At 34.5% G+C, this 72,089-nt stretch overlaps 3 protein-coding genes, 1 non-coding gene and 1 pseudogene across 4 annotated transcripts; 1 reads left to right on the top strand and 4 right to left on the bottom strand.

Annotated features, from left to right (window-relative positions):
* Nucleotides 1–9,368: 9,368 nt before the first annotated feature.
* Nucleotides 9,369–11,928, bottom strand: LOC18047270 (putative wall-associated receptor kinase-like 16). The gene is made up of 3 exons (XM_006441050.2): nt 11,082–11,928; nt 10,738–10,887; nt 9,369–10,531 (listed from the first exon to the last, which is right to left on the bottom strand). The coding sequence occupies exons 1-3, from the start codon at nt 11,926–11,928 to the stop codon at nt 9,369–9,371; spliced, it is 2,160 nt and encodes a 719-aa protein (XP_006441113.2).
* Nucleotides 11,929–13,985: 2,057 nt separating this feature from the next.
* Nucleotides 13,986–16,815, bottom strand: LOC18047269 (annotated as a pseudogene).
* A 16,226-nt stretch (nt 16,816–33,041) lies between these two features.
* LOC18047268 lies at nt 33,042–33,729 on the bottom strand (the record flags this gene model as incomplete). The annotated part of the gene is made up of 3 exons (XM_024186991.1): nt 33,042–33,201; nt 33,462–33,517; nt 33,616–33,729. Coding segments are annotated over 3 exons (285 nt in total), but the record flags the coding sequence as incomplete, so codon positions are not given.
* A 12,796-nt stretch (nt 33,730–46,525) lies between these two features.
* Nucleotides 46,526–48,034, bottom strand: LOC112099575. Its single transcript, XM_024186990.1, has 2 exons — nt 47,810–48,034; nt 46,526–47,500 (listed from the first exon to the last, which is right to left on the bottom strand). The coding sequence occupies exons 1-2, from the start codon at nt 48,032–48,034 to the stop codon at nt 46,526–46,528; spliced, it is 1,200 nt and encodes a 399-aa protein (XP_024042758.1).
* Nucleotides 48,035–48,092: 58 nt separating this feature from the next.
* On the top strand, nt 48,093–48,198 carry LOC112100452. The gene has a single exon (XR_002906824.1). It is a non-coding gene; the product is annotated as a small nucleolar RNA R71 (small nucleolar RNA).
* The last annotated feature ends 23,891 nt before the right edge of the window (nt 48,199–72,089 follow it).

Below are 72,089 nucleotides of genomic sequence, written 5' to 3'. Positions count from 1 at the left end.
GTTGATGAAAGAGAGCAAGCATTCATCCATCCTCTAGTTAGTGGTAACTGATTTTCATCGGGATTTTTTGAGTGTTTCAGTGGGCTTATCTTCAAATTAGCTTTTTACTTATTTCAATTTTAAATGCGCTTTTACTAATTTACCCTCCTAGCTGACAATATACGAAACTGAGTATAGACGGCGGGAAGATCTCTGTAATTAGAGGCATATTTTTTATCTAAATATTAATATGTCAAACCTTAAAAGATGTCTCTTAAAATTACATTTTTTTTTCTTTTAATAATTTAAATTTTTTGTTTTATACATAAAAATAACTAAAGTTTTAAAACCCTTTTCTCTAGTATCTTTCAATTGGACAAGAATCTCAATAAATAATTATTAACTAAGATAAATAAAAGAAAAAGTACAAAATAAATTATAATCATTAACTTAGTGGTCAATAAAAACTAAACTCAGCATTAAATCCTAATCTCCTTCAACTTTTTGTTTTTTCACCTCACTATCAAGAATCCTGCAGGGTAACAACCTAGTCTTGAGTCTTGACTTTGAATTAACGCTGGCCCTCTCAAGTCTTCAAGTTGTTATCCTGTACACATTCGAAAACGATTGGCATTAATTGGACACACGGAAGTCTTAACCGGACATTAATTGGAAGAAACAAAGTAGAGGAGGTTTCCTTGCAAAATACGTACAATAATTTTGAAAGGGAAAGAGCCGTTTGTTTAGTATAATAATCCACCATTTCATAACTTCATACGAACGCTTTTATACATGGGAAGACATATGTGTAAGAGACGCCTAATTCTATAACTATTAACACTTTCCGAGCTATGTAATAGTATTTTCTTGTTTCTAAGGACTTCGTGAAAGATTAATTTTAGGATAAGACACACCCAATAACTAATTTTATCTATCCACATTTTAGTGAAATGAAACGACAAATCAGATCTCTTAAATCTTTAAATTGTTTTTGTTCATTAATTTAAAATGAAGCTTCTTTTTTTCCATATATCATCCCCTCATTTTTAGTAGTAACACTTTGTAGTTGGGCTTTGGCAGTTCAACAGAAATTTTTCTCAGTTGTGTATTAAATTACTAAATTATCCTTACATATTATTTAATTTCAATTTTACCCACCTCATTTTTAAACTTAATCTCAAATCGATTTTTCCATAAAACAAACTCTAAACACCGATCTTATTAGCATGATTCCAACATCGACAGTTCTCATCGATGCAATTCCAAAAGCGGCTATTCTCATCGACGCGATTTTGACACCAATCATATTCATACACCTCTGTTCTTCTATCTTTGTTTTCAAAATATCTAAGAAAGGTGCGTTTTCCTTTACTTTGTTACATGTAATTTTTCATTTTCTTCCCTTTTGTTCAGAATGTGCTGGGCCTTTTGCTTGGAATAAATTAATAGGTGATTGGTCACGTGTGATTTATTTGCTTTGAAGTCACTATCTTTATTGCATTTTTAATTTTTTTAGTTGGTTTTATAGACATGCACAATCCCTATCTGATGAAATTTCCCTAATAAAAATCATTAAAGGCAGCAACGACACTACTACAAAAATGACTTTTACTGACACTTTGTTTCTGACACTTTGAAAAAAATGTCAGTAATTACCTAACTATGCACCATTTTCTGCTTTTAACAAATAAATGTCACAAATTATTAATACTAATGTATCAGTAAATTAAATATTAGAGATTACTGATACTTCAGCATCAGAGATCTAAAAAAAATCATTAAAATGTGTTTTGATTTTAACTCGAACCTGCGACTTCTAAAACTCAAAACTTTTACGTTTAGATTGCAAACCACTGGACCCCATAAAATTGAGTTAGAATTACAATGTTATATAAAATATTAACATATAAAAAACCAAACCCTAATTCCCCTTTTCCATTGTGCAATAGAGCCCATGCTGCAGCTGCTGCATAATATCCTTGCCTTTCTTGACTTCTTCTTCTCTATCGTGAAAGATGCCGAATGACAAGGCCCAAACGCCCACGTCCACGGCCGCGCCCAACCCCCACGGCTGCACCCACCCCCACGCCGTTGCCACTGTCACTTCCGTTCAAGTGGTTCGACACTGCAGGTACTAAATTAAGAATTTAAAACATGTAAAACGAAAGTAAAACATATCCCAAACTTAGCAATTGTCCCCGTCTCGTTGTCTTTTATACACACAAATCTCTAACCCAAACTCAAACCCAAAACTGTCTCTTGCCTTTCTCTTTCTCTTTCTCTTTCCTTTTTCTCTTCTCGATCTCTTTCCTTTTTTTTCTGTCCATTCACAAATTCGTTCATTTAACTCAAATAGATAATATAAAGCTAAAACCCTAAGTGAGGCTTTTATTCCCTTTTTCCTTTTTTTTTCCCAAATTGAAAAACGGACCAAAACCGTAATCGAGGCTTCTTTCATCAATTTTTTTTCTTTTTATGGTCAAATTTCTCTTTTTTTTGTTCAATATTCAAAACCCATTTTCTTGAATTTGAATAAAATTATTGAGAAATTAGTTAATTTTCTTGCTATGGAAGGGATACCACACCTTATACGTAGACCTGTGAAGGAGATTTTCAATGACTTTAAGGGCAAACATGTTGCCTTGATTAAGGCTTAACTGCTAGTAATGGCTTAATATTTTATTTTCTTTGTCAAATTAATTAATAGATTTGTTTTATTTTAGCTTATGATTATTGGGGTTTTTTGTTAATTTAATTTTTTGGGTTGTTGCAGATGTTGAGAAATTCTCCCAGTAGTGCAGTCTTGGTGGGATTTCTTTTCCATATCTATTTTTTGTTTATTTAATTGTAATTTGAATTTTTTTTTCTTTTTTTCCTATATTTCTATATTATATAGATTGAATGGCTGTGTATTTCATAATTATTACGTGTTATTTATTGCTCTGTTTCATGTAAAGATAGGAAATTATGTTATAGAAACCAACATGTTTATTTTTTTATTTTTTTCAGTTGGAAGATTTTTAATAGAGACAATGACTATGATATGAATTAACTAAGTTCATGCTTGTCTGAATGTTTTGAGATTGCACAAAGTTCATGATTTGTCTTTAATTCAAGAAGAAAATGCTTGTTTTTAGGTAGTTTTGCTTGTTGTAGCACTTGAAGACTTACATTTTCTTTGTTCATTTGCACGGTTAGTTTCGCTCTTATTCAGAAATTTATGTGTTTCCTCACTTGCATGGTCATTAATTCATTCCATAATTTTTCTTCTGTAAACACACTTTTATTTTCCTTTCACTAGTTTGAAGGAATTTATTTTTTTAAAATAAAAAATTCTAAAGATTGGAATGAATTGAAATTGTTGCTATAATGTACTTTCTTTGCTGCTGAAGTTCAAGGAATGTCTATTTAAATGAACTAGAACTTGAAAAATCTTGAAGTGTTGTTGTACCCATAGACTTCATTTTTTTCCTGCACATTACACTTATTTTGTTCATCTTCTTACCTTCAATTTGTCGTAGAGGTTAACAATGCTTGACGAGAAATGGAGGTTTGCATTTACTGCGGCTGAATCTCATGAACAAGAAGTTGGCAAACTGCGGTCTATATTTTTTCCTCAAATTCATAGTTGAATTCATAGTAAGCTCAAAGCAATTGATTGAGGGAGAAAATAAATTGAGTTTTATTTATTAGCATAATTTTTGTTATTTAGTGCTTTACACTCTTCATGACAACTTCAGCGATCTTGTCCTATTACCTTAAGGTACTACTGGATATTTGAGAAAAAATTAAAAATGATTAAGCTTATCTTTCTTTGATGATAGAATTACAATATGTCTTCTCACTTATTATAATTCTTCTGGGGAGTTTCCTTCTTTTGATTTGTTTCTTAATGTCACTAAGAACAGCCAAGAATCTATTTGTTTAAAGTTGATATGTTGAGTTTATTGTTGAGGGTTTGAATGCCTCAGTGTTTTCTATTTTTCTATTTATTCTTCTCTTGGTGTGTGATACTTCAATAGCCTTTTTTTGTGGACTCCTTTTTGACATTTTGTAATTATTGTTCATATTAATACTAATTTCTCTGTTTCCTATAAAAAATAAATAAATAATGAAGGATAGGTATAAATATTATAAGCATTTATTGGAAAATAAAACTATGCAGCTTATTTAGTTGTTTTCCTATTTAGTGATAAATTAAAATTTTTGGCTTAATTATATTCGGATATATAAACACCAAGTTTTCAATGTTAAAATTATTGAATTGTTAATACTGAATCTTTTTTCAGTTTCAGTTAAAAAAAAAAAGGCCCTTCTTTTTTCTATCTTCAAATTTTGTGTGATAGAAGTATACTGTTGGGCCTTTCTTATCAACTTTAGCTTTTGGGATTATTGTTGGTTTAACTTTAGAATTATTTGACCCAGAGATTTTATGTTCCATTAAATAATAACACTCAATACACTGGATTTAGTTCATGTTTATTAAATGTGGATTTTTATGTGAGACGGTACAAGTATTGGGGATTAGTGGTCTCTCAACATTATGATCGAAAACTAGCCCTCACTGCCAATTTGTATTTTAAGCCCAATACTCAATCCTTGATCACTATCAAACTTCAACAATCATTTCTTCTTCATATTCTTATAAATCAGCCTCAAACTCCAACGAAAAACCTAAGCCATTCTCTGTAAGGGGTAAGCGTCTGTTCTTGTTTGGATGAAGGTGCCAAGTTTTATTTTGCTCTTTAACGTTAACAAGTCAATTCCCATGATGTGTTAGGTGATTTGTTTGTTTCATGCTGTTTATTTCCTCGTCTTTTTTTTCTTCTATCTACTGTTTCTTTATGAATTTACCTCTAGGCATTTTTGCAGTTGCTTACTATGAAATACAATGGGCTTATGCTATATTTTTGTAAAAATAACTATGTAATTCAATCTCCAAATTAGTTAATCTTCTTAGTTGGCTTTGTCTTTGACTGTTTTTTATATCAATTAATTTGTTTCATTGTGTGCGGGTTAATTTCTATTGTTGGAGCCATGAGTCTGCTGAACACATTTTTCCTAACAGAGGTTTGGGATATGGACTTGCCCAATTTTCGTCTGTTTTGTTTCTAGGTTATTATGTAAAAATTTTATAATGGTTTGCTTTGCTTTGGGTTATTATGTAAAAACTTTGTAGTGGTTTGCCTCAAATGTTTCTGTTATTATGTCTTTGGTCTTATCCTGAGATACGCTATATTCTTATTCCTCAATTTTTACCCCTGGATTGTTTAATGAGTTTTTAATTTTGGATGTATACTAATAAATCTCCATTTATCTTTCTTAATCCTTAGGATTTTTTATTTTTTATTTTTGTATTCTACTTAAGTTGAGTTGTGTATAGATCTGTAGGAAAATCCACTCAAATTCAATTCTTAGCAGATAAATATTCTTCACAATACTACCTATTACAATTAGCTTGCACTAAGAGAGCTATGTATTGTTTTTGCCCCATTCTTTGTTAGTCTCTTTGAACACTGAAATTGGCCTGATTGTTTTTTCTCCCAAAAATCCAAGAATTATTTTTTGTGGTATACTAATTGATTTTATGTACTTGTAGGTGGGAAAAGAACAATGAAGCTGCTTGTGGATGTTCAATGACATTATGTGCTTCTTTCTGTTGGTTAATATTTGTTGAATCTTAACTTAGTACTTGGTTGTTAAGAGCTTGTCCAAGACTTAATTTAGTACTTATATTTTTCTTTTCCAAACAATGATGTAGTTGAATTATATGAATTTAAGTGATGTATTTGAGATGTTTCTTATGCAATTGTGTTGCGAGATTTTGTATATTTAATATATTTTGAGTTTTCTTTCAGTTGTAAAACAAATAGGAAAATATAATTAAAATCAAAGTATACTATTAACCAAAAGAATCATAACATCACTAAATACTGACACTAAATGTTTAAAATGACAGTAATAATTTTTGATGTTATTGAGTCAGTGTGCTCTTGATACTGTAGTCTCATAAATTACTGACATCTAAATAGTATCATTAAATACTAATGCTATCGTGTCATTATTTTAGTGATACCATAATGACATGAATTACTGACACAAAAATCGCTGACACTAAAAATTAGTGTCAGTGTGTTCTGGCTGGAGCATTACTGACACAATTAACAAGTGTCAGGAAAAGTAATTACTGACACTAATTTAGTGTCAGTAAAGCCCATTTTTCTAGTAGTGAACAAACAAGTAATCAATTCCTATAGATTCCAACAATACATGTTTTTGAACAAATCATTTCAGCTTCACACAAATTTGAAAGGATTCACTTAAAGGTAACTAAAGAAAATTTAAACTATTGAGAAAAATTATTTTAATTTCTTCGAAACAGGTTATGTAATTAGAGGAACCCGCAAGTTTATTAAACTAACAACTCATTTTGAAACAAGTTATGTAATGTTAGACATAATTCATCCTTGCTGCTAGACATAATTCATCCTTAATTAATGTTATTTGTTTTAAAAAGAAAATTGGGTATTGCTCTTAATTAATCTCTTTCCTATATTGCTGTTTGATGAAGAAATATTACTCTATTTTCTAGGTTTAAGTGTACGCAATTATGTCTAGTAACTCAACTAGTAAGGCTATTTGGAACCCTCAGACTTCATATGTATTTTGTGAGTTATGTATTAAGGTGGTGGATCCGAACATCGTCCTAGGACTCATGTGACTTCCGAAGCATATGAAAATTTAATTAAGGAATCCACTAAAGAAACTGGATCGGATTACAATAGAACTCAAAAGAAAAACAAATGGGATTCTCTTAGAACTGATTGGAAATTGTGAAAGAATTTGATTAGCTTGGAAATTGGTCTAAGGTGGAATCATAGGTTATGGATAGTTGATGCAAGTGAAGATTGGTGGAAAAAGAAAATAAAGGAAAATTTGCAAATGAGTAGATTTCGAAAAAAAATGGTATTGATCTAGAGTTAGAAAAAAAACCTAAATTTAATGTTCAAACACAGTGGCTATGAGTGAGCATGTTTGGCTTCCCTCATCTGGTTTTCCTTTAGAGAGTAATGAAGCATTTGAATATCTTAGTGTTGAGAGTAATGCTAACTCTAATGAGTACTTTTAGGGTTTGAAAGAACACATGGAAGATTTTACGAAATATGCCAAGCTACACATTCAAGAAGCAGGTGGAGAGAGTTATTACTACCATGGCCTTACATAATTACATAAGAAGACATTCATAAAATCATGATCATTTTGATGAAACAATGGATGAACCAAGTCATAGTAATAGCGAACATATAAGCAGGATTGCGTCTCCTAAAGAAAGTTATGATACAACTAATAACATAGCTCAAAATATGATAATCTTGGGAGATGGCATTGCTGCAAGTTTAATGGAGGCATGACAATGTAAATATTTATAAGAATTTTGTAATTAGTTACATTTTAATTTTATAATGTTATGTTGTACAATCTTTATTAGACATATTTGGTATAATTTATTTCTTCAATCAATGAGTAAAATTAGAATTTATGTACTTTCAATTTTAAATTATTTTGTTTTAAAAAATATTTATTACAACTTGTGAAGAAAAATAACTTCGATTAATTAAATATTAATTTGATTTGTCAAAGTAATAAACAATAATCATATGTTAATATGATAATTCAAAATATGAAAAATAATTTGACTAATTACTAATTAAAAATAATGTTATTTAAAATTAATTATTACAAATATTCATCAACTTTCACTATACAACAATTAAAATTTACCAAATACCATCAATTTTGACTCTACAACTATTAAAATTTGCTAAACCCCAGCAGCTTCTATCCCACAACTATGATTTTTGCTCCACAACAGCTGCATCTTAATGTTGTGTTTACTTGTTAGTAATCGAAATGGACTGTAATCAGAATGAGTTGAAATCATTATGAGCTGGAATGAGAATGAGGAATAGGAATCAGAATAAGTTGTTTACTTGATCTACATGAATCAGAATAGAAATGGGTTAGAATCTTATTGATGTATTTATTTTATCTTGTAATCAGAATCAGAATGAGTTATATTGTAAAAAATTACTAAAAAGCACTTAATGAATTATTGTCACAATTATTATTTTATATTTTAATTATAGTGATTATTTATTCAAAAAGTATTATTATTAATTAGTATTGACAAGAATATATTAATATATTAATTAATTGTACAAATTTTTAACTAATAATTATTATTATTATTATAAAAATATATTAATTGTTGTGATTATTTATCCAAAACTATAATTATTAATATATCATTGTTAATAATATACTAATATATTAATTAATAGTAATAATTATATAAATTAATTAATAATATATATGAATTAATTATAATAAGTATATTAGTAATTATTATCATAGTATACTAATTAATTAGTTATAATAAAAGTATATTAATTATTGTGATTATTTATCAAAAATTAAAATTATTAATAATTATGGTTTATAATATATTAATATATTAATTAATAGTAACAATTATAATTAATTAATTAATAATATTTGAACTAATTATAATAATTATTATAGTAGTATATTAATTAATTAATAATAATACATTAATTAATTATAACTGAGGACAAAAATTTGAGGAAGGTAAAATAGTCAATCCTGAAAATGGGAGACTCATTCCCACGTCCCTCTTAGGAATGAGTCTCCCATTCCTCATTCTAAAATTGTGGTGTGCTCCATGATTCCGATTCTTATTCTTGAATTTATTTTGGGAAAAAAACACTGTTAATAATTTTGATTCCCAAGTCCGGAAAGTAAACGCAACATAAAAGTTGTAGGACTTTACTCCCAAACACACCCTATATATTGTCAGCAAAATCAATCAAGGCAAAGGTGCTATTAGCAATACAATGGCACCAAGTGATGGTTCACCAATGGTACTCGAAACACAAAGAACGGGGCTACAATGTAAGCGTGTGAATTAGGAACGAACTGGACTCATTATATGTGTCACATAAGCTCCACGTAGGATATCATGTCAGCATCTCCTGTTCCACTTGTATGCAGATTCAGATGCCGAGATGCCTCACTCTGTCAGCTTCAAAGTTCTAGTGCACTAAATATTGGTAGCATTAGAAGCTTGCTTCTTAGATATTTAAATATGTTTGCCACAGATGCTTTGTTGGAATCTACCTTATAAATTTATTTCTCCGCTTACAAACTGAACATCAAACTCTGTATATTTTATTCTAGAGATGAAAAATTTTAGCCATAAGAGAAGCATAATGCAAAAATCCACAACTTAATTTATTTATATATGAAATGAAATACTTGGATTTCAAAAGAAAATTCTTTAGATTTCAAGGGAAAATTCTTCCCTTTAATCACCACTTGTTTGAAAGCAAAGGGCTAGCATCTACAGAAAAAGCAACAGCATTTAAAATTGCTCCAGTTGAAGATGAACCAGTTTCAAAATTTCCACCCACAAGATCAATGTCTTCACACTTTTGAGCTCTAATCGCCCCTAATTCAAATGCGACTTCTTTCATAGTAGGTCTCTTCCTCCCATTCAAATTCAAGCATCTTTTTGCAAGCATGCCAACGGTAATAATCTCTTCTTCCTTGGCTTCCCTCAGAACTTGAGCATCAAGCACATCAAACAAACGGTTCTCTTTCATTGCTAGGAGAAAATACCCTGCTAAACTTTTATCTTCTTCAGCGTCGGTTGAACGAATAGGTTTTTGTCCAGTTAAAAGCTCAACAAGGACAACTCCAAAACTATAAACATCACTTTTCTCTGTAAATTGACTTGACCGAAAGTACTCTGGATCTAGATATCCAAAAGTTCCTAGTACTCGTGTGGTCAAGTGAGTTTGATCAATCGTGACAGATCTAGAAGTCCCAAAATCTGAAACTTTTGCTCGAAATTTATCATCCAATAGTATATTTGCAGACTTGATGTCTCGATGATAAATTGGAATAGAAGTAGTTGAATGCAAATAGGATAGAGCACTTGAAACTTCTATGGCAATGAGTAAACGCATTTCCCATGTGATTGAGAACTCCTCAATTTCATGTATATATTGATAGAGAGTTCCATTTGGAATAAATTCATACACCAAAAGAGGAACCTCTGTCTCCAAGCAACATCCGAGCAATTTAACAACATTTCTGTGGTTAATTTGAGTTAAAATTACCACCTCATTGATGAATTGCTCAATATTACTCTCATCCACTAATTTCGACTTTTTCACAGCCGCAATTCTTCCATCTGTCAACATTCCTTTGTACACTGTGCCTTGGCCTCCTTGACCAAGGATTCGATTGGTATTGAAGTTGTCAGTAGCCATTTCCAATTCCATTGAAGTAAACAATTTTTTTTTCTCGGTATTACCTTCATTTGATGACGATTGTTGTTGCAACAATAAACCACCGTTTCTTTTAAAGAACTTCTGCTTAAGCTTGATTTCTCTTCTTCTTTTAATGAACTTGTACAACCACCATGTTCCGATTAGTAGGAACAACATTCCAAGCCCACTAGTGCAACCTGCAACGCTCCAGGACAAGAATATTTAATACGCGTTCGAGGGGATTTATGGCAAGGAACTGTTTAGAATAGGAGATCATAAATGTATAAGCTATTGCAAATTTCAGGTGCAGAAGTTTTTGCGTTTGTTAGCCTATATATACTGAAATTAACAAAAAAAAAGAACAGTTAATTCTGTCGACGAAATCTGCAATTCCAAAACATACCTATAATAATGAATTTGACATGAGAATTTTTGTGCAAAATTGGAAGAAGTTCATTTCGGCAGTCACTGAAGGGGGGATTTGAAGAGTTGTAACCTTTGGGACATCCTGATGAGCAATTGTAGGGGCTTGTGATATTACAGAGCAAGTAACCTGAACAAACCCAAAAGATGAAATAGAATATCAAAATAAATTACGGCTATATATATATATATATCTTGCCCTTTTTACATATGCGAATTCTGCAATTACTTTCACTAATTTTGTGTTAGATACGTAGTTGGTTCAAGGAAATGCAGTACACACTTCATATATGAAATTAATTTAATTAGTATTCGAAATTGTACCTGAGCAATATCCATGGTGGTGTCGGTCAAACCTTGTTTCCCTAAAGCAAAGGCAAAGGTAGCCTGAGCTTAATTGTATTAAACATCTATTGTCCTTGTTACAAGTAGTTTTCGAATTATATTCTTCATAACAATCTCCTCTATACTCAGCCCACTCCAACACTGCAGGAACTTGTCCGTGATCTTTCAAATCGTGAGGATTCTTCAGGTACTTTGAGTTGATCCAATCTTCTTCAACCATGGAAACAGAGTGGCATTTCTGAGGAATACTTTTAGAATAAAAATTAGATATTTCTGCATTGAAAACCTGAGTAATGTTTTGAGGAAGGGTGCATAGGAAATCGTAGCAACTGGGGTTAAGAGCAGGATCACAAGTGCTAATCGAAAGGCACCCACCAAAAACGGATGAATCATTCTGTCGCTTAATAATCGTTGAATAGTTGTTGCAACCTATGGCAGTGAATCTATTGCGCGACCGGGAAAATGTAAAAGGGCTACCTGATAGACTGACCCCTTTATCATTGCTTGTCAGGTTACTGCTGTTCAAAGAAATTACAGGAATGTATACCCTCATCATGTATACATCAAAAGAAGTATATGAATCATAAACATAACCGTCCAATACTTGCAGGTTGTTGATGCCCGCAAGAAAAGCTTTTGGGGAGCCAGAGGAGTAATCGCAGAATACTTCAAAACTCTTATCAAAGTAGCAACCGTCTCCGATTCCGAAGGGGTAATCGATAGTGACATTCCCACAATCATATTGACATAAATCTTTCGAAGCTTTGTTTGGCCATAATAGCAAAAACATCAATTGCAACAACGCCAGATAATGATGAACAACCATTCTCAATATTTTTACTCGGAAAAATGAAGATTTAACAGAGCAATTGCATGCGTTGATCTTTAATTAAATTCCTTCTAGCTTCCTTTTAGCTTTTATCCCAATACCAAGAAAGTCGTGCAAGTCAACTTGACTTTTAATTAACCATGGCCCTCTCAAGTCTACAAGTTGTTCTCCTCCGTATATATTCTTTTTTTCTTTTTATTTTAAAGGAAGTATGACGGACCTGTAATAATAATAACAGGCTTAAGTACAATACATAAGATAACAATAAGCTCAAATTAAAATCCAAAGAAAAACTAGAGGAACCAATCTTAGCTACTATAGCTGAAATCCCCCTCGTGTTTGATAATACAACAGAGCACAAGAAAATACAATTGTAACAACAGAATGCAAACAAATAACAATAAAAAAAACCACAAAATGCAACCAAAAAAAAACCAACCTTACGGTTCACTAGAAAGCCTCTCAATGAGCCCTTGACCTAGGCCATCAGAACCTCCCCTTAGGTTATTAGAACCTTGATGTACCACTATTAAAGTCCTCAACAGCTTCGATATAGGCATACCGTTCCAATCCGAACACTGACACAATCTCGATTTGGACATTGAAACAACACCATCTATGTAGAGACCACCAGAACCACCTTAGGAGCAGTATAAAATCTTAGAAAACATAAAAACATAAAAACAAGCACAATAACAGAAGCAGAGACAAAAATAAAAATAAAAGAAATATAGAAGAAAAATAGAAAATAAGAAAAAAGGATAGACCTACTGGTTCTCTCCCCCGACTGAAACTCCTTTAGTATAATTTTTTGCTGTGTGATGGGCAATTGGCGACGTGGTAACTAGAGGTAGCAGCAGGGAGTTTCGGTTGGTTCGAGGCTGCAGTGGTTGGAAAAACAGAGTTGAAAAATAGATTTGAAAGTTTAGAGGTTCGAAAATGTGGTGGCCGTGTAATTCAGGCACGTTGATTGATCAAAACTAGTGAATTTTAGCTGGTGGCAGAAAGGGTCTTAGCAGAGAGAGAGAAAGAGTTTTTGATTTACCTCTTACGCTAGTTATCTCTGTATATTTTTTTTAACCAATAATGATTGTGACCCACCAATTAAGTCCCGATTTGAGTCCCAACTATTATATATCGTTTATCTATGAATAATAACTGATAACATAAATATTTTACTATCCACTGAATGAATGCCACATCCATTGGTACCCAATATGGGATCCTCTAGCATTACTCTTTTATAACATGAGTGAATATCAATTTATAACTTGGGAGAGTTGAGAGTACAGAATTGGAACGTAATTTTAAACAGACTTTTCTTTCAAATGACTTTTCGAGTGGTACCCAAGCCTCCATGTGAAGGGCGTCTAGTGGTAAGGTACTGTGGGAGGTAGTGCGGGCATAATCGTGGGTGAGTTTATCTCTAATAAAATATAAAAGTTCATGGGTTTAAGCCATACTCAAAATCTAACTAAAGAGTTGAGGATTGTTCTAACTTTATATTTTTGACCTAAGAGATTCACTCACAAATGATACAAGGGTATTTTATCTATCAGTTTGTAATCAGATAAAAAGATTTTTAACCCATGAAATACAAGAAGGCGCATTGATCTTTATTTCCTCCCATCTTCCTTTCGACTTTATTTCGCTACCGGGAAAGTCCTGCATCACAATAAGCCAACAATTCCGACATGCCACTCTGGAGTTTATTTAACGTTGGCCCTCTTTAAGTGCTCAAGTTGTTCTCTCCTGTTTACTAGAGATATTAGGTCACATAGTGCTAAAGTTCTTGCACATCAGTATTTAATAGACTCTGAGAAGGTCACATAGTGCTAAAGTTCTTGCACATCAGTATTTAATAGACTGAGATCATATCATCGTGCATTTATAAACTTCAACTACGAAATTAATTTCAACAGATTTTTCCTTCATCTCCTCCATCCCCCCCCCCCCCCAAAAAAAAAGAGAAAGATGCAGCGCATGCAATGAAATAGTGGAAATTTTGTTTGAAATGACTTGGAAGTGTTTAATTACAAATGATGGTGCCCAAAGAAACTGTAAGGATACAAGAATGATAGTATCGGAAAAGCCTAAAAATCTTATTTATGAAATACGAAACAGTTTCAAGGCCATTCTTCTGTTTGTCACCATTCGTTTGAAATTAAAGGGTCGGCATCCACAGAAACTGAGACACTATTTAAAGTTGAACCACTGGAAGATGAATCCCTTTCGAAATCATGTCCGGTAATGTCACCATCCACAAAATCAGTCTCTTCACAATTTTGCTGCAAAATAGAAGCTCCAACTGATTCTCTTATACCCCGTAATTCAAATGCCACTTCTTTCATCGTAGGTCTTTTCTTCCCATTCAAGTTCAAGCATCTTTTGGTGAGTGTAGCAACAGTAATAATTTCTTCTTTCTCAGCTTCCTTAAGAACTCGATCATCAAGGACTTCAAACAGACGGTTCTCTTTCATTGCTAGGATAAAATATCTTGCTAAACTTTTATCTTCTTCAGCTACAGTTGAACGGATAGGTTTTTGTCCAGTTAGAAGCTCAACAAGAACTACTCCGAAACTGTAAACATCACTTTTGTCAGTAAAATGACTTGATCGAAAGTATTCTGGATCTAGATATCCAAAACTTCCTTGTACTTGAGTGGTCAAGTGAGTTTGATCAACTGTGATAGATCTAGAAGCCCCAAAATCTGAAACTTTAGCTCGATATTTATCGTCCAAAAGTATGTTTGCAGATTTGATGTCTCGATGATAAATAGGAATAGATGCAGCTGAATGCAGATAAGATAGAGCACCTGAAACTTCAACAGCAATGCGTAAACGCATTTCCCATGTGATTGGAAACTCTTCTGATTCGTAGTGTATGTATTGATCGAGGCTTCCATTTAGAATAAATTCATACACCAAAAGAGGAACTTCTGTCTCCAAGCAACATCCCAACAACTTAACAACATTTCTGTGGTTTATTTGAGACAAAATTACTACCTCATTGATGAATTGCTCGAGATTATTCTCATCCAATATTTTGGATTTTTTAATAGCCACAATTTCTCCATCTGCTAACATTCCTTTGTATACAATACCTTGGCCTCCTTGACCAAGGATCCGATTGGCGTTGTAGTTGTCGGTGGCCGTCTCCAAATCTTTTGAAGTAAATAACTTCATTTTCTCAATATTACCTTCATTGGAAGACAATTCTTGTTGCAATAATAAACCACCATTTTTTTTAAAGAACTTATGCTTGAGCTTGATTTCCCTTCTTCTTTTTACAAACTTGTACAACCACCATATTCCAATGAGCAGAAAGAATAACGCAAGCCCACCACCGCAGCCTGCGGCTCTCGAGGACAATAATGAAAGATATCATCAAATGAACGTATGAACACTTAGTATTTTCATTTGAAATATATGTTAAAAAACATTATTAATTTGTTATGATGTAAATTAACGGATCGACATGCATACCTATAATAATGAATTTAACCCGAGATTTGTTGAAACTTTATCGCAACCATATGAGAGACGATTATAACCGTCAGGACAGTTGGAGCAATTGTAGCCGCTTGAGATATTACAGATCAAGTCGCCTGCCCAGGAAATAATAAATAAAAAAATAAATCAAAGAGAAGATCAAACTAAATCATGGCTACAACTAAATAAAACTCCACCATTTTTAGTCTCTGATTCTCTGTTTACATAGATAGTTACAGTAATTGGAAAACTTTACTCATTTACAAGTAATCCGGTGGATATTTTAAAAATCAATAATTTCAATCATCTATTTGATGATAAATTTTACAACTCTTTTCTGATCATCTTACCATCCAATAGAGGAATGTTACATCATTTGACATTTAACTCTTGCTAGTAAAGTCTAGGGTGCTCCAATAGCATTTTCTGTTTCTCATTCACACTTATGAAATCAATAATTTCATAACGCTCGTGGAGCACCAAGAATTTTCCCTTTTCTTCTTCTCGTTCGGATATTTTCTTTGAAAAAAATAAAATTACTCTTTAACTCATAATCCAATATGTACCTGCGCAGTATCCTTTCAGTAGGTAGTAGGTGGAAGAGCAAAGACATAAATGGCCTGGGCTTAATTGTTTTAAACAACTTGTGTTATCCGAATTACAAGAAATAGAATATGAGTTATTCTCTTCAAAACAACTGCCTATCTTTTCTCCCCACTTCAACGCTGCAGGAAATTCTTGTTGATCTTTCAAATCATGAGGATCTCCAAGGTACTTGCTGTTGACCCAATCTTCATCAACCAGGAAAACAGACTGACATTTCTGAGGAATACTTGGAGAAAACAAGTATGATGTATTTACATTGAACAGATGAGTAATATTTGGACCAAGGGGGCATAGGAAATCATAGCAAGCAGGGTAGAGAGTGGGATCACAAGTACAAATCGACAGACACCCAACAAACACAGATGAACCGTTCCCTTGGTGATATCTCATGCTGCAGCCTACCGCAGCGAATTTATTGTCAGTCGAAAAGGCGAAAGGGGTACCTGATAAGTTGACGCCTTTAGCAATATTGCTTGTTCGCTTACTACTGCTGTTTAAAGAAATTGTAGGAACGTTGACTCTAACCGCCGCGGGATTTGGATAAGGGAGAATATCCAATAATTCTAGCCTGTTGACGCCAGGAAGAAAAGCTTTGGGAGAGCCAGAAGAGTGATCGCAGATAACTTCGTAACCCTTGTCAAAGTGGCACCCTTTTCCGATTCCGAAGGGGTAGCTGATGCTGACATTTCCACATTCAGTTGGACAGGGGAGTCTTTTTGATGCTTTGATCGGCCTTAGGTGCAAAACAATAATCTGCAACAACACCAGACAAAGATGCACAGCCATTCGCCGCTTAAAATCAGTTTTCTTTAGTTCAGAAAGTGCATATATTAGCTCCTCATAAAACTCTCACCGACACGAAAGTGCTGCAAGTTAAAGCCAGAGATTAATTTCGGCATGCCAATCTTGACTTTTAATTACTCCGGGCCCTCTCAAGTCTTCTCCAAAGTCCAAAGACCCTTCTCACGTTCCAGTATTTGGTCACATCGTCAAGACGATGAGTACGTCTTCAATTTAATAAAATTAGAGTCATGTATGTGTATGTATCATATCGCCATTCTTCAACTTTAATTTAAAATTAATTTCAACAGATTTTTTTCCTTCATCTCATATGACCAATTGGTGAAACGATATTGGATTCAGTTAAGTTCAGAATATAATATTTCATCATTATATAATTTAATTAAGATATGAAACGAAGCCATAGTTTTATCGGAATAAAATATGGATTGAGTAGCTTCATTTGGATGAAACAAAATGTAGCTTTAAAAATTTTTTTTTTTTAATCTTTAGTAAATGTTCCTTTAGTCTCTAAGGTTTGAGTGAATTACACAATTACTCGTAATATTTTCAAAATTATATGTGATCGAAATTATATAACAAAATTAACTATGACTTAAAAAATAACGAAAATCAACTCTGCTGGCAAGATTTGAACCTAGATTTTAAGCTAGAAAAGTTGCATATTTGCTAATGTGCTATAGAGGAGGATTTAATAATGATACTTAAAATAGATTATATTTATATAAAAATTCGAAATTTGAGTTTTTGGAAGCTTCAATCGGTTGAAAAATTAATTTTGTCTAGAATCTGTTAATAAATATTCATTATATATTTATTTTAGGGGACAAGTCTATGTTACGGCTTCTGTAAGTAACAGCAGCCAATGGAGAACTTCCACGGGTGCTAGAGAAGAGAGAAAGAGGTCCCAATGCAAGGTGATGGAAATGGGAAAGTTCGAAGCTGTTACTTGCAGCCTCTGTACCGTAGCCATGTCCTATTTTAGGTCATTGGTGAGTTTTGTTTAATTCTCCATAAGAAAAAAGAGGCAATGGTTGATTTCCAGACTCCAGTAACACTACTGAGTACTGACCTACATAAAAAAAAAAATGAAAATAAAATGGGCCATGGGGGGGGGAATCTCAAACGTGATGGCGAATAAAAAATAAAACAATTTTATGAAATAATTAAAGTTTTATAGACGTTATACCAGCATCTGTCAACCCTTTTTTACCCTCATCATCAAGAATCCTGCAAGAATAAGCTTGTCTTGACTTTGAATTAACGCGGCCCTCTCTCAAGTCTTCAAGTTGTTTTCTTCTACACGTTCAAAAACAGTTGACAGTAATTGGATACGCAAAAGTCTTGATTGCAAGAAGAGAGAGAGGAGGGTTCCTTGCAAATACGTACGATAATATTGAAAGGGAAAGAACCATTTGCAAATTAGATGGGTCAGAGCTATAATAATTAACGATCCCATATTTCCACTCCGTCTTATCTTTAATCTAAATGGCCTAATTTCAATTTTTGTTTGTATAATGAGTAGGCAAGGGGACACCGGACGGGACGTCAGTTCATACTTCAGGAACAGGGCCATTCCCAGTCCCTGTACTTGACTTTGAATAAACGCCGGCCCTCTCAAGTCTTCAAGTTGCTATCCTTTACACGTTCAAAAAGAATCGACAGTAATTGGACACAAGAAGTCTTAATTGGAAGAAAGATAGAGGAGGTTTCCTTGCAAATACCTACAATAATATTGAAAGGCAAAGAGCCATTAATTAGAGGGGTCATGGGTATAATAATTAACGGTTCCATATTTCCATTCCGTCTTGCCTTTAATCTAATTGGCCTAATTTCAATTTTCATCTCTGTGATGAGAAGCCAAGGAGGGACACTGGGGTACTGGACCGGACGTCAATTCATTATGAGGAACAGAGCCATTCCCTGTCCCAGTACTTGACTGGCTTGTTGAAATATCTTTGATGAATATTTTGCGGATGTATTTGTTATTGGGCTTCAATTTTTATTTTTATGATAAGTAGGCCAGGGGACACCGGACAGGTCGTCAATTCATACAAAGGGCAATTTTCAGAAACCTCCCCTGAGGTTTGATATAATTTCACTTAGATGGCGAGTTTGATTGTATTCTCACTTACCTCCCCTACCGTTAGTATACATACGGTTTGACCGTTAGTTGACGAGGGTAAACAATGCCGTGAACAGTAACGTATACAGTACCGTATACGTGAATAGTACCGTACATGTGAATAGTGTCATTTTTCCTTTTATGCTCCTCTTAAGGTTTTCGACTGTCCTAAGTTCAAAAGTGATGTCCGTTTTGCCGTCTGATCTCTCCTTTATTGTGAAATGACTATAATGCCCCTAAAATACATAAAATACTTAATTAAAATAACAGACACGTAATTAAATTACAAGAAGGTTAAATATATAAAAGTAAGGGTTGTTAGTAAGGCTTGAAAGGTAAAATGACGGTTTTCTCCTTTATAAATATGCATTTTCTAACACTCAACAATTAGGATAACCCAAAATATGCATTTTCTCCCTTCTTGTCTCTCCGGCGAATGAACCTCGGCATTAAAGCTTTCATCCCTGTCTCTCTTTGACCGAGTCCCTACTTCAGGTATTTCTTCTATTTTCTCGGTCTTGGTTAGTTGTAGATAATTTCTTTTCTCTGTGCTTTGTTTGGGTAGTGGTTGGTGGTGGTGCTCTGGTTATAATTTAGGGAATGTCGAAAGGCAAAGAGAAAGTCGTTGAGATTGATGACGACGAACTAGGTTTCTTGCCTAGTCTGCTCATCGATCCTGCTTTTGACCCCGGGATCCCCTTAGAACCCATTAGGTCTAGTGTCGGGACTAGTGCTAGGAGGATGTCTCCCCAAACAACCTCCACGAGCGGAAGTAGCGGTGAGGAGGGATCTTCTGGCTCGGAAAACACCCTAAGTGTGTTAACATATATGTTTCCATAATATTGATTTTGATGATAACAAACAAAGTTAAGAATGATTAATCTTTTAAGCTCAAATTATTTAATATTCTTTTTAAATAAATCATTATTTTCACATTATAAATGTTTTGTATTTAATGGAAAAATGATTTTATGAAATTGATTGTTTTTATTCTTTTTAAATAATAAATCATTATTTTCACATTATAAATGTTTCATATTTAATGGAAAAATGATTTTATGAAATTGGTTGTTTTTCAAAGTTTATGGTTTAATTGAAAGCATTTTGAAAACTTTGAAACAAACAAGTATTGCTTGAAATTTTGGTGAAGGACTTATTTGAAAAGTGTCATAGCATTTTGGGCTATAACATAATTTCAGAAAGTTTTGGGATTAACAAAGCATTACTTAGAAATTCTGAAATTGGACCTATTTGCAAAGTTTCATGACGTGTTGGGCTATGGTACAGTTTTGTAAAGTTTTGGGGTCAAACTGTAATTTTAGAAAATAGTGCACTGTGCAGGTTACTGTAGCAATCACTGTAGCAAACGGCTAACCGTTTATTTAAAAACGGCTAACCGTTTATTTAAAAAGGCTAACCGATAATTTTCAGAAAGCATATTCTTTAAAGTATTGTTAATATGATGATTCTGGAAACTAACGGTGAACCGTTTATTGAAAACGGTTAACCGATTATTTCCAGTTTGCTAACCTTGAACCGTTTAGTAAGAACGGTTAAACCAAATTTGTTTTGCAGGTCTCTGAAAATTAACGGCGAAAGGGTAAGCCTAAACGGCTAACCGTTTATTTGAAAATTAGCCCAACGGTAACTTTGACCGACCGAAACGGTTAACCGTTTAGGGTTAACGGCGAACCATTTTCTGTCCGACAGTCTATAACGGCTAGTTTTTCAGCTCCAACTATAAATAAGCTCAATCCAATTCAAACAAGTAGAATTCCAACGATCATCATTGAGCAAAATATTGAGAATACAACTTTCATTGAGCTTTAAATCTTTGTATTCATCTTATTCATTCACACATTGAGCTTTCACTTGTGATCAAACACATTGTGTGAGAGAGATTCATTTGTAATCTTTTTTGTAAAATCAAGTTAAAAGATTGTAAGTGTTGGGATACACTTGGGTTAAGAGATTGGGGATAATCTCTTGTTGTAAAGGTCCATTGACACCTTGGAAGTCAATTGTAAGCGTTTGAAGCCTTGGAGGCTTGCTTAGTGGAATCCTCAAGCCCGGTGTGCTTGGAGGCGTGGACGTAGGCGGGGATTGCTGAACCACGTAAAAATCCTTGAGTTTGCTTTCTCTTCCCCTACTCATTTATTATTGTGCTTTTATTGAATTTATTGTTTTCGAATTTATTAAGGCATTAGATTAAATTGTTGTGTGGTTTGCCTAAGATAATTTTTAAAATCCCAATTCACCCCCCTCTTGGGTTGCCTAGTTAGTATTTCATTTGGTATCAGAGAGAGGTGCTCTTGTGTAGACTTAACCGTCTAGAGTTAAAGATCCATGGCAACCCATAATGACTCAATTTTTAGGGAAGGACAATCCACAATTAGACCACCGTTCTTTGATGGTAATGACTATCCTTATTGGAAAACTAGGATGAGAGTGTTTTTACAAGCCTTAGATTATGAACTATGGGAAATAGTTTGTGATGATTCATTCATTCCTAGGAAGAATGTTTTAAGTGAATTGGATAAGAAAAAGATGTCATTAAATTCCAAGGCTATGAATGCTTTATTTTGTGCCTTAGATAAAAAGGAATTTCATAAAGTTTCAAATTGTTCTAATGCTTATGAAATTTGGAGAAAACTTGAAATTGTGTATGAGGAGACTACAAAGGAGGAGGAATTTCATGAAGTGTCGAATTTGGCACTTATGGCAATTGGAGATGACTCGGATGATGGACTTGATGAGGTAAATGATCTTCTTACTTATGATGAATTACATGATGCGTTTAAAGAATTGTATGATGAGTGGATGAAAATTGGTAAAAAGAATGCATGTCTTAAAAAGAAAATGGTAGAGCTCAAAAATGAAAATGAATCTCTATGTGCAAAGATTACATGCCTAGAATTAGAGAATAAAACATTGTATGATAGAGTTGCATTATCAAATGAGAAACCTAACATTTCACACAAGCATCTAGAATCACATGTAAATGACTTGAAAAATGAAAAAGATGCCTTGCAAAAATCCAATGTTTCATTAAATGAAAAGATCAAAGAATTGGAATTAGATAATGAAATGTTACATGATAGAATTGCATCATTCACATGTAAACAAAGTACTTTGTATGAGCATGAGAAATCACATGTTGATGAATTAATAAATGAAAATGAAACGCTTAAGAAAAGGAGCAATGAGTTGAATGAGATTGTTTTGAAATTCACAAATGGGCAAAAGATGTTGGATAACATGCTTAATTCACAAAAATGTGTGTTTGATAAAGGAGGACTTGGGTATAAGCCTTACTTGAAACAAAATATTATAAGAATTATTTTGTTAAGGCTACCTCCACAAATGATCAAATTGTATGTCATTATTGCAATCAAAATGGTCATATGAAGAATAGATGTCAAATTAAAAGAAATGTGTATTATGGAGTTAAATGTATTTGGGTTCCGAAAGGAACTAAATCTAACACTCAAGGACCCAAGAGTATTTGGGTACCAAAGGGCACAACGTGAATGTTCTCTTTGTAGGAACCACAATCAAGGAATGGTGGAGAGTTCCTTGATGAAGCTTATGAGGATAATCACTTGATCATGGTCTAAGCAAAAATAATGAGGCAAAATGATTTAATTGTTTTGGTAACTATTATTGCCTTATTGATTATAAGTTATGGTCTTTTAATCTTAGTAAATATTTAACATTTCATTTGGTATCATAACATTGAGTGCATTAACATGAAGTGGATAAGTTTATCTTGCCTATTTACTATATTGAGTGAATCATGACAAATGAATTTACGAAAGTATGCTTGTATGTTTACATGATGGAATTATCATTGTGTTTAACATTTAGTGCTTTATCATGATGCATGGTTATATATAAGATGATAGCTTGTCAACTCATCATGATGAATTTGTTTTGATTTTAATGATTATTTAATGCCTAAGCATGAAAAATAAGTGATATGCTTTAATTCTCAATCTTTGAATACTTACATATTTCATGATTGTGTGAGGTATATGCATGATAGATGAGTTATATGTTATTTCTTGTATTATAAATGATCATGGTGGAGAATTTGAAAATCATGCATTTGAGATTTTTTTTAATGATTTTCCATTAAGCATAAATTTTCATCACTTAGGACTCCACAACAAAATGGAGTTGTAGAGAGAAAGAATAGGTCTATTAAAAAAAATAAAAATGGCTAGGACCACATTGATTAGACTTCATCTCAGTAATACTCTCTATGAGCTTTGGAATTATAGAAAACCCAACATTAGTTATTGCAAAGTTTTTTGGATGCAAATGTTTTATTTTGAGCACAAAAGATAATCTTGGCAAATTTGATCCAAAATTTGATGTTGGTATTTTTCTTGGTTATTCAATCACAAGCAAAATTTATAGAGTGTATGACAAAAGAACTTTGATTGTGGAAGAATTTATACATGTTATATTTGATGAGTCTAATTCTTCCTCTATGGAGAAAGTTGTTGTTGATGATAATGTAGATGAAAAGCTACAAGAAGATTATCAAATGATAGCCAAAAGAACACACCACTTGAAAATCAAGAGGAGCAACACGCGGAGTAAAATGAAAGTACTTCTCAAACACTCCCTAAAGAGTGGAGGTATGTTTCTTCTCACCCTAATGACTTAATTTTGAAAGATCCATCACAAGATGTAATTACTAGATCATCATTTAAAAATATATGTAAGTATGGATTTGATCACTTGTTATTTAACTCATAATTATGGCTTTTCTTAATAGTTATGTTAATTTTGATGATCCATATATTGGCATATGTTGATTTTGATGATTTATACATTGTCATTATGTACTTATGCTTTGCTTAAGTTTTGATGATAAAGTTTGTGCATTGATGATTACATTGTATTTGATGAAGCTTTGATCTTATGCAATCTATGATCAGTGAATGAATGCATTTTTTGTACTTTATCGATGTATTGTTGAATATGTCTTACTTATTTTAAATGATATCGAAAAAGGGAGAAATACATATACTTCGAGAGTTTTAAGTATATGAGATTTTTTTGTTATATTGAATGTCACATTAGATATTTGATGAGTTTAGTTGTCTTTATTTATAAAATGTGATTGATAATTATGGAGCTTGAATATTTGATAATATGCATGCCAATTTGGTAAAGAAATCAAAACCTCTTTGCGAAGAAGAATTTTCAAAAATTCGGCATAAACTTGGAATGATTTGATTTCTTGATGATTTTGGTAATTGATGATTAGATGTGCGTTGCTTGATGAATTGAAGGAGTTATTGGTTTGTTATAATTGTTGAAGCTTATATGGAAATATTTTTTAATCACGTTGAGTATTTGAGAATTTGCTCATCTTTAAGGGGAGATAAATATGATATGTTTTTGGATAAAATCATTGTGGTTAAAATTTAAAATTGGCCATATATTTAGGGGGAGCATATAATATGATTTTGGATAATATGCATTTTGAATTTTTTTGTTGTCCAAAGGGGGAGATAAACTAATATATCATTTCAATGTTATCAAAAGGGAGGAGAATAATATGCACTTTGAGTATTCTTTTGATAATTGATATTTGATTATGGTGATCATTTTGATGATATTTGATTATGGTGATGATTTTGAGATATAATGACGATTTGATTTCATGGGTGTTTTATATGATAAATTTCATGTTATGAGTTGTTGATTTGGTGATTAATGGAATAATGGTTCATGATATTTTGGTGTGATGATTTGTGTATGGAGTTGGCTTTTATCATGATCTATAATAATTTGGGAGTAATATTACTAATCTTGTATTTGAGGTAATGCTTGTTGTTAGGGGGAGATTCTTTCAAAATTTCTACTCAAACAACATGGGTAACAAATTTGCTACTTTTATTCTTTTCCTTTACGTTTTCTTTTTTATGATGAAAGGGGAGAAGAATACATGTTTTCAAATCTATAAAAATTTGCTACTTTTGTCTTTGCCAATTAAGTTTTTCTTTTTGATGATGAGGGGGAGAAAAATCCATGTATTTAAATCATTAATTTAGCTAATTGGCAAGTTGTAAAAGAAGATTATATTTAGGGGGAGCAATTTGTGGAATCATTCTTTAAATACATGAAATGTTTGTCATCATCAAAAAGGGGGAGATTGTTAACATATATGTTTCCATAATATTGATTTTGATGATAACAAACAAAGTTAAGAATGATTAATCTTTTAAGCTCAAATTATTTAATATTCTTTTTAAATAAATCATTATTTTCACATTATAAATGTTTTGTATTTAATGGAAAAATGATTTTATGAAATTGATTGTTTTTATTCTTTTTAAATAATAAATCATTATTTTCACATTATAAATGTTTCATATTTAATGGAAAAATGATTTTATGAAATTTGTTGTTTTTCAAAGTTTATGGTTTAATTGAAAGCATTTTGAAAACTTTGAAACAAACAAGTATTGCTTGAAATTTTGGTGAAGGACTTATTTGAAAAGTGTCATAGCATTTTGGGCTATAACATAATTTCAGAAAGTTTTGGGATTAACAAAGCATTATTTAGAAATTTTGAAATTGGACCTATTTGCAAAGTTTCATGACGTGTTGGGCTATGGTATAGTTTTGTAAAGTTTTGGGGTCAAACGGTAATTTTAAAAAATAGTGCACTGTGCAGGTTACTGTAGCAATCACTGTAGCAAACGGCTAACCGTTTATTTAAAAACGGCTAACCGTTTATTTAAAAAGGCTAACCGATAATTTCCAGAAAGCATGTTCTTTAAAGTATTGTTAATATGATGATTCTGGAAACTAACGGTGAACCGTTTATTGAAAACGGTTAACCGATTATTTCCAGTTTGCTAACCTTGAACCGTTTAGTAAGAACGGTTAAACCAAATTTGTTTTGCAGGTCTCTGGAAATTAACGGCGAAAGGGTAAGCCTAAACGGCTAACCGTTTATTTGAAAATTAGCCCAACGGTAACTTTGACCGACCGAAACGGTTAACCGTTTAGGGTTAACGGCGAACCATTTTCTGTCCGACAGTCTATAACGGCTAGTTTTTCAGCTCCAACTATAAATAAGCTCAATCCAATTCAAACAAGTAGAATTCCAACAATCATCATTGAGCAAAATATTGAGAATACAACTTTCATTGAGCTTTAAATCTTTGTATTCATCTTATTCATTCACACATTGAGCTTTCACTTGTGATCAAACACATTGTGTGAGAGAGATTCATTTGTAATCTTTTTTGTAAAATCAAGTTAAAAGATTGTAAGTGTTGGGATACACTTGGGTTAAGAGATTGGGGATAATCTCTTGTTGTAAAGGTCCATTGACACCTTGGAAGTCAATTGTAAGCGTTTGAAGCCTTGGAGGCTTGCTTAGTGGAATCCTCAAGCCCGGGGTGCTTGGAGGCGTGGACGTAGGCGGGGATTGTCGAACCACGTAAAAATCCTTGAGTTTGCTTTCTCTTCCCCTACTAATTTATTATTGTGCTTTTATTGAATTTATTGTTTTCGAATTTATTAAGGCATTAGATTAAATTGTTGTGTGGTTTGCCTAAGATAATTTTTAAAATCCCAATTCACCCCCCTCTTGGGTTGCCTAGTTAGTATTTCAAAGTGAAGATCAAGGAGGTGACTCTGGTGAGGGATCCTCACCGGGAACATCGCGACCAGAAGGGCGGGATACAGTAGGAGGTAGAGCCCTGTCACGGGATTATGCTATTGATTACATAACGTGCACGACCACATTCAATGAGCTCGATGACCTCTGGCTTAGGTACCATATTCCTAGTGAAATACCCCTTAGGATCCCAAGAAAAAAGGATACTCCTAGCAAACCTCCTAGGGGATATGTTACCCTGTTTCTGGAGAGTTTTAAGTATGGGCTGAGGTGCCCCTTGCAACCCTATTTTGCCCGGATACTCAACGGGCTAAATCTAGCTCCTGGTCAGCTGAACTCCAACGGGTGGAGATTGCTCTCTGGTCTGTTCATATTGTGGGACAGATGTTGCCAAAGCGAGCCCACAATTGATGAGGTGAAGCACCTGTACCAGCTAAAGAGCAGCCCCAAAGATGCCAGCTGGTACTACTTCCAATCTAGTACCAAGAGCAAAAAACCCATAACTGATCTTCCAACTGGTGGTGGTGGGACTTGGAAGAAAAAAATATTTTTCGCTGGGGGTTCTTGGGGTCAAGTTGCACAAATTGACGGGAAAGATTGTCGTGTCCCACTCCGTTTCGTGGTCCTAGGTTGCCTGCTCGTTTTAGATGTCTTGTCTTCATAATTGTTCTTACTTTGTTGTTTTGTCTTTAACCAAATGTCTGCTCGTTTACAGGTTCTTAGGGTGTTCACCTCCCACTCAAACCTGACCAGCTCAAACGGGTCAAGGCTGTACTGGCCAATTCCTGCTCGCAACGAGAGCTACTAACCACTTACAACCTGATCGAATCTGACTTGGTGCTTCCCGACCATAAGATGGAGGATGCTGTGATCGGGGCTCTGAACCAGAAACGTTCTCTAGCTCAAACCGCGAAGAGGGACCAGAACAAAGACGCCCCTACTGCAAAGCGGGCCAACATCGTGCAGTAGGTCTCTCTCTTGAACACTTTACCTCCTCCTTCTGCCAAAGTCGGGGAAACTAGTGGAGCAGCCACTGATCCTGTTTCCTCTTCTCCCCCTATCGGGCCCAGATCTCGTTTGCCTGACAATCGAGCAGAACACTTGGTCCCCTATCTAAACGAGCTTTCTAAACTTGTGAGCAAAAAGGACCTGGAGGACTTTGATGGCTGCACCCTAGGCGAGTTGGTGGGGGCCATGTAGTATAGCGCTTTCCATTTCAGCTGCATAACCACCTACTATAAGGCCAAGGTTGGCCGTTATGACAGAAAGATGAAGGAGGACATTCAGTCGGCGATGACCAGAGCTGACGCTGCCGAGAAGAAAGTAGGGGAGCTGAATGTCGAGAATCTGAAGCTGATAGAGCAGGAATCTCTTGCTCAAGCAAAAGCCATTACCCTCGAGGAAGAGCTGATCAAGGTCAATGAGGATCTTCAAAGGCAGAAGGCTATGTACGAGGCTCAGCTCGAATCTCTCCGCGATTCTCACCGAGTTCAGGTCGAGAACTTGGAGAGGGAAGCCGACAACCAGTACGACCAGGGACTCCGGCATTTCTATCGCTGCATCATGGCCGTCCTCGGAAAGCAGCATCCTGATCTGAAGATGGATGATCTTGCAGTTGGTGTTGCTCAACATATGGACAAGGAGCCAAAGGAAGATGCCGAATGGGTGGAACCAATCGTAGTTGAGGAGGAAAACTCTCCCCCTCGTGCCGTTCTTATTGATGTGGGTGAGGCGAGCACCCCCCCGGACGCAACTGGTGATACTCCCCCAGCACCTGAGGTGGACCAGCCAACTGAGGCTGCTCGGCTTACTGACCTACCGTCTTCTTAAATATGTTTCTTGTATTGTAATGAACAATATGTGTATTGATTATCGGCTTTGTTAGTTATTAACAAATTAATGAAAAATGTTTTTGATTACTTTCTTATGTTTGTAATTACGAGCTATTTTTCCATTTGAGAGTCTGCTCGCCTTCACTCGGTCGAGCGGGCTTAGGCTTGGCATATGGTTTTGCCACATGACTGGCTTTTAGACTTAGTTTTTTGCATGTCTAGGGATTCTGCTTGCCTTCGTTCGGTCGAGCAGATCCTGGCACGCTTGGCTTCTGATCTCACCATAAACAGGCTTTGAGACTTGGTGAGCCTTTGTATGCCTTAGTAAATATTTCGATGCTTGGGGATTTTGCTTGCCTTCGCGTGGTCAAGCAGATCCTGGCACGCTTGGCTTCTGTCTCGCCATAAAACAGGCTTTGAGACTTGGTGAGCCTTTGCATGCCTTAGTGAATATTTCGATGCTTGGGGATTCTGCTCGCCTTCGTTCGGTCGAGCAGATCGTGGCACGCTTGGCTTCTGTCTCGCCATAAAATAGGCTTTGAGACTTGGTGAGCCTTTGCATGCCTTAGTAAATATTTCGATGCTTGGGGATTCTGCTCGCCTTCGTTCGGTCCAGCAAATCTTGGCACGCTTGGCTTCTGTCTCGCTGTAAAACAGGCTTTGAGACTTGGTGAGCCTTTGCATGCCTTAGTGAATATTTCGATACTTGGGGATTTTGCTCGCCTTCACATGTCGAGGCAACCATCGGGAAAGTCCCATCTATGAACTCATCCAGGTACTGATTTCTCACCAAATCTTCAACCTGGGTTTTGAGATCTCTGCATTCTGCAGTGGTATGGCCATGAGTGCCATGGAACTTACAATAGCGTCCTCTATCCCTCATGCTGGGTAGTTTTGTTATTGGGGCAGGGAGGTACAGTAGTCCCCAGTCCTTTATAGCCTCGTACACCTCGTCCAGGGGCATCTTTAAGGAGGTATACCGTCCATAGTCCTGGTTTTGGTCGATCATGTGCACTGCCCTTTCACTATTTGCGCTGTTCTGAGTTGGAGGCGGTGGCAGTGCTTCTGGTCTGCTCCCTCTACTACCGTGGGAGTGTGGATGAAGACCACCTAATGCCGAGTCATGCCTTCTCCAAGGCTCCCTAGCTGGTGAGCGAAGAGGTTGTGCCCTGCTGCGCTGATACTATGGTGGCCTTTGATAAGGCTAGTAAGCGGTTATCCGACCTCCTGCACCACTACCTGCGGTCTGGTGGTCCTTCCTCCTGATCGGCCCATTTCTTGGTAATGCTCTCTTCTCTTTCTTTCCCAACCCTTCCAGCTGGTCTGTCTTAATCCGAGCTGCCTTTTCTTCCTCGATCTCTATGTCTCTTTTAGCCTGCTCGTATGCAGCTGCATACGTCTGAATAGTTGGGCTTCTCAAGTTGTACCACAGCCTTCCTATCTTCACTCCCTCTTTCAATCCCCTTTGTGCCTGAGGATGGTTGAAGGCTCCCAAATCGAGGACAACACAATGAAACCTTTTGATGAATTCCTAAAGGGTTTCTTGCTCCCCTTGCTTCATGCTTTTCAACTCCATCATGTCATCTTCTGGTGCCATTGCCTCACGAAACTGCTCTGTAAATTCCTGGCACATCTGCTCTAAGGTTTTAATGCTCCCCTGAAGCAGTTTCCTGTACCACTCGCGTGCACGTCCCTCTAGGGATAGTGGGAACACCCTGCACCTTTGGGCTTGAGATAATCCTTGTACCCCGGTTATATCGTTGAAGCGCTCTATGTGTACCAGCGGGTCAGTTCGTCCCGAATATCTAAGGTCTGGGAGGCGGAAATCTCTTGGAATGATTGCCCTCATGATCTCTGCTGCGAGCGATGATTCTCCGTCCAGCATTATCCTCCAACCAGGAGCTCTGCTCTTTCCTTGCATGTCATCAATTGCCTACGCCAATCTGCGCACTTCCTCCTCCAGCTGCACTACACGACCAGGGTCACGTGCTGCAACTTGATCCTGCTCTTGCTCTACATCATGTAAGTGTTGCCTGAGCTCTGTTTCCTCTGCATTTGCCACCCCATCATCCTCATCAAAAATCTATCTTGCTGGGGATTGCTCTTCCTCTCTGTGAATTTCTCCCTGCAGAGATAGGTTACCTCTCTCACCACCAAATCTCCTGGTGGTTTGACTTCTCCTTATACTATCGTGACCTGGTGCCACTCCACCATTTCTCACCCTTTCCTCCTGGGTTCCCCTTCGTTCACTCCGCAGCTCATGTAGGATGGTTGTCAGGGTCTCCATCTGCTTTTCCATCCGTTCCATCCGGTCAGACATGGCTTTTTCCCGTGCTTCACTGGCTATCTCCCTCAACGTCACGGAATCATTAAGCCGCAAATCACCCCTTTGCGCACTACTTCCTCCTGCCTCCATTGTTTTTTCCACTTGCTTTACTCCTCTTCTTACTATCAATAGAAGCTTTTTGATCAGCTCCCCACAGACGGCGCCAAAATGTTGATGCGAGATTCTGGTTGCCTTTTCTACCAAGACTAGGACCTCTGCTCGACCAACTCTACCAGATCAGGTTCTCTCCTCATAAGGCTTCTTCTCCGAAAGTTCCTGCGTACACAGAAGCAGGTCAGAGTACGCCGGTTGTTTCCCCGGCGTAAACCCTCCGATGCTCAAGTCAGATATGAAGGTTCTGGGAATGTTTGCCACGAATCTTATGGCTTTTCTCTAGTACCCGTTCTTTAGAGCTCTCTTTTCTCAGTTATAATCTCAAAAATGCTAACCCTTTTACCTTCGTTGGCTACCTTTTTATAGGCCACCTCTGAACTCAAGCCTTCCCTCCATTCGCGGTTGTTATCTCCCCACCTCTCGTAAGTGGATGCCCCATTTCCGTAGTCGTGGATGGTTGCGTGGCCTTTGTGCCTTGATTATCGGACTGGAGAGCATGTCTCACCAACTGTCGTTGACCGGGTCTCCTCTACTCAGCCCTTAGCAGGAATGCAGTAGGAATGGCTTTATGCTTCCAGCCGAAGATTGGCCTTGTGGATGGCGTACTCGTGGACGAGCCGGATATTCCTGCTCCTGCTCCCCCGGATACCAGATTCTTACCAGATATACATGTTCGAGGAGCCCTGCTACCAGATGTCTGCTCATTAGTGTTGGTCTTCGTTGAAGAATATCCCACAAACACCAGTGATGACCAAAAACAAATGTAAGTTGCTCTAATTACTGCTGATAATTTCAATTTTCTATTGAGAAAACAAACCATCTTCACATTTACGCAAAGTGGTGGAAACATTGAAAGATCATGCCAGCAAAGCTGTTGTGAATACTGTGGACCATTTGGGTTCTGTGACTTGTAAGGTTAATGATCTCTTAGATGCAAAGGTCGACGAAGTTTCGGATGCAGAGCATCGAATATCTTGCATGAACAGGTATGCTTGTAATTCAATCATCAGAGGTTCCTGAGATTATTGATGAGTGTATTGCAACTATAAATTGTTTTCCTTTTCTTACATAACCGAGCATTCCTTTGATCATCCATCCGAAGTCTCTTCTTTAAGATTGATTTCACTGCATTAAAATAGTCAGATTCAAGTTAGTGGTGGGTGCAGTCCAGAGTCAACTGCCATTTTGATGCCATCAAGAATTGCCAAAGCATTCAGCATTTTTTCTAAGCAAGTTTTCCTAGAGATGGAAGCAGCCGTGACACCCCATTTGAATTTCTTATAATACAAGTCGAATCTGCTTTTATTCTAAATTTAAAGATGCATCGACTTTTGGTGATTCTGCCCAAGATAAAGTGTATGCAGAAAATTGTTGCTCAATGTCAGCGTTGCTAAGTCTGTAATCTTTCATCTTAGCAATGCTATAAAAATGCATTTTTTTTTTCTTTGAGGCTTCAGGCAGAGGGATTGCAGCATCAATTTCCAATTTTTTTCGAGCATATTTATAGCCACAAGCACATGATAAGCACCCTCCCGAGAATTCCAGCATGTGAAACAGTGCTGTCTACGATTTTATCTTTTCTGGGTTCCTTTTGGGTGACAAGAAATCCCTTGACGCTTGCTATAGAAAAATCTTGATTTTCGAACTTATAGAGAGACGCCTGATAGGATTCCACCAGCTAGATGAATTCTAAAAGCTTGAAGGCTATCGAGGCACGTTAAGCTGAGGGCCACTTGGTAGCCAAGTAGGTACCTCCTGCGTCACACAATGGTAAAGAATTGCATCAATGGCTGGAAGAATATTAGCACTAATGAATTCTTCATTCTATTCACTTTACGAAATCAATATCAGATTGAACTGTTTTGAGGGTAAACAGAAAAGCCCTAGAAGTGAGGTCTGGCAATCTAGTTAGGCCCAAACTGAAAGAGTTGGAGATAGCTTGCCAATAACTTTATTGAAAAGGTCTAAGGGAGGATTGTAACATTTACAGCTGCAACCTCTTGCTAAAACCCAATGATTGAAAAAAAAAAATTATAATTCACAGCTTTGAAGATTTCAGCTTTCCGATAATTTGAAGGTTTACATTATAAAACGAACACTATAGATTCTCTTGTTACAAACACGTCAACTAATCCGAAACAAGATGGCGAATTAAAGTAATACAGTTCCTACTATGAATGATTCTCCAACTGCCAAAGATAGTATGATGTTACAATTCCGTTCCATGACCAAACTGTTCGATTGTTTTTGTCGCAAGTGTAAGCACATCTACAAAAGCAGAAAATGATGCACGAAGAAACCCTGCCTCAACTGCCTCAAAGTGCCTGAATCAGATGAGAAAATAAACAAAATGTCCAAGAAAAGTTGATATACTAAAGAACAATGGTATCTTAGAGGAAGAACTCTTCTGAAGTAACATATTTGAAAATTTTTCAGGAAAAGGGGAAAAATGATTATTGAACGAGCCACACAAAAGTTCCAAATGAATATTGTCTCATAGGATAAACTGATAGATGCAAATTGAATAAATATTGGACAAGAATGAAAAATCAGTTACAAGAATGACCAAAGAATAGAAACTTACACTAAAAGTTTCCCATTAATCACAGATATCTGCCTTTTCAATTTGTCTGGTTGCAACTGCACTTGGAAATTGAATTCAAGTAGGAATTTATTGAACAAGCAATAAAGTTAAAGGAGCAAAGTATGATCTTGGGAATAGGATCGTGGTGGATCACCTCCTTATCAATAGCTAATGCTGCATACACAATTGATGCATTCTCATTGGACTCGTAATCCACTTCAAAGTCACTGCATGGGAAAAACCATTTTCTAAGAAACAACAAAACATTTCAGGTACAGTTCCTCTAAAAACTTTCTGAAAGGGGGAGAAAGAGCACTACACTGTCATGGGATAAAAATAGATAACTCGTAAATAACAGAGGAATTACAGATGCTCTGTCCTGTTCCTCAACTTCCAATAGTATATTATCCTCAATGCCAGCTTATTCAAAAATCTTTCAGAACTATCCAACATTCTGATAATAGTACCACTGACTTTATTTTTTTATGGTTCACACAACTTATAACTAAATTACAAATTAGTTCGCGTGTCCAGTAAACTATCCGATCCACAATTTAACAATATGCGCCACGGCCCATTGATTAAAGTAAACACTATAACATTTTACAATCTTTCCATTTTAATATTGGTTTTAATTATTTACTTTATATTTTAAGTGTCGCTGGTTTTTAATAAGTCAAAATCAAGTTGTTAGTTGGTTCCTTATTTTGTGGATTCATGGAGAATGATGGAGAACAAGCTTAATGCTTGCTTATTTTTATACTTGTAGCTTTGAAGTAAAGCTCTATTTAAAGCTTGATGTTGTTCAATAAAAGAGTGTCTTGAGTGCTATTATTTTCGCAACTTGTAAATTAAATTTTGTGAGTTTATTGGTTTCTCAAATAACCAATATTATTTTGAAGGTCTAGAGTTCCTCGAATTAACCTATTCTTATTGATTTCCTTCTATTTTGTTCAAGTTACCTTTCCAATCATTTGTGTTTGTATCATAAGTATTATCTTTAAACTTTGTTTTCAAGTTTTGATACTAGACAATAATAAAAGAAAGTTATAGCTTCAACCCTAAGAAATCATCGTTAGCCTCCTCGAACACCCATGCAATTGTGTCATGCTTGAAATGAAAACAATTAATAGAATCAAAACCTATGAAGCAGACGTCTTCAATTTATTCGATATATTGCAACTCAATAACCACCTCATATTCATTCTAAGCAATCAGATTTGAGAAGAAAACATCTTTCTAGCATTAATACCAACACAAACAACACAATACAAAGCATAGCAGAAGCTAAAAACGCAAACATATAGCAGTAGAAATTAAACATTTTGGTATATTTTTCTTTCCTCTTTTAGGAAATAAAGCTTTGAAGGCAATTGACTGAAAGCCATTTTAAAAAACAAACCTTTAATATTTATACAAACAGCGTAAGAACAAAATGGAACAAACCCACATTGAATAACCAACCGAAGCATAAAATTTATTGACAGAGGAAGATAACAATATTGAATAAATAAGGCAAAATTAACATTTCCCAAGATGAGAAAAGTCCCAGTAAATGGAGACTTAGTTGAACCTCTAGCATAATAAATATATATCACAATGTTAAATTAAAGAAACAGAAACAGCTAAGAGAGAGAATTAAAACCAGCTAAATTCCCATTGCGATGGGTCGCAAGACAGAGCAGCTGCTATCACTTCTATTCTTCGCTGGGAAATTTTTTTTAAAACTGCTAGGAGGGTCTTAAGTAGGGAAACGGGCCGGGTTTTTTCATTTTGAATTTAACCAGAACGGGCCGATTTTTATTTATTTTTTTTGGGTACAACTTTTGGGATAATGTATAGATTTTTTAAAGTAACTTTTTCTGAATTTTTTTTATAGATTTAAAGCTGGTCAAAATCCAAAATTTATAAGTAAAACTTTCGAGTAAAATGATACTAATTAGGGTGGTAGATTTGACCCACTTATTATATTTTACCAACCCCTTTCAGTTAACGCTATTAAAAATTTTAAACTAAACTTTATATATCAACATACCTCATTGAATCGCGAACTTAGCTTTATTACGATTTTTTATCTTTTTTCCAAGCACTGAAACTTATAAAATCTATTTCAAAAAGAAAAAAAAATCTCAAAATCACTATAATCTCTCTCTCTCTTTTTAAAGATTTATCCATCATTACCATAACCATAAAAAAATTAATATTTCTTCATCATCTTCTATTGCGTGCTATAAATTAATTTCTTCCAAAAGTAAAGTATACAATATTTAAGAAAGAATTAAAAAGTTTAAAAAAATTAAGGTTTAAGAAAATAAATTAGTTAAATTATATATTAATGGAAATTATCATGTGGGTGCACTTAAAAGCTATTTACTCTTTTAAATCATTTCATACAAAGATAAAATAAATATTAGTATAAAAGTAATTAGTGGGGGCTGGTGAGGTACAACGAGGGGGTCAAATATCACAACTCTATTAATTATTTTCTTATCAATAAGTTTGGCAATTGATCTAGTTGAGCTCAGGCTTGGCCAACCCCTAGCCTTGCCCTTATAATTAAAAATAAAGGGTCTTAACTTTCAAAAGTTTGATCCTCAAAAGTAAGGGTTGGACTAGGGTCGGCCTTTTTCAAGTCAAGTTCAGGCTCGAGCTTTATCCACACTTTGCAATAACCTTTTAATTTTTAGATACTTTAGTAGGACTCCAACTCTTCATTCTTTATTAATTATATTGTACTATTATTGTTCCATTTTATGATAAATTTGGTTGTAAGGCATTTAATAAATTAACTTTTTATTTAGCTTTATTGAAAATCCAACATGTAAAAATCTAACCAAATTAGCAAGTAAATAAATCGAATACAAAATACTATCAGTTTGAGGAGTGAGTTTTGACCACATTTGTAGTGTATGTGTTCTAATTTTTAAGTATTATTTTTTTAATTTTGAAAATTAATTTAAGGGTCAAAGGTTGAGTTAGGATTTTTTATAAAGTCCTAACCCAGACTTGAATGTAATCCGGTCGAAACTTGATCCTTGACCCTTTAAATTCAATTAAAAACCCTAAAAATTAAAGTTAGGTCAATCAGACAAGAACATGGTCTAGTCTTTTTGCCATCCTTATCAATTATGGAAAGAGTAACGTTATACTTACTCACTTTATATATTCAATTGGGAATTTCAATAATATGATTTTTTATGTGTCACAATAAATTGCAAAAAATAATAAGTCAATAATTAATAATAAAACTGTAACATATGCACTTTAATTTTCCTAATTAAGTGTATTATTTAATTTTTTCCCTTCGACATTAATTTTAAATTTGTCGGACTTGTTCCAAATTATTACGGTGAAGTTGATACAACACGATTATCTGACATTATGAGTGGTGATTGTTAAATGTTATGCATTTCTTAAATAAATCATGTTTGGATTATTTTAAATTTGTCACGACATAAAATTGAGACAATTCGAACACAATTCAATGGCTGTGTCGTTGGATTTTTATTTCAACACGGGTCTCGCATTAGCTTAATTGGTAGTAAGCTTTAAAAAAAAATGGAAGCTAGTTTCTATAAATAGAAAGAGGGGAGTTGGTTTCCAAAAATGGAAAGAGAGGGGGCGCGTGAGAGAAAGAGAAATTGACCCATTTGACCCAACCTGACTAGCGAAGCCGACCCGACTCCAACTCTTGTTTTCGGCCACCGTTCCAGTCAAGTTTGGTATCGATCTGAAGTTTGAGCGATGCCGGTCATATCCCCGCTGTCATCGTCGCCGAAAAACAGCCAGAACACGGGTGATCGAAGCTTCAAGGACCGCGACTCAACTCGCTTTTGTCGCAGTTGATTTCGCCGAATTTAGGCCGCATCACCACTTAGATCTTGATCCTCAGCTCACCCTCGTCGTTTTCCAACCAACCCCGCCATCTATAACTGCCGTTTTGGCTGCGAACAACTGTCAGAAATCTTGCGGTTTGGGAAGTTCGATCCGCCATTGTCGCTACGCCTGGGGGGTCATCATTGGCACCATTGGACTGATCGAGGTAAGAACTATCAGACCTGAGCTTCTCGTCGCCGTTGACTGAACTTCGGTATCGTTGACCGGCATGGGCAATTTGGTAATTTTGCAAACTCTGGGATTATTTCGTAATTTCTGAAATTGGTGGATGATTTGGTAATTTCAGACTAGGGCAGTGAGGTAATTTAAGATTTCGGGGGAAATTCGCTAATTTATGTTGTTGAGGGCATTTTAGTAATTTTGCATTCTAAGGGTAATTTCATAAATCCAGAACTTGTGGTTAATTTTGTGATTTGAATTGAGAGCAATTAGGTAATTTAGGATTTGGAGGATAATTTGATAAATTATGGTTCCGATAGCAATTCAGTAAATTTCGATGTCAGGGGGATTTTGGTAATTTTTGGATATAAGGGTAATTTTGAAATTTATGTATCTGAGAGTTTCCTTTCAAGCTTTATTTTGTATTGTTAGATGTATTTCATGTTACAGATAATAATTATGTCGTTTACTTGATTAGGAGGACCCGTGATAACTTCATGAAATGAGAGTTATTATGGCAATTCTAGACTTAAATCAAGATCACTTAGAAAGTAATGATGTGTTTTTATTACATTTTTGTTACGTTTTGCATAAACATTCATTTTAGTTTAGTCTTAATAAGTTTTGCTTGATTTAAAGTAATTTGTGCTCAAAACATGTGCATAATTGTAGGTTTTCAGAAGTTTATAATTCATGGAAGGGATGCTGATGCAATAGGTTGGCAAAAAGGAGGAAGAATATGACCAAAAAATAAGGGAAACAAAACCTAGATCAGTGCAGTGTTATAGCTGTTGCTGGAGCAACCATTGCTGTAGCAATCCTGGAACAACGACAGAGAAAACTTAGCACGGGATATCTGCAGAATTGCAATCTACAGTTTTCTAATTTGACTCATGCTCGCCCTAGGCTTTTGTTTACCCTAAGTTTCAGTTATAAAAAGGGGCGCGCATCACATAAAACGGCGGAAAGGAATTAACATTGGAAAAATCAAGAGGAAAAGAAGAAAACAATATGAATTCAAGAGAACCAAGCTGTATCAGTGAAGAATCCAGCATAGTTATTTGGATTCAATCTTCATTGTTCTTTTCGTTACTCTTTGATTGAACCGATGTATTTCGTGACCAATAGTTTGCTATGTGTTTTTCTTTTTCAAAGTATGAACTAAACTTGCTTGTAGTTGAGTGACAAACAATCTCAATGGGTTTTTGACTATTCTTATGAGTTGCTATATAATTGTTGTAGCATTTTACTCTAGTAGCTATTATTATAACTGTTATTTCGGTTGATCACCCATTTAATGGTTCAAGTTAAGATAGAGTCGCAAAAGGCCTGTCTTAGTGGATATTATTAGAGTAATACTTGATCTTAATTTGAGTTTCCTGGATTAAGTTTATCTTGAATCCCATAAGGGCTATACTTGAAGTTAAGATTTGTGAAGAACTAGACATAGACACTCATCTTGTAGGGTGGAGAGAATAGATGTTCATAATGCCATGCCGTAGGTAGAATAGTAACTGGTCATTGTTAAGATACTTAAGGGTATGAGAAGTCCAACACGCGACAGCTGAGGATGCAAAATAATTATGCCCAGTGCTGTAGGAATTGTTGTAGCAACTTGTGCTAATTTGATGAAAAGCAGTCAACCCATGAAGAGAGTTTGATCATTCAACTACCTCATTCTCATTTCATTTTTTTACGCAATTTATCTAATTTATTTCATTAATGCAATTATTTGATTTATTTCTTTACAATTTTTAATTTCGGTAGTAATCAACTTTAACTAGGTTCATCATGAAATAAAGGTAGATTGCACTATTGTGATTGCTGTAGCATTTCTAGTAACATCAGTCTCTGTGGAGATGATCTAGAATATTCATCACTTTATTACTTGTTGTGTACACTTGCACATTGGCATCAATAGCAATTGAGTAATTCACCAACAACCCGTGAATGAGAATCAACCCACGGACGTTGTTGATACCGAGTCTGAACATCGTCACTGTGAGTGAAATATACAAAACCTATTTTCATAGTATATTCTAATTTTACGATACAATACAACATGTTTTGATAATAAGTATTTGATGCTTCGATTTGATGATTTCCTAGAAAATGGATTTTTATTTACGTGATGATATTTATTATTATTAAAAATGAGTTTGATTAATGATTTTATTATCGTTTTTGAGTAAATGCATGATAATAGAATTGAGTGGATTTGAGATATGTTAAATAAAAAGGAAATGAGATTTCAGATGTGATTATATGTTTATGTACATGTGTATAAAAGGTTGTTTGCAAAATTATTGGACAATACCCTTTCCCTCTAGATACAATGATACAAATGATATGAGATGATGGGTCTTTGGGGCCCGTCTGAATATACATAGAGGCTTTGGGCCGTGTGCTTGGGCGCTTTTGCCTTTTGGGGGTATATGCCTCCAGTATAATGATTACAAAGATACGGATATTGAGATACAGATGATATAGATGGGATATGATGATACAGATGAGATGAGAAGCCTTTGGGGCCCGTTTGAGTACACATAGAGGTTTTGGGCCGTATACTTGGGCACCTTATCCTTTGGGGACCAGATTATACATGCACATATATGATGAGATATATGAGATATGAAATGGCATTTCCACGTCTATCCGTTGTAGCTCCAAGGCATGATAGTTCCTTGATTGTCCGTCCGTCGAGGTCCGGATATGATGGGTTTATTCCCTTGGGTTCTTGTTTGGTGATAGTTTTTGGTATTTAGTATTTGATATTATGAATGTTATGATTTCATTGATGTTATGCAGATTTATGTAATATTGTTATTTCAGTGCATGATTTTAATTAAATATGTTAATTTAAGTTCTTATGATATTTTAATGAAATTGATTTGGGAAAGATTAAATCATTTTAAAAAAAATTATTTTTCAAAAACTACTATCCACTCATTGAGTTTTATACTCACCCCATTTTTATTATATTTTTCCCGCCACAGGAGATTTGCAGATGCATCAGTCGACCCAGCAACAATAGTTAGATTTGAAACTATGGCCACGTGATGGTGTTAATCCTAGATGTTTTGTTGAGATATTTTGAATTATATAATTTATTATTTATTTGTGATTAAGGACAAATTATTATATTCTTGACATTATATGTTTGAAGGATACTGGTATTTGATTGAGGAAGTTAGTTGTGGAGGTTGATTGAATATTGTATCATTTTTTGGAGTGTTAATTTTATAAATTGCAGTTTGGGGATGTCATAATTATATAGGAGACTTTGCCGAAATTTTGGTAGAATTCTTAGACATTAGAATTATTATTAATTTGGTTAGGCGAGTTAGATAGACTCGTCCTGGGGACTCGGGGCGGGTCGTTTCAGTTGGTATCAGAGCACAGTTTTAGATTATGTAGACTTTGTTGTTGTGATTAGAATAAGTTTTGCTGTTGTCAAAGTCGTAATTGATATTTTGTGAGCACTATCATGATTCGTTGTAGCAATAGGGGTGGTTGTAGCTGTACTAAATCAGTAGATGGGTTGACTCCAGGAGATGTACCTGCGGCGGAAAATAATGCTGTAAACGAGAGAGTAGTTGAGTCTTCAACGCACGAGGTTGCACAACAGGCACCAGGAAATGTACCCAACCTTGAGCAGTCAATTGATAAACTAGCTGAGATTGTGACTACAATGGTACATAATCAGACTCATCTGTATGCCGGTCATGTATACACTATCGAGCGTGTACAAAATTTAGGGGCAAAGAGTTTTAATGGTTTTGGAGATCCACCTGAGGCAGAGTCGTGGTTTGTCAAGTTAGAACGTATTTTTAATATGATGAGTTGCTCAGAGGAGGATGGACTTTCCTTTGCCACTTTTCTACTTGAGGATAAAGCTTATCATTGGTGGCAAATAGTAGAACATCAATATCAATGACATGTTGCAATTACTTAGGCTTATATTCTTATTGATCCTGGATCCACGCATTCTTTTGTTTCTCATGTTTTTGCTATGCATTTGAGAGAGAGAGCATGAACCACTGGATTATGGTTTAGTTGTTAATACACCTATAGGGGGTCAATGCTTGCCGAGAGTGTGTATTAAGATTGTATGATTAAATTGGGTGAGCAAGAATTTAGGGCGAATTTGATTATTTTAGACATTCGAGATTTCATTAACATTTTGGGCATGGTTTGACTTGCATCTCATTATGATACTATGGATTGTTTCAAAAAGGAAGTTATGTTTAGAAAAGTCAGGGAAAACTGAGGTGAAATTTTGTGGTGAGTGTAGAGTTTTACCGTCATATGTCATATTAGCCATTGGTGCTAGACGGTTACTAAGAAAAGGTTGCTCAGCTTATATCGCACGTGATAGACACTAAAGTTCGGGAGTTGAGATTGGAGGATATTCTAGTAGTCCAACAGTTTCCAGATGAACTTCCAAGGATGCCACCTAATAGGGAGGTTGAGTTTTCTATTGATTTAGTCCCTGGAACAACTCTTATATCTATAGCACCGTACAGGATGGCTCTAGTTGAACTAAAGGAACTTAAGTTTCAACTGCAAGAATTGGTGGATAAGTGATTTATTAGACCTAATGTGTCTCCGTGGGTGCTCCGGTTTTGTTTGTTAAGAAAAAGAATGGTGCTTTTAGACTCTGCATTGACTACAGATAATTAAACAAAGTTACAATACGCAATAAGTATCCACTTCCATATATTGATGACTTGTTTGATCAACTTCATGGAGTGAAAGTATTTTCTAAGATTGATTTACACTCAGGATATCATCAGCTTAGAATTAAAGAGGTCAATGTTCTTAAAACAACATTCAGAACCTGTTATGGACATTATGAGTTCTTGGTGATGCCATTTGCGTTGACTAATGCTCCAGCAGCTTTTATGGATTTTATGAATAAAGTATTTCACCCTTATCTATATCGGTTTATGATTGTGTTCATTGATGATATTTTGGTGTATTCTCGGAACCAGGAGGAACATGCAGAATATTTGCGAACTGTTTTACAGACTTTAAGGCAAAAGCAGTTGTATGCCAAGTTCAACAAGTGTGAGTTCTGGTTGGATAAACTAGTATTTCTGGGCCATATGATATTAGCTGAATGAATTTATGTCGATCCTCAAAAGATCAAAGCAGTTGTAAATTGGGAACGACCTATAAATGTCACAGAGATTCAGAGTTTCCTCGAAGTAGCTGGCTACTATCGTAGATTTGTGGAGGGATTTTCCAAGATTGTTATTCCTTTGATACGATTAACCAGAAAGAATGTTAAGTTCCAATGGGATGATGACTGTGAAAAGAGTTTTCAAGAACTTAAGACATGTCTTACTTCAGCCCTAGTTCTTACACTTCCATTGGGTAATGAAGGATTTGTGGTATGCAGTGATGCCTTTAGACAAGGATTGGGATGTGTGCTAATGCAACATGGGAAAGTAGTGGCCTATGCTTCTAGAAAACTTAAGAAGCATGAGCAAAACTATCCAACTCATGATTTAGAGCTAGTAGCAGTGGTGTTTGCACTCAAGACATGAAGGTACTATTTATACGGGGCAACGCGTCGGATTTTCATCGATTATAAGAGCCTGAAGTATTTATTTACTTAGAAAGAGTTACATTTGAGACAGAGGAGATGGATCGAGCTGATTATGGACTACGATTGCACTATTGATTATCATCTGGGCAAAGCAAATGTGGTAGTTGATGCGTTAAGTAGGAAGTCCTCCAGCTCTATAGCTCATTTATGAGTGATATATATGACTTTGTTGATCGAGCTGAGATCTTTAGGAGTTAAGTTGAAAGCTAATAACCAAAAACTTGATGCGTAAATTAGCAAGTGTACTAGTCAGTACAAGTAATATAATGAAGAGTAGAGTATTGTCCTACAGAGATTATATATCCTATTAGCTATCGAAATTATTCTAACCCTAATTTATTTGAACAATCGAATAAGTAAATTTAGACTAAAAATTAAAATAAAATAAAATAACTAAAAATTAAATAAAGATGCGACAGTAATAGAAATCACCAAGAGATTAAAACACTAGGACATCTAATTTCACAATAACTAATCCAATTTAATCCTCCATCTATGCTATTAAAATTTATTATCCATGTTGACAGTGAATTTCCCTAGTCTATTCAATATCCTTTCTCGAGCAATATAAAAAATACCTTTATATATTAACCCACTATATCTCTAGGTGAATTTAAATATGCAAAGATTCATTAAGCTCTATGAAAACTCTTAGAAAAACTTCATGAATCACGTTGGCACATCTCTGTCTTTCGTTCAATTCATGGCATACATTACATAGAGCAAAAATATATAAATCTTCTCCCGGTCTCATTATGTATCCTCAAATCATTTAAATATTAGCCAGATATTTAAAAGCATTAAACACAATAATGAACACTCACCGATGGAATAATAAACTAAAAATAACATAGATTTATGGAATTAAATCTTCATAGTTAGGCTACGTCGTAGCCTTAGAAAAATAAATTAGTTCATGGGAATATAAAGAGAATCCATTAATTTAATTGGGAACATTCAAGCAAGACAATTGAGAAGAGGAAAAGAAAAACTCAAGAATTAATTCCAGCCTCCCCCTGAATCTCTTATGGTTGCTTCGTTCTTTTTCTTCCTTCTCTCTCGGTTTTTCTCTCCAATTTTCGCGGCTGCTCCCTTTTTGTCTTCTCAATTTGTGCGGCTACCCTCTTGCTTTTGTTTCTCCTCCTTTTTATATTATTGCTCAGTCCCCAAATCCTTAAATCAAAAGGATTTTAAAACAAAACAAACCTAGCCACCCTTTTAAGCCCATGCTTATGTGAGCCCACTTGACAAATGCCAATGCTTTATGTAATCATCCACGTGACTTGTACAAATAGCCAATAAATTTCTAAAATTATTTGGTAATAAATCTAATAATTATTCTTTAAGCATTATTCTTTCCTCTTTTCTCTCACAATCTGCAATTATTTCCATTAAGCTCCAATTTGTTTCCTCTTTAAGCTTCCTTTCTCATGAATATTCCCAATATTCCTACAATGACAAAATATAAAAATTAAGATAAAAATTAATGAAATAAAATATAATTTAACATAAAATTAAGTTATGGAAGCATTAAAATAATATGAAAATGATTGGCACATCAAATACCCCCAAACTTAACATTTTGCTAGTCCTCGAGCAAAAATTAAAATAAAAACTATGAAAAGAAAATCCTAACTAAACAACTTTCCCAGGTGATCGCGATTGCATTTAACGTATACAACAAGCCTGTAAACCCCTAGGCGGCCCTAGTGGACAAGTTATAGTCTCGTGAGGGTTTTCAGCGATGATACCCACAAACATCATTAAAAATGCCTCAAAGATTGCATAAAGTATACATCTCAAAGAAAATTAAAAGTATTGGCAAACTTCTAACTTTAATTCAATGGTCAGCCTCATCTCATATTGGATTCCTGTGTTGTGTGTGAATCAATTCAATCAAAACTCATTCTCAAAATCTTCATTATCAATAGCCCTTGTATTGAATAGTAAACAGAGTAGGTCAAACTAACCTCATCATCTTGATCTCTCTCTTTTTTTTTCACAAGCATAATTTGCATTTTCTTTTGATTTTTCGTAGTCAGGAGCTTTCACTCTACCCCTTAAGGTAGTCTTCTTCTCATGGTAGATTATCCTCTACATATCGGTGGTACATAGGCCCAAATTACTCAATGATAGCTTCACTCTTAAGGGTTATAGGTAGTTATTTCTGACTATGATGCCTGGGTACTTAAGTAATGTAGAATCGAGGCAAACAATCATTTACTCAATCTAAAATTCTCAACTCAGGCTGTATCAATCTCAAATCTTAAGTCGAAATTCTAAAAAAATTGATATAAGTGCGCAAAATATTTAAAGAATCATAATCAAGACGAAAATAACACAAGAATCAAGTATAAATTAAGACAATATTCATCCCTTTCTAAGAACCATATTCATTTTCAACAATATACTCATCAAAGGCATAAAAAAAAATTTAATTTTTTTAGATTTTTTTTCTTTTTTTTTTTAAGAAAAAATTGAAAGCAAATATTCCCACCCCCAAACTTATGCAAAAACCTAGAACAAAACAAAATAAAATAAGTAAAAGAAAAGACATAAGAAATAAGAAAAGACATAAGAAATAAGAAAAGACAAAAAAAATAAGAAAAGACAAAAATGACAATAATAAGGTTTAGAAAGCTTGGGTTGCCTCCCAAGAAGTGCTTAATTTATAGTCATTAGCTTGACTATCTTTGGAGAGATCGTTCAAGGAGGCTCATGGATGGAAAGAGATGATCTGGATGGATCTCGCCCAAGTTGCTTGCAATTAGATCTCTTCCCACGAAAATGAGGAGATGGATATTCATTAATAGACTGCTTACGTATTGTATAAATGTCAGGAGGGTTAGATAGATGCTTATCCTTAAATTGTTTGGCTATTTTTCTATCCATGGTGTCTTCTTGGAAACATTTTTTGAGTTCAGTTGGATACTTGATAGGTGTGTACACATTAAAAATGGCTTGCTCATTTTGAACTCTTAAAATCAATTTCCCTTCCTGAACATCAATCAAAGCTCTTCTTGTAGCTAAGAATGGTCGGCCTAGAATAAGAGGTAACTCTATATCTTCAGCCATATCCAAGACAATAAAATCTGCAGGGAATATAAACTTATCAACTTTCACAAGCGCGTCCTCAACTATGTCTCTTGGGTACTTTCTTGGAAACATTCTTTGAGTTCAGTTGGATACTTGATAGGTGTGTACACATTAAAAATGGCTTGCTCATTTTGAACTCTTAAAATCAATTTCCCTTCCTGAACATCAATCAAAGCTCTTCTTGTAGCTAAGAATGGTCGGCCTAGAATAAGAGGTAACTCTATATCTTCAGCCATATCCAAGACAATAAAATCTGCAGGGAATATAAACTTATCAACTTTCACAAGCGCGTCCTCAACTATGTCTCTTGGGTACTTTCTTGGAAACATTCTTTGAGTTCAGTTGGATACTTGATAGGTGTGTACACATTAAAAATGGCTTGCTCATTTTGAACTCTCAAAATCAATTTCCCTTCCTGAACATCAATCAAAACTCTTCTTGTAGCTAAGAATGGTCGGCCTAGAATAAGAGGTAACTCTATATCTTCAGTCATATCCAAGACAATAAAATCTACAGGGAATATAAACTTATCAACTTTCACAAGCCCGTCCTCAACTATTTCTCTTGGGTACTTTATAGATTTATCTGCTAATTGGAGGGTAACAGTTGTTGCCTTAGGTTCACCCAAACCTAATTTCTTGAAAACAGAAAAAGGCATCAAATTAATGCTTGCACCTAAATCACACAAAGCTTTTTCAAAATAAGTATTTCCAATAGTGCATGGAATATTAAAACTCCTTGGATCTTTCAGCTTTGGTGGCAATTTATTTTGCAAGATGGCAGTGCAATCCTCAGTCAACATTATAGTTTCATGCTCCTTAAATTTCCTTTTGTTGGACAATATTTCCTTCATAAATTTGACATAAAGTAGTATTTGTTCCAAAGCATCTGCAAAAGGAATGTTAATATGCAATTTCTTAAACACATCAAGAAATTTTAAAAATTGCTTATCTATGTTATTTTTCCTGAGACGCTGAGGAAAAGAGATTGGAGGAACATAGGCCTTGACTTGTGCTGCTGGTTTAGGTTGTGGTATTTCTAAATTTATTGCCTTTGAAACCTTGGTGGTGTTTTTAGCTTGTCCTTCATTAACTTTCTTTGCTTCTTTTTGCGGCTCATCAAGTTGTTTACCACTCCAAAGTACAATTGCATTAACTTGCTCCCTTGGATTTGTCTCGGTGTTGCGTGGCAGAGAGCCTTGTTGTCTACTGGATAGTAAGTTTGCAATTTGACCCACTTGTACCTTGAGGTTCCGAATTGATGCAGCTTGATTCTGAAAAGTTGTCTTTGTTTTGGTCATGAATTGAGACATATTTGTTGTAAGCTGGGTAAGAGCATCTTCTAAGTTTGACTTTTTTTCTTGTGGTTGGAACCCTGGAAGTGGTGCCAATGCATTTTGGGTGTTGTTCCATGATAGATTTGGATGGTTTCTCTAGCTTGGATTGTAGGTATTAGAATATGGGTTATTTTGTTGCCTCTAAAAGTTTGACACATAATGAGCTTGTTTAGTAGATGATGGTGCAAAAGGACTTCTAACTTGGCAATTGACGCTAGTATGATTCCCTCCACATAATTCACATACTTGCGGTTGAGTTTGAATATTCAGATTGTCCAACTTGTTACGAATTGCAATTATCTGTGCGTATAAAGCGGTGACCACATCAATATTATGGACTCCTATAGCTCCCTTTGATATTAGTCGCTCTAAAGACCACTGGTAATTATTAGAGGCCATCTCCTCCAATAATTCATAAGCTGCTTCTAGTGTTTTTCCCATTAATGTTCCTCCTGCTACAACATCAATCATTGTTCTGGTATTGGATCCCAAACCATTGTAAAATGTATGTACCTGAAGCCAAACTAGTAGACCGTGATATGGGCATTTTCTTAGTAGGTCTTTGTATCTCTCCCATGCTTCATATATGATTCCATCTCGAATTGAGCAAATGTTGTGATGTCATTTCTCAACTTGGCTGTTTTTGTTGGAGGAAAGTACTTTGCTAAAAACTTATGCGCTAAACCATCCCATGTAGTGATTATTCCAGCAGGGAGTGAGTTTAACCATTGTTTTGCTTTATCCCTTAGTGAGAACAGGAAAAGCCTTAGCCTGATAGCATTTTCTGAAACACCATTTTGCTTAAATGTGTCACAAATTTCCAATAAATTTGCAATATGAGCATTTGGATCATCATTCGGCATCTCAGTAAATTGTACTGACGTCTAAATCATCTAGATTATAGCTGGCTTAATTTCAAAATTATTGGCTTGAATGGCAGGGCGTGCAATGCTTGAGCGAGCACCATTAATTATAGGCACAACATAATCTCTTAAAGGTCTCGCATCCTCATTTATGTGTAATGCTTCTCAGTCATGACTAGTTGTAGCTCCTGTAAAGCTTATCTCCTTTCTCTATTAAGCCTTCTGCACGTATGTTCAATCTCTGGATCAAAAGGCAATAAATCAAAGCTTTTTAAACATCTCATAAAATTAAACAAAAAAAATAAAATTCAAATTCAAATTAAACTAAGGTTAGTTGGTATCGATACTAATCCAAATAATCCTCGGCAACAGTGCCAAAAACTTGATGCATAAATTAGCAAGTGTACTAGTCGGCACAAATAATATAATGAAGAGTAGAGTATCGTCCCATAGAGATCGTATATCCTATTAGCTACCGAAATTATTTTAACTCTAAATTATTTGAATAATCGAATAAGCGAATTTAGATTAAAAATTAAAATAAAAGAAAATAACTAAAAATTAAAAAAGATGCAGGTAGTAATAGAAATGACCAAGAGATTAAGACATTAGGACATCTGATTTCACCATAACTAATCCAATTTAATCCTCCATCTATGCTATTAAAATTTATTGTCCATGGTTACAGTGAATTTCCCTAGTCTATTCAATATCCTCTTTCGAGTAATATCAAAAATACCTTCACATATTAACCCACTATATCTCTATGTGAATTTAAATATGCAAAGATTCATTAAGCTCTATGGAAACTCTTAGAAAAACTGCATGAATCACGTTGGCACATCTCTGTCTTTCGTTCAATTCATGACATACATTACACAGAGCAAAAATACATAAATCTCATCTAGGTCTTATTATCTTCATAGTTAGGTTACGTCGTAGCGCTAGCAAAATAAATTAGTTCATGGGAATATAAAGAGAATCCATGAATTTAATTGGAAACATTCAAGTAAGAGAATTGAGAAGAGGAAAAGAAAAACTCAAGAATTAATTCCCTCATCCCTCTAAATCTCTTATGGCTGCTTCGTTCTTTTTCTTCCTTCTCTCCCCGTTTTTCTCTCCAATTTTCGCGGCTGCTCCCTTTTTGTCTTCTCAATTTGTGCGACTACCTTTTTGCTTTTGTTTCTCTTCCTTCTCAGCCGCTTCCTATTTTTGAGTGGAAGTGGGAGCATATCACGATAGATTTTATGGCGGGACTTCCATATTTCCAGAGTGGACATGATAATGTTTAGGTGGTTGTTGACCGACTCACGAAATCTGCTCACTTTTTACCTTTCAAGACCACTTATTCGATGGATAAGTTGGAGAGTATTTATGTGGCTGAGATTGTTCGACTTCACGAAGCACCTGTGTCTATTGTTTCAGATAGAGATTCCCAGTTCACTTTTAAGTTTTGTACTAGGTTGCAAAAGGCTTTAAGCACAAAGTTGAATTTTAGTATATGTTTTAATCCTCAGACTGATGGACAGTTAGAGCGTACTATTCAGACATTGGAAGGTATGTTGCGAACTTGTGTTTTGGAGTTTTAGGGTAGTTAGAACATTTATTTACCTTTGATAGAGTTTTCTTATAATAACAATTATCAAGCTAGCATCGAGATGGCACCTTATGAGGCTTTGTATAGTAGGAAATGTAGAACTTCGGTATGTTGGGATGAGGTTGGCGAGCGGAAGCTTTTTGGCCCCGAATTGGTTTAGAATACTAATGAGAATATACAACTTATTCGGGATAGATTAAAGGTAGCCCAAAACAGACAAAAGAGCGATGCAGATAAGCGTAGGAGGGAACTTGAATTCGAAGTGGGTGATAAGGTTTTCATACGGATACCTCCTTAGAAATGAGTACTTCGATTTGGGAAGTGCGGAAAGCTAAGCCCACGTTACATTGGACCATATGAGATCGTAGAGTGTATTGGTCCATTGGCGTACTGATTAGCTCTACCAACTGAGTTATCCATAATCCACAATGTGTTTCATGTCTCGATGCTTTGAAAGTACATATATGATCTCAATCATGTGTTATCGAGACAACTAATTGAGTTGAAGGAAGACTTGACGTACTAAAAGGAGCATGTGGAGATACTTGAACGGAAACACTAAGTGTTGCGTTCTAAAGCCATTCCTTTAGTAAAAGTGATGTGGAGGAATCACACAAGGGAAGAGGATACTTGGGAACGTGAAGACTTAATGCGAGCCCAATACCCTCATCTGTTCTCATCATATGTGTAAATTTCGAGGACCAAATTTTTATAAGTGGGGAGGATTTTAACATATGCACTTTAATTTTCTTAATTAAGTGTATTATTTAATTTTTTCCCTTCGACATTAATTTTAAATTTGTTGGACTTGTTCCGAATTATTACGATGAAGTTGATACAACATGATTATCCGACATTATGAGTAGTGACTGTTAAATGTTATACGTTTATTAAATAAATCGTGTTTGGATTATTTTAAATTTGTCATGACATAAAATTGAGACAATTCGAACACGATTTAATGGCTGTGTAGTCGGATTTTTATTTCAACACGGGTCCCGCATTAGCTTAATTGGTAGTAAACTTCCCGTCGCCGTTGACTGAACTTCGGTCACCGTTGACCGGCATGGGCAATTCGATAATTTTACAAAATCTGGGGATTAATTCATAATTTTCTGAAATTGGTGGATGATTTGGTAATTCCAGACTAGGACAATGAGGTAATTTAAGATTTCAGGCGTAATTCCCTAATTTATGTTGTTGAGGGCATTTTAGTAATTTCACATTCTAAGGGTAATTCCGTGTATGCAAAACTTGTGGTTAATTTTGTGATTTGAATTAAGAGCAATCAGGTAATTTAGGATTTTGAGGATAATTCGATAAATTATGGTTCCGACAGAAATTCGGTAAATTTCGATGTTAGGGGCATTTTGGTAATTTTTTGATATAAGGGTAATTTTAAAATTTTATGTATCAGGGAGTTTCATTTCGAGCTTTATTTTGTATTGTTAACCGTATTTCATGTTACAAATAATAATTATGTCGTTTACTTGATTAGGAGGACCCGTGAACGTTGTTGATACCGAGTTTGGACATCGTTACTGTGAGTGGAATATCCAAAACCTATTTTCATAGTATATTTTGATTTTACGATGCAGTACAACATGTTTTGATAATAAGTATTTGATGCTTCGATTTGATGATTTCCTAGAAAATAGATTTTTATCTACGTGCTGATATTTATTATTATTAAAAATGAGTTTGATTAATGATTTTATTAGCGTTTTTGAGTAAATGCATGATAATAAAATTGAGTGGATTTGAGATATGTTAAATAAAAAGGAAATGAAATTTCATATGTGATTATATGTTTATGTACATGTGTATAAAAGGTTATTTGCAAAATCATTGGACAGTACCCTTCCCCTCCAGATACAGTGATACAAATGATATGAGATGAGAGGCCTTTGGGGCTCGCCTGAAACACATAGAGGTTTTGGGCCGTGTGTTTGGGCACTTTTACCTTTTGGGGGCATATGAATGCAGTATGATGATTACAAAGATACAAATATTGAGATAAAGATGATACTTATGAGATATGATGATGCAAATGAGCTATGCATAGGGCATGCAGACAGAGGATAGATGAGGCATGCAGAACATATGGCACGCACACCGGCCATGTGGGTAGAATGTAGGATGGTGCAAGGCAGTAGCGTAAATGCATGCGAGTGTAGCGCACAAACACGCAGTACCGTAGGGCATACACTGGGGCTAAACTACAAGAAGATGAAAGGCGTTCGCATGCTTGCTGTGCTGGGACAGTGGTGGCTGAATGCAGAGCATGTTAGCTACAAATTCTTCAAAAGTGGGACCTAAAATCAAGCATGAAGTGGGTAGTTGTAGGTGCAACTAATGGGAGAACATGTCCTTGGATCACATGCCTAGAGAATAAGGGCAAAACAAGTAGGCAGTGGTGGTTTCTCATCAAGAAAGGTGGGCAATGCTGGTTACACTCTATAACATCCTTACTGCTAAGCTAAGCGGGTAATGGTTGCTTTATTCGAGAGGGAATAGAGATGTGCTTCCTCACAACATGTTTAATGGTGCCTAAACTTAGGAGAAGAATTAAGGTGGTGCGAGGGTCGCACCCCACCTTGCCTTAGCAGACAGGGGTATCATTTGCAAACTAGTAGATATAGTGATGAGAATGTATGTTTTGGTGATCTTAGGTCTTGGTAGAGAAAGTGGTGTTGTTGAGCATACAAAACCCTTGAGCTATTTGTAATCTTTTCTTATTTGTGAAAATAAAAAATTTGGGGGTTGGGACCTTCGTAAAAAGCAAATAGTATGCATTTTTGTGAACTTTAATCCTCACTATTTTTGTTCCCTTTTGTTGGTGGAATCAATCTTTCATATAAAACCTCCATTATGGGTTTTTGCATGCTTGTTGCTTTATTTGCTTTCACTAGGATTGTTGAGTGACTAGTTAAGCGGAGACTTAACATCATCACGCGGGGTTGCCACATCCTTAAGATAAACCTTGGTGACAACTGGTATCAGAGCAAAGGTTGCTTCATTTTGAGAAGAAACTAGTATTAGAATGCATAGTTGGGTTTGCATAATTCAGTTACAGAGCATATTAGAACTGGTTGTATGTGGCAATTGATTGCAAGCTTCAATTACAATCAGTTTGCAGACACCTGATTGCGTGGTTTCATGGAAGCTACGGTGCAATAGCAAAGTTGTACATTTTTAGAGAAATTAACAACAATGGAAACCAATATGACGAGGCCATGAACAAAGGACAAGCCAATACACTTAGAGGCAATTATGGGTATTTTACAACTTGACTTAGAGAGTTTGGTTGAGAACAAAGAAATCAACTGCATCGAGATAGCGAGTGTGAAACTACTTGCATAGAGTTTGTGAATGAGTTTTTGGACAAGCTGAATAAGATGATGAGGATGTTGCTGCATTAGCAGAGGTGGTAAAATATGACATTAAGGATCTTGAAAAAAAAGTTAGGTTGTTGAAACGGGCAGCAAACAACACTTCTCGTGCGGAGGATGGGCCTTTGAAAGTTAAGGTGCCTAAACCTAAGGCTTATAATGGGACTCAGAATGCCAAAGAGTTAGAGATTTTTTTGTGGGATATGGAGCAGACTTTAAGAGGATGCTGAAGTGCATTGATCCGCAATACAAACATAGGACAAATTCAAATAAGAACTAAAGGGCCAGTTCTTACGAAGAAATGCTAGCTAACTCACGAGGGAAATATTGAAGAATAAGCTAAAGCAGACTAGATTAATGAGGGATTACATCAAGGAATTCAGTTCATTAATGTTGTACATAAAAAAAAATTAGATGAGGACATGCTCTTCAACTTTATATCAAGTTTGACGCCATGGACAATGCACGCAACATCTCATAAGTGTGTGGACGTGTAGGCCACGAATGTAGGACGCATATGGTGCGGGGGCTTGGATTGTATAGGGCTCAAAGGACGCATAGGACGATGCATTACAATAGTGCAAATGTATGTAGGCGTAGCACATAAACGTGCATCACAATGAGGAATGCACAGGGGCCAAACTCTACAAAGATTAGAGGCGTTGGCATGCACTCTGTGTGCGAACAATGACAATTGAATGTAGAGCATGTTGGCTGTTGGTGTATAAATACTAATGCTATTGGTGTCAATGTGCAAGTGTACACAACAAGTAATAAAGGGATGAGTATTCAAGATCGTCTCCACATGGATTGATGTTATCAGATTTGCTACAGCAATCTTAACAGTGCAGATTTTGTGTTCAAATAAAATAAACAATTAATGAAACTAATGTACTAATTAAAATAAAAACGCAATAAATAAATGCAACAAAGTAAACTATCACGTCAAGCTCAAGGATAAAACTAATGGGAATATATAGTAGTTGAGTGAATAAACTCTCCTAATGGTCTTGATTATTTTCTAATGGTTGGATCGGTTGCTGCAGTATTTGCTCCAGCACTGGGCATAATCCTTATGCATCATCAGCCGTCGCATGTTGGATATCTTATATCTATATGCAACCTAATAGTGATCAATTGTTATGACAACATAAGATATAACATTACACGCTTAAGTTCTATTTACCCTACAAGGCGAATCCCTATGTCTAGTTCATTACTAATCTTAAATCAAGCATGGCCCTTTTGGGACTCAAGTTAAAACTAAATCCGGGAAACTCAATTTAAGATCAAGTATTGTTCTGATATGTTCCACTAAGATAGGCCCTTTTGCGGCTCTTCATTAGCTAGTATCATTAAATGAGTGATCAATTGAAATAATGAATAAAATAAATACTATCAAAACAAACTGCTACAGCAAACATGCAGCAACACATATTTCCAGTCAATAAACCATTAAGATTGTTTATCACTCAACTACAAATAAATTAGTTCATGATTTACAAAAGAAAAATAAAGAACAAAGTTTTAGCCATGAAACACATCCCCATGAATAAATAGAAAACATGAAAATAAGAGAAAGATAAGAAGGATTGAGCTCTCAATTGATCTCTGCAATTTTTTCTCTTGTGTAGCCTTCAATCTCTCTCTTATGATGTGTACTTCTTTTATAGTTGAAAATTAAGGTAAACGCAAGCCTAAGTCGCGCATAAGTCAGATTAGGAAACTGCAGATCGCAATTCTACAGTTATCCTGAGCAGAATTTTCTCTGTCGTTGTTCCAGGATTGCTACAGCAACGGCTACAACAATGGTTGCTACAACAATATCTACAGCAACTGCACTGTTCCAAATTTGTTTAAACTCTTTTGTAGCCATGTTCTTTCCTTATTTTTGCAAGCCTATTGCATAGCATTCCTTCCATGAATTACAAGCTTCTGGAAACCTATAATTATGCACACAATTTAAGCACAAATTACTTTAAATCGAGCAAAACTTATTAAGGTTGACTAAAATGATTATTTATGCAAAATGTAACAAAAATGCAATAGAAACACATAATTTACTCTCTAAGTAGTATTGATTTAAGTCTAAAAGTGCCATGATAACTCTCATTTCATAGAGTTATCATTGGCTACAAATAAAAATGAGACCTAAAAATCAAGCATGAAGTAGGTAGTTGTGGGTGTAACTAATGAGAGAGCATGGAATTGGATAACATGCCTGGAAAATGGGGGCAACAGAAGTGGGCTGTGACGGTTACTCATCAAGAAAGGTGGGCAGCAATGGTTACAATCTATAACATCCTTGCTTCTAGGCTAAGTGGGCAGCAATTATTTTATTCAAGGGGGAGTGGAGATGTGCCTCCTCATAACATGCTTAGTGGTGCCTAAACATTAGGAGAAAGAATTGAGATGGCACAAGGGCAGCGTGCCACCTAGCCTTATCAAATAGAGGTGTCATTTGAAAACTTACATATACAGTAAAGGTAATGCATGTTTTGCGGATCTTGGATTTTGGTAAAGAGAGTGGTGTCATTGAGCATACAAAACCCTAAGCTATTTGTTATCTTTTCTTATTTGCAGAAATAGAAAATTCAGTGCTGGGACCTATGTAAAAAGCAATAAGTGTGTATTTTTGTGTACTTTAATCCTTGTTGTTTTAGTTCATTGTTGTTGGTGGAATTAGTCTCTTATGTAAACCTCTATTGTGGATCTTTGCGTGCTTGTTACTTTATTTGTTTCCACTAGACATTGTTGAGTGATTGGCTAAGTGAAGACTTAGCGCCATCACAAAAGGTTGCCACGTCCTTGAGATAGGTCCTGATGACAATGAGCATATTGGGATATTCCTAAGGGTATATTTCTTAATTGCATTGACATCATTCATTTTGATTGGTTAATTTTGAATATTACTTTGGCACCTATGCCATTAGTTATTTTAATAACATATATTTATTTTGAAGGGTTTTTAAAATTGATCATGTTAAAGTGAAAGTGATATGAATATGTGATTATCAACTTTACATAGAAAAATCATTAACTTGAATATCAAGTATCAACTTCCATTACCCTGTTTGTAGGATCAATAAGGATTTTGAAGGAATAACAGCCTATTTTATGAAATATAAGTGTTACGACAATTTCTCTTTTCTATTTTCAAAAATTATAATACTATTTACTTCTTGAAGTGAGAAACATGTTTTTATTGTTCAACTATTTTTTAAAAATTATTTTTCAAAAACAATCTATTACCACTTTTATTATTATTTTTCTTTTGAAGCTAAATTGCATATTTTCTTTAAATAAATAAATAAAAAGAAAAAATCCCAAATATAGTTTTTCATTCTTAAAACACCATTTAAAAAATAAGACAGTAAAACCTCATGTTACGACCATACAAATTTATTACTATGAGGGTGTTATAACTTAATAGAGGGATAGTTACAAAAATTATTATTTTGACTTAATTATCTTTAATGCAAGAAAAAAGTGATAAAGTATGCATTATATTAATAATTTACTAATGGAGCACGTCAAATCCAATATATCCATTATCTATGTACTACTGTTAGGAATATGCAAAGTCATCTCAAAAATCTCTAAATGTTTGTATTCTCTTTAATAATTTTTTTCTTATTGTCTAATTGTATTATGTGGAAGTAAGTTCCTTTAATGTAACATAACATATATTTTCGTAATATATAAATAATTACTACTATGTAGAGACAAGTTCTTTAAGACACAATCTAGAAAAATATACCTTATTATAATATGGAGTTTATTCTTATTTATAATTGCCTTAAATTGGAACCATAATTTTTCATGACTAAAAAAAAGTTATTTCTTTATAGAATATAAATATAAAGAGGTTTTACTTTTATCTCCATTTTCAAAAATAGTTCTTAGAGGAATTATAATTGAAAATTGAAACTAGTATGTGGTACTATATATAATTAAGTGTCAAACAATAATAATCTCATTCATCCCTTTGAAAAACCTAATCACATAGAGCGGAGGTACTAGCATCTTTCTTCGTTTTTTTTTTTAATTTTTTAGCTAAGGGGATGGTAATTTTTTTTTTTAATTTTTTAGCTAAAGGGATGGTAATTATTTATTTATCTTATACACATGAATTTTCTTTAGCTTTTTTGAGAATATGTTCGCCAAGTAATAATGGCTTTTGTTTTTAAGATTACCAAGAAAGTGGGGGTTTAGACCGAACCTCTACCTATAATATAAATTATAAGAAGATGAACAAAAGGAGTACATGACCTTAAAACCTCCAATAAAAAGCACAATACAAAACAAAAGCAAAAAGCCCACAGGAAACAAGCAAAGAACTCAAAAGAGAAACGTCATCTCCTAACATGCAGAGTCTCATGAGCATCCAAATGAAGAATGCTAATCAAACTAGTTGAAAGATCGCAATAACTCAAAAGCTGCTAATGAGTCTAATGAGAACAAGCCCAAGTGCCCATGAAATTAGTAGCAGAAGTAGCCTGCCTACAAACATGTCTAATAGAGACTGAAGGATTAGAAGATAAAGTACGGACTTGGCCAAAAAGTAATCCATGAAACCACTGTCTCAAGATCGAATTCCACCTCAAGAACAGAATAAACAGGCTTAGTAGCAAGATCCAAGCCCTCGCAAACAGCCATTAGCTCAGCAGAAAGAATAGGCTGGTGCCCAAGAAAATAGCCAAAAGCTAGCAACCAGAACCACACCTTGATGATCACGCAAACACTGCCCATGAAATGCAAACTAGGATTGCCCCAAGAGCAACTATTCATATTAAGCTTCACCACCTCAGCCAGCAGCCTCAACTATGAAACCAAACGATTTAGCCTATAGGGAGGAGGATAATCCACGAACCCTCCGAAGTTGAGTATCAAAGACACCCTTTTAACTACGATGGTTTAAAATCGAAAACAAAACTACAGAGCTTAAGGTCAGAAACCACCCTACAAACAACATTTACAACAAAAGCAACGGAATCAAACCTAAAAGCATTTTAAGCCTTCCAAACATACCATAGGATAAGCTTGGAAGAAGAACCCAAAAACGCCGCAAAGAATACGTGCATCATCACCAAAAGGCAAATTAAAGCATGAGCAGATAAAAGATACAGGTACTGCAAACTCATTGTACAAAAAAAAAAAAAAAAACTGTTAAACCTGTCTAACCTTTGGGCGCAATCAAAAAATAAATGCATAACCGTCTCAACCACCCAACATAGAAACACCAAGAAATAATACGGAAACAACTCGGGCACAAGGAATCATTCCTGACCAAAAACCATGTAATAATCACAACAGGAAAAAAAATTCAAGAAGGAATATTTCACTATCAAAAAAAGGAAAAATAAACTCACTCCTAGATCTAGACCTACGAACAAGCTCCTATGCCGATGTCAAAGAGAAATCCCTATTCCCAAATAAATTCCAATGAAGAACATTAGGTTCAACGCCAGAAAAACCTTGTACAACCCCTCATGTTCTCAAGAACCTGTCACCACACATAAAAAGCAACTGAGGCTGTAGATTGATTGCTTAGCAAGAAAAAAGAATGTAAAAACAACAACAAAATATAAACACATTAAAGGGAAAAATTATAGAAGATGCAAAACTGTTTAATATAGGTAAATTGATAAGGTTATAACCAAGCTTGGCAGCAGATCAGCCACCATAACATTGGATGGAAATTTAAACACCACAACGGAAAGTGAATCACAATGACTAGTCATTTACGGCTACAAGATTGACTCTAATGGCTAGCAGACCAAATATCCTAAAATTAAGTGATTATTTTCTTTCCTTTTACCATAGCTAATTGTATTTGTTCCCAACTGATCCATAGCTCTTGATATGTCATATATTCATCGGTGTTGTGAACGTATCTAATTACTGAAAGCATAAAAAGTTAACTAACGAACATATGTCTATTAGAAACATATGCAACTTTATATTTTATAAGTGCAACAAAATTGTAAACAACAACCAACATTATAGCTGAACAGTAAAATTAGATTGCAGCAAATACAATAACTAAACAGAAACTGTAAACAAGATAAAGTCATAGAAATAACACGAGGCTTGCACTAGATAGTTTTCTTAAAATAGATTTGCCACCTACTATCAGGAACTGTAGGTTTGAATAGCAACTATTTCTCAGGATACAATCGGAACGAAACAATTTCAGTACACATCTGAATAGTTCCTCAGCAAACTTTCAGCATGGTTGAATCTTGGACACGAATAAATGTCAAAAGGAGAGGAAGGAAAACTCTATGCACTGTTTTTGTGCAATGGTTATATTTTTTAAATGAAAGGAGCATCCAATTTATAAACAGTGAGACGGACACTTTGGTCCTAATAAATTGGATTAAGGAGTTGTAATGACTGCCTTAAACATTTGAATTAAAAGCTTGTAACTGTTGTAGTTAATTCTAAAATAAAATCGAAATTTAAAATCAATTAAATTTTAACCTAGAATTTGTTGCAAACTCTGAAAAACACACACGATATATGTATAGCCAAACATGGTATCAAGTTCATTGTGGAATGAGTGTATATAACATGTAAATATGAAACAAAATTAATAGATCATGCATCGCAAGCTTGAAATGCTTCAAGTTTTAAGTCAATTTTATGTTTAATTTTTTTAACATGAAATAAAGCTTTATCCTGTAAACTCATACGAATCCAGTAGCTCAATCTCATTATAATCAAGTCTTGATGTGTCTTCCAAGTGAAAAAGCTTTGAAAAATATCCCTTCTTACCGAGTACTCTTCACAACTAGCTAAATGTACATTCAAGTAAGATGTATTTATGAAACAGTATCTGCAATAAAATAATAATAATAATAATAATAAACATCTAAATAAGCCCATGCGTCTTATGCCGTTTTGCTTACATATGAAACATATAAACTTACATTCAGAGTCTGTCTTCATTAACCCATTTGCCTCTATTCTCAGAATTCCATTAACATCATCCTCATTGGTAGACTTTCCACTGGTTGGTCGTATTTGCTCTGTTCTTTAATAGACGATGTAAGTGCTACTCCTCACTGGCATACATGGGAGTTGGGTATTTACTCTTTGGCTTTAAATAGAGATTTGAATAGGGACGAGGAACCTCAATAAGCATTAATCACCAATCTTACTCTCTTATTTTAACTTGAACTTGAGTGACTGCTGGCACAAAGCATATTCATAGCCAACTGAGCAGCACCCATGGGGCGTTACGCCTTCTAATTAAAATAAGACATGAAATAGAAGAGCGCGGATCGACTGAGAGAATAAAATGAGAAGAAATCGTAGTTACCTGTCATTGCATGCGTTACAGAGTTCCGTACATAAAGGATGGATTTTATTTTCATGTCATCAGCTCCTCAGATGCTGAGTCCTGAGATGTAAAACTCTGTCTGCTTCTAAGTGGTAATACAGGTCCTGTGTTTCTTCAATTTCAACCCCCTCAAGCGCGCGATCGTTGGTAGGATTACGAGATTGCTTGTGAGATCTTTGAAACTTTCAATTGCTAAGGACTTAATATATGTGTTTGCCATCTTATCATGCTTTGTTGGTATACATGTTTGTTTGATATGACTTATTTAATGGGTATAAGTGTTTATTTAATCTCATAAGTTCTTATTATAATTTTTGTTATTGTTTGGTTGTTTTTCTACTAGGATTTTTGAAACTTAAATAAGTTATTTTGCCTCTACTAGTAAAAGCTTAAATTTTGGGCTTTTGGTAATAGAGATTGAAAAACTTTTTTTAAATGTTAAAAAATCTAAAATATCTTCTATTTATTTGAAATTTTATTTTATTCTTTTCATAATATAACTTTAAAAAACTTGTCTATTAAAGTAATTTTAAAAATATTTAATAAAAGCTCTTATTAACAACCAAACAACTAAATTTTTTTAGTAAAAGTTCTATTTATAAAAAAACTACTAATAAAAGCTCTACTTAAATAAGCTTTACCATTTCCATTTCTCCATTGACTACTTTATCCCTTATAAAATGAACATCAAACTCTGTATGCTTGGTTTTAGAGTCAAAAATTGTAACCATATAAGACACTAGAGGCAAAAGTCCATAATTTCATTTATTGATGAAATAAAATACGTAAATTTAGATGAAAATTTAAATATTTAAATTTTAATTGGTGATTTATTTAATAAATAGGTTTAATGGATAATTTGATAGGTTTATATAGATTTTTTTTTCCTCGAGATAAGAAAAAAAAAAGGCAGACATTAAGACTCCAAAGTTTCTTCTTTGTAGGACAAAAATGAAAACTTAGAATTAGTGCGAGATTCATTATAAAATACGTGAATGGTGAGAATCTGTTAATATGCGTCATATTCAGTTTTATTTAATAGAGGAAGAATATGGAGAGTGCAAGTTAGGTTTGGAAAGGGCCCATGATAAAGGTTGGGTTGTGACCTTGGCGAGCCCGCCACACAGCCCAATAGTTGCGGATTTTAAAATTTCAGGAAATAGAGTGACAAATTTTGCCATTTTGGTGCCGAACCACGACAAATTATGTTTGCACGATAAGGGAGACAGTTTTACTTGAACAAAGTTAGAGCACTCATCTAGTGCGACCAGTGCGCCACGTCGAATCAAATTATATTTGTACAATAAGAGAGATACTTTAACCAACAAAGTGTTGGCTCCACTAACAATGGAGTCCCCTTTAAGTGGCTTGACTGGATTTGCTGTTGGGGAAAAATCAGGTTTTTAAATTTTTATAAAACCTTTTGAAAATCGCTCTCATATAATATATAAGAATTTGTATTCTAGAAATCGTACCTTGAAAATCCGATTTGGCTTTTTCCGTTGAAATGATTTAGGCTCCTAGATCACGATCCGCCACCACCACTCCTGTTAGATCACGATCCGTCACCACCACGCTTGCTAGATCACGAACTGTCACCAATGATCTTCCAGGTTATGACTCAGGTTCGATCTGCACTTGACGTGTGGGCGCCTTTATCACTACCAAAGTAACTAGCACGAGAAAATTTTTCTCTCAACAATGGAGAGAAAAATCTTATTCTCTGATCTGTATAAAGTGGCTTCTATTTTATTCTTTAGAGAAAAATAAGTCTTTTTTATATCACCCTTTAGTGAAAACCCTAGGCTCCAAATATCAAAAAACAAAACTCACGTAATTTGCTTTTTCAATAGGGGACCCACCTTGTAAAATAACATAAGGCCCCTTATACAAAAGTTAATTAAATGGAGCCTCCCACTAAATGATGTATTTAGGCTTTTGACCCAAATAGCTAGTTATCTTACTTATTAGTCCAGTAGTGGTGCAGTCAATTAAATGAGCTAACCCGAGGATCATTTGGGAACATACAATAGTGGCTACAATAATTAGGCTTGTAATTAAACTAGCCCAATTATTTAATTCCAAATCTACTCCACTAAAAGATTGGAACTGACTTCCATAATTGTATGCTCGAATAATAATTCATCCCAAGCCACATTGATTTCTTTACTGCACAATCCTTTGTACCACATCGTTAATTAAATTGATATCTCAACTGTCCAATCAATTTAATAACATCTTATTCCTTGATCTTTACTGGTTTTCTCTAATGATCATTTTCAACATACTAAATATGTTGACACACTCTGGCCAGAGAATTCTATGATCAAGTGCCGAAAACCCATCAAGAGATGTGTTGTACAAATTCTATATTGTTAATCCATAACTCCAATACTCATAATTGCTCCCACCAAGATACCGGGTAATCTTGACCACAAGGATGTGTCGTGCCCATTGGTAACTCAAATGGAATAACAATTACAATCATGAAATCATAATTAACTCAAGATTAAGATTACAGTAAAATCAACGCCTATGAGATTTAATAAGTCTGACAGTTATTACAAAGTTAATTAAATCTCATATGTGATCCTGTTCAATGTAGTCGTACTACATCAATAAATTCATACATGATTAAGACAAATCATTCAATGAATTTATTACAGTCTATACCTAAATAAAGTGCCCAACTTTATTTATCAACTGCGAACTAAATTTATTTAATCATAAGATAACTTGTATTTATGTCTTCTGTGAATCCACATGGTGATCACATAAATACATATAATATGATTAAATGGACTTTAATACAAGTATTAATGCAATTAAGATATTTGAATAAAATATCTCATTTATTTTATTAATCAGAAAAATAGTTTATTACAATTAAATAAACACATATGCTTTTAAAGAGCATATTTTCCCAACATTTGCTTCCCAGTTCGCGTTGCAAGGAAGGCACTTTTGTTGGGAGAACCTGTGTCTTCCGGTTCGAGCGGGGACTTCTAATCTGAGTTGTGGTACGGGTTTAAAGGTGCCTCCCATAGTTGGGGCCCTCCCCAAGATATCTCGTAATTAAGACTCAAAAAAAAAAAACTTTTTTTTTTTTTGCAAGGAATAAGAGATTTACTTTACTTGTATAAAAGAGATACTTTACTTGTATAAAGTTAGAAAAATAATCTAATGCGCGAGGCCGCACATGTTATGGACAGAAGAAGTCTTAATTGGAAGAAAGAGAGAGGAGGTTTCCTTGCAAATACGTACAATAATATTGAAAGGGAAAGCGCCTTTAATTAGAGGGGTCATGGGTATAATAATTAACGGTTCCATATTTCCATTCCGTCTTGCCTTTAATCTAATTGGCCTAATTTCAATTTTCATTTCTGTGATGAGAAGCCAAGGAGGGACACTGGACAGGACGTCAATTCATTATGAGGAACAGAGCCATTTCCTGTCCCAGTACTTGACTAGCTTGTTGAAATATCTTTGATGGATATTTTGCGGATGTATTTTTTATTGGGCTTCTGTGAAATGCCAACGGATTCCTCATAGAAATTCATACAATTTGTCAGATAATCAAATTTTGGGTGGAATTATTTACACTCTAAATTTTAGTTGAATATTCATATTTTGCATTTAAAATCTTACTAATATTTGGAGGAATAGAGCACAAGAAATCGTAACAATCAGAGGACCCAAAAACTAAAATGAGGGGGGGACTTAGTTCAAAAAATTTTATTGAACTTAGATTTTTTTTAATGTTCACTTGAATACATTTTAAGTCTTATAAACTCAAATTTTATTACTTTTTTTTAAATTCTAAATAATATAGTAATAAATTATTATTTTTTAAATGCGTGAAAATATCATTTTTCGAAGTAGTTTCCACAAAATATTTTAAAAAATAAAATAACGTGCAAACATAGGCACAGTTGAATCATTAAAAATCTCTAGGGTAATTGTGTAATTGTCACAACATATGGCTGTAAACTTATTATGCCCCCAGGGAAAAGTTATAGCTCGACTCCTCTAGTAATATTATTGTGAGTGATGATACATGCAAAAACTTTTATACAAATTTATTTTGCATAAATTAATTTGACATTAACTCATTGGTTAAGTGAAAATAGAAAATAATAAAAACAAATCATTTGAACTAAGAGATATTTAATCCAACCAATTAAATCATGCCAAATCAATTTGTACATAAAAATATTTGTACAAGAATTTATAACTATATTATTGCTCTATTATTGCTTGTTGAAATATAGTGTTGCATAAAGAAATTACAAGAATTTTGACTCTAATTGCAGTTTCGGAGTAAGAGTATGATAGTTCCATCTTCTATTATTTTGTATACTAATCTATTAAATTTTAACATGTGCACTCTTTAAAATATTAAAAAAAATCCTTACTTAAATCATTTGAATTATTTTACTCAACCATTCATCCCAACCGAAAGTTCTATTAAAAGTATTTAGTATATACTTATAGCAATCAAATCAAAGCCCCGGTCGGCAACGCTGCTGTCCTAAATGGGTCTAGTTAACATATAAACAGATTCTTTGGCACAACATTTGTGTTAGCTTTTATTTATAAAAATATATTCAATGTTAAGCATATATACTTTATTTTCCAAAAATGCTTGATGTTGCTGAAATTCATCTTGACGCTTAGTGATACAATGAAAAATAAAAATGACTCATCCCTTCAAGATCAAGAGAAGACCATGATTTATCTATGTCTCCATCTCTATCTACCACTCAAAACAAGACATCTTCCTATATAGGACACATATGTCATTTGAAGTAGCTTGATGAGAAACATGGTCATTTAAGGTCAGTAATTCTTTCAAATGCTTTTAGTGAATTTTAAGTTAGTTCATAAATATAATATTGGAGAATTTGAATAATCAAACACTCAAAACACTCTTTTTCTTATGAACTCAATACAACTCCTTAATTACGCCTCTTTTAGAATTAATAAGCTTTACTACTTCTTGTTACTTAAACCAACTGAGAGAGCATATATTTATACTTGTTACAATTTAATCACAACCATATATTGACATAACTACCACACAAATCATAACCACACACCAAACCTAACAACATACTCGACAACACAAATTCTACTTACCATATTACCACATTTAACACCACAAATCTTAACTACCTAAAGAAGCTTCCATGAACTAGATAAAGAATCATTTGGGTTTCAAAGTTGTATGGATCAAGTTTATGATCCAACATATAATTCTGCATTGTACAAAATTACTTAATAATTAAAACTGTGTGGGGGAAAATATTACTGATGGGGAATGTTGAAAAAAAAATATTTATAAAATTTCATGCTTCCAATATGGTTCTACAACAACAATATAGAGCCTGTCGGTAGGGGTCGGAGATTCAGTTTTTACGGTTTTCAGTTCGAGTTGTAACCCGTTCGGGTTTGAGAATTCAACCCAAACGGTTTGAAAGATTATTTCGGTTCGGTATGGTTCAATTTCAAATTCGGTTCGGTTTGGTTCGGTTTCATATTTTGGTTCGGTTTCGGTTTCATATTTTGATTCAGGTTCAGTTTCATATTTCGGGTCCAATTATGGTTTGGGGTTGTAATTTCGGGTCAAAAAATTCATAATAGCTTAAATCAATTGGTAAAATATGCCCCTGATTACAGCGAATCAAGCATTAGCACTATCCAACCATAATTTGTTACAAAAACTAAAAATAAACATTTTTTAACGAGACTACAACGCAAATTATAGACAAAACAAGAAAGCCCCAACAAATAAATCCAAAACCTTTTTTCTAAACAGCAGAGCATAAAAAATTAATTAATTGATGCACGGAAATTTGATCATACTCCACTAAATTTGATTCCTTTTTCTTGTCCATCTTTCATCTTTTTATTTGGTAGCTAGCTTGCTTCAAAATATACAAGTTTGCTCTACTGGCATCATCACTCATAATCAGCTCCATTGCTACAACGTGCAATTAAACATATATTTTTTAAAATTAATCTTGTAATAACAGTATTTTATTGATTTAGTGAAACAAAGAAAAAAAAAAGAACATGCTTACCGATTACCATCAACATCAAGTAGAGAGCTGTGAGCCTACGATGTCGAAGATGAACCCTTGGATACTGCAATGCCGACGACCGAGGATATGGAAGCCTCAAAATCCAGCAGCATTTACCGGTGGGACTCGAAATCAGGCGATATTTGCTGGTGGGACACAAAATTGTTTGCTGCTGGAGGGCGGTGGAGTTGACAAATAACTGCTGACAATTGATGGTAGGCTAACGCCATGGAATAATTTTTTTTTTATTTATTCTATAAAATACTTCAAACAACAAATTATTTTTATAGGGTCACTATTTTGACCAATCAACCTTATATGCAAAATTAACTTGTTTGTTATGATCAAGACAAAGACTTTGGCAATGTTGCATATTAAGACTAATGATAGATATCTCTAATTTTTTATCTCAAATTTCATCGTAAAATAATATGTCGTTTATTGAATGGTTGATAATTTTTTATAAGATTTAAGTGAATTGACTATTTTGTCTCACCAACAAACTGATGAATGTTATATCATTTGAAGTAGTTTTTTGAGATAAAAAATTTAGAATGTGTAGCACTACTAGCATATTAATGCACCAAAACACGAATAAGACCAATAACTATGTGAGAAAGTCCATGTAATCAGCCACCCTGAAAGTATGATTTTGATTGTTCATGAAGTTTGACTGGAGTAAATACATCTATTATTTCTAGAAGTAGTGCATTCTGTGGAATGGCATGTTCTATTCCAATTGATATTAGGGGTGGGCACCAACCCGCCCAACCCGTATGAATTTTTGCGGGTTGGGTTGGGTTGCAAATTTTTAACCCAACCCGACCCGTCAACCCGTATATATAAAAATGTATTTAACAACTTCTCTGAACCCTAAACTCAAATTCCCTTGTTTAAAGATCAGCTGTTCATCTGCTCGCGCATAGAACACAACAACATCACAACTCAACGTTTCTTGAAAAGCTGCTCAAACTACACATCGTCAGATTCGTCACAAGCTTAGGTTCTTTCTTCTTTCTATTTTACTAATTTATTATTATTTTGAAACAAGTTGGTCATTTGATTTCATGATTTGGTGCTTTATAATATTTTTTTATTGATAAAAGTTGGTCAATTTTTGGTTGTTATGATGGTGTCAAGCTTAATCAACAATCGGATTAACATAAATAAAATAATTGTTATTATTACAATCTTAGGGAAAAGGCTTTTCGACAAACATCTCCTGGGCATTGTTCTGCAGAAATATATTCAGTATTACTATTAACTAGTCATGCTCTCAAATTCACATATGTATTCTATCTCCGATGGATTTTTTTTTCATAAAATTATTTTAATCATATTTATTTATTGTAGTATTAAAACTGACAAAACATGGTTAAATGTATTAATAAAAGAGCTTTAAGCTTGTTGTGACCACTATTTGTTATTTTTTTTATTATTTTTTAATTATTAATAGGATAAAAAAAATATTCATGGCCTGGAATTTTTTCCTTGTAGATGGAAGCAAATTCATCCAGTAATCCAGGAGTTAATAATTTTTTGATGTCATTAATTTGGATTGATCTAGATTTTGATGTCATTGGACTGATCTTCACTACACTCCTATTGGTTGGTGTTGAGCAATGGTTTCGGGAAACTCTCTTCCTATGTATGGAAGACTTATAAAATTTCACTCTTTGGACTTTAATGTTTTGTATTAAACAAGATTTTAAATTTATGTACTTTTTTTCATTAGTTATGTACTAATAATTTGATTGCTAAATTTTGAAATATTGGATTTGTTGTAAGAATTTTAGTATTTGTATTTTTTTAATTTTTTTAATTAATTTTTTATTTTTATTTAGATCATAAAAATGGGCTTTTTCAAAAGCCCAACCCAATCAACCCAACCCGCAACTCTGCGGGTTGGGTTGAAAAATGTAATGGGTTGGGTTGGGTTGAATTTTTTCAACCCGTTCTATATGCGGGTTGGGTCGGGTTGACTATCAACCCGACCCGTGCCCACCCCTAATTGATATTGTATGTTATTATTTTGACATTGGTTTTCATTTTACAGATAGAAATTTGTATACAAATTATAAACTTGTGAAGTAAACTTCTATTTTTCATTTTAATGCGTAAAAACTTTAATGATTCTTTTTTTTTAATGTATGCAGGTAAGTGGCGTTATTAACCAGCTAGGAAGTTTGGTAAGATCATAAGAGTTTATTTGGGGATTAAGTATGCACATAACCAATTGTTGGAAAAACTTACGGGTATAAGTAGAGGCATGATCTTTATTGTAGCTGAACAGGGTCCTGCGAGCAAAGCAGTGTGTTTAATTTTTTTCCTTTATCTTTTTCTATGTTTTTTTCCCTCTCGTGCGCGAGGGGCTCGCGGCATGCTCGTCGAGGACTTGGGAGAGTGGTGAGAGTTAAGAGAGGTTAGGGATTTGCGAGCAGTGGGGGCGATTTGGGCATTTCGAGATTCATGGGATAGTTATATATATTTTTTATTTTTTTAATATGAAACCGAACAATTTTGCTATTTGGTTCGGGCTAACCCGAACCAAATAGCAAATCTGTTCTGTTTCACTCTTTCAATCTGTTCGAGTTTTAGGTTCGACCCGAACCGAACCAAAACCCGAAATTGGTTTGGTTTGGTTCACCCGACCCGAACGCCCACCCCTATCTGTCGGTACTTGATTGCATGCCTTCTTTTTGTAGAAAAGAATAGTGAATTATTAAGTTCATCATATTGGTACAAAACAAGGTCTTGGAGCAAATGTTCTCTATGTGATCATAATGAAAATGGGTATAACCATGCCCGTAGATGTAGTCATGGTTGTGGTCATGGCTATTATTAAGATTGAGGTCTTGAAAAAAATTATTGTCAACCTCGTGCTGGGTATAATAACCATAGAAAAAGAAAAAAATGACGACGAAACACCTGCCCCAACATAATATTCAAGAAAGCACTTGTGATAGATGTGAAATGTTTGGCTATTTTTGGAGACTATGTCGTACTCCAAGATATCGTATGGATATGAAAAAATATCTAAATATTCATTATATATTTTAGGTCATTTATGAGTTTTGTCTAATTCTTCATAGTCCTCAATAAATGAGAAAAAAGTGGTAATAATCAATTTCTAGTAACATTTATTTGACCTATACAAAAATGAAAATAAAATTGGCCATTGGGGATAATCCAAACGTGATGATGAATAAACAATAAAACAATTTTATGAAATAATTAAAGTTTTATAAACTTTATAACCAGCATCTTTCAACAATTTTTTCCCTGACAATTAAAAATCCTGCAAGTTAATAAGCTAGTCTTGATTTTGAATTAAGCTAGCCCTCCTAAGTCTTCAAGTTGTTATGATGTAGGATGGATGCGCAAGACGAATGCGATACTTTTCGAAAGGTATAACTTAGGTTATGTGTGTCTATTTTAGGCCTATTATATACTATTTTGAAGCTTGTGACGAGACGAATCAAAACTAGAATTGTTGCATAGTTTTGGGCAGTGTTTGAGCGTAAAAATCCATTTCTTTCCTTGTCGTTTTTTTGGTTTTAAGATATTTTCTTATTTTTTTATTTCTTTTATGATTTTTTATCTTTTTTTAAGATCTTAGATTTAGGCACCATTTGTTTATTCAGATTATGAGAATTTTATTATAAAATAATTTTTTAGATTTACCTATTTTGGTAAATTCAAAATATTTATGATTATTATATAAAGGGGCCCAAAACCCTAGTTTTATTAATTTCAGACATTTTTATAAACTTCATTATTTAGAAACTTTTGTTTCTTCTATCCATCAAATTTAAACATTTTCGCATTGTTAAATAGTATCAAAGCAAGTTCGCTTATCATTATGGTACGACCACACAATCATAGGAGCAATTGTCCCGAAGACGACAATCAATGATGAAATACTAATTAACCCAAAAGGGAGGGTGAATTGAGTTTCTAAAAAATTTAAGCAACTAAGAAACTAAATGCAATTTAAACAAGGCAATCAAATTTGAAATAAAAAAATTAACGTGCAATAAAAAATAAGGAGATAGGGTAAGAGAGAGCAAACACATGATTTTTATGTGGTTCCGCCAATCGTGCCTACATCCACGCCTCCAAGCTTATCGGGCTTGAAGATTTCACTAAGTAAGCCTCCAAGGCTTCAACAACTTCTTACAATTGACTTCCAAGATACCAATAGACCTTTACAATAAGAGATTATCCCTAATCTCTTAACCCAAGTGTATCCCAACACTTACAACCTCTCAACTTGATTTTACAAAAAGGATTACAAATAAATCTTTCTCACACAATGTGTTTGATTACAAATGAAATCCTAATATGTGAATAATTGAGATGAATACAAGAATTTAAAGCTCAATGAAAATTGTATGCTCAATAGTTTGCTCAATGATAGGTGGAATCCCCATTGTTTGTGTGTAAGTGAGCTTTTTTATAGTTTGAGCTAAAAAATAGCCGTTACAGATAATTTACTCTAAGTCGGATCGCCGTTATATAGAAGTCAGATTTCCGTTTTAACTTGAGCAAGTTACCATTGAACAGAATTTCAAATTGTTGGATCACCGTTATTGAAATGTCGGATCGCCGTTATCGTCCATTGACTTGCAAAGAAGATGTCGGTTTACCGTTTTCAAGAAGTCGGTTTGCCGTTAGTGTCCAGAGGCTAATCTTCAATTCTTTTTTTTTTGTCGGTTAGCTGTTTGCTATAGTGACTACTACAATGAAACTATTTTTTAAAATTATATTTTTGCCCCAAAACTTTCTGTACTTATACTATGGCCCAAAACTTTCTGATACTTTTCAAACAAGTCCATTTCTAGAATTTTAAGCAATACTTGTTGATTTCAAAGTTCTAAAAAAATTTTCAATTAGACCATGAACTTGAAAAACAACCAATTTCATGAAATCACTTTACCTTTGAATATAAAACCTTTATTATATGAAAATAATGATTTATTTAAAATGTATGAAAAATAATTTGAGTTTTTAAAAACTTAATCATTCTTAATCTTATTTGTTATCATCAAAATCATCATTATAGACACATACATGTTAACAAAGGGATGCAGGCAAGGACTGTGAAGGCTGTCAGACGGGCAGCTAGAGAAGCAACCTTGAAAGCAATTAAGGAAGCTTATAACTCGAGATTGGTGGCGATAGAGCGAGACAATCATGAGTCTTAAGTTTTGCTTGAACAAAAACAGAAAGAGAGGTCAACA

The sequence above is a fragment of the Citrus clementina genome, unplaced genomic scaffold, assembly GCF_000493195.1.
Source record: "Citrus clementina cultivar Clemenules unplaced genomic scaffold, Citrus_clementina_v1.0 scaffold_3, whole genome shotgun sequence".
In the NCBI taxonomy this organism is placed as follows: domain Eukaryota; kingdom Viridiplantae; phylum Streptophyta; class Magnoliopsida; order Sapindales; family Rutaceae; genus Citrus; species Citrus x clementina.
This window is presented reverse-complemented; position numbering and strand designations above follow the sequence as displayed.

Coding starts and splice junctions, on each gene's coding strand:
- LOC18047270 (XM_006441050.2), bottom strand. CDS start 11,928: ATGGTTGTTCATCATTATCTGGCGTTGTTGCAATTGATGTTTTTGCTA. Junction 10,888..11,081: donor CCACCATGGATATTGCTCAG/GTACAATTTCGA, acceptor GGGTTTGTTCAG/GTTACTTGCTCTGTAATATC. Junction 10,532..10,737: donor TGTCAAATTCATTATTATAG/GTATGTTTTGGA, acceptor GGAGCGTTGCAG/GTTGCACTAGTGGGCTTGGA.
- LOC112099575 (XM_024186990.1), bottom strand. CDS start 48,034: ATGATTGATGTTGTAGCAGGAGGAACATTAATGGGAAAAACACTAGAA. Junction 47,501..47,809: donor ATATTCAAACTCAACCGCAA/GTATGTGAATTA, acceptor ACAACTTTTCAG/AATCAAGCTGCATCAATTCG.